The following is a 72089-nucleotide window of genomic DNA, read 5'->3' as shown; positions in this document are numbered from 1 at the left end:
TAAGGAGTCCAGAAAGAAGAAAAAATTTGGAAAAAGATCAAGAGGATGATATACAGTATGGTGCGAGGTGCTGCTGAGTGACTAAAAATAAAAAATTAAGCAAATATTGAGTGAGTTACAGTCTTTTGAAACTTTAGAACCTGTTCCAGAAAATTTAAATTTTCAGCTGCATTTTTCCCCTAAATCTCAGAAACCACTTCCAGTAGAGTATACAAATTTTCAGGGAGTAATAACATACATATCCTGAGTCTACTCTACTAAAAGAAGAACATAATGTTATGTATAATTAAAATTATTTAGGATAACATACAAAAAAGTACACAAAATTTTAACAGTGTATTTAAAAAATTGTATTTCCGAAAGCAGTGCCTGAAATGCAATTATTGTAGTTCAGTAGACTCAGAACATACAGTTTAATGCCCTGTAAAAGTTTCATGTCAATGGCTACAGTGGTTCCTGAAATACAGGGAAGCCAAGTCATTAGGGCGTTCCAACTCCCCTTAATTCAATTGCTCCAGACAGAAGGGGGACAGTGATACTCAGGCACCTGAAAAGGGGGACTGGAGTACAGAGCTTTTATTCATTACAGAATTCTCATACAATTCTAAAAGTGATTTCCCATGATTCCGCCAAACCTCTTGTTTAGCCAACTGATGCATTACGTGGTTGATTGCACTAAGACAATACTATATGGCTTTAGCAATCGCTATTTTTGTTGCAGTGATATAAGGTGATTAACATTCACAGTGAAGTTTCTGATAAAAACATGTATGACATGTGTGACTGGCTACAGCTGAAGCATGGACCCACTACCTTGAACTGGAAGCCGGCCGGCCGGGCAGGTTCGAATCCTGCCTCGGGCATGGATGTGTGTGATGTCCTTAGGTTAGTTAGGTTTAAGTATTTCTAAGTTCTAGGGGACTGATGACCTTAGAAGTTAAGTCCCATAGTGCTCAGAGCCATTTGAACCATTTTTTGAACCTTGAACTGGATATTATAAACATACCATACGCTATTGGCTTGACCCGGCTCAGTGTGAACAGCACAGTCCATAACAATGGGTCTGATATATGAGGGTGGTTTGAAAAGTTCTCAGAATCACCACGAGAGGTCAGCACTAGCATGACAAATTTTCATGTGATATTCATTGGACTGTTGCCTGTAAACACATGCCACGTTAGTGCTCTTGGAAGAGAGCTGTGGCAGTGACATGGCTCTGTTGTTGTTCCCGCATAGTGATTTGCGAAGATGTAAAAAGTCAAGATTTGAGCAGTGATTAAGTACTTCGTAAAGAAAGGTATGAAAGCAAAGAACTTTCATGTTGATTTCCAGAATACACTAGGGCACTCTGCTCCTTCATATTCAACTGTTGCCAAATGGACAAATGAATTTAAATTTGGTCGGGAGAGCTTAGATCATGATCCGCACAGTGGTTGGCCAAGATGTGTCACTACTCCAGAAATCATTGCAAAAGTGTACAAAATGGTCATGGAGGATCGCCGATTTAAAGTGCGTGAAATTGCTCACACTTGCCAGATGTCATCTGAAAGGGTATATCACATTTTAACTGAAGAATTAGAAATGAAAAAATTATCTGCAAGATGGGTGCTGCGACTCTTGATGCTGGATCAGAAACGAATGAGAATGGACATATCGGAACAATGTTTGGCCCATTTTAGGAGAAATGGACAACTTTTTTTGCACTGGTTTGTGACCACAGATGAAAGTTGGGTTCACTACTACACCCTGGAGACAAAACAACAGTCAAAGCAGTGGAAACATGCTGATTCTCCGCCACCGAAGAAAGCAAACACAATTCCTTCAGCAGGAAAGGTCATGGCATCAGTGTTCTGGAATGCAAAGGGGATTCTGTTTGTAGATTATCTCCCCACTGGGCAAAAAATTACTGGAGAATACTATGCTAACCCTCTGGACAAATTTCAACAAAAGATACGTGAAAAAGGCAAGGTTTAGCAAGGAAAAAGTCATCTTCCATCAATACAATTCACGCCCGCACACATATGCCATCACCTTGGCAAAATTACACGAACTAAGGTATGAATTGTTGCCGCACCCACCTTATTCATCTGATACGGCTCCATCAGACTTCCATCTCTTCCAAAAACTGAAAATTTTTCTTGATGGATGAAGATTCATTTCAAACGAAAAATTGGTAGCCTAAGTTGACAACTATTGTGTAGGTCTGGAGGGAACTCATTTTCGAGGTGGTTCAAATGGCTCTGAGCACTATGGGACTCAACATCTTAGGTCATAAGTCCCCTAGAACTTAGAACTACTTAAACCTAACTAACCTAAGGACATCACACACACCCATGCCAGGCAGGATTCGAACCTGCGACCGTAGCAGTCCCGCGGTTCCGGACTCCAGCGCCAGAACCGCACGGCCACCGCGGCCGGCTTTCGAGGTGGGATCAAGGCACTGGAACATCACTGGACCAAGTGCATTAATCTACAAGGATGCTACATTGGAAATTAAAAAAAGTTTCAGTGATGTTAGCACTTTTTTTCTATTCCATTCCGAGAACTTTGCAAACCACCCTCGTGCCAACTACATGTGCAGTGTGGACATGTCTAACAAGGGGAGGCCACGACATGTGGATTTACTTCAAGCTTTGTACATCTTTAGTAGGCCATTAAAACAACATAATGTGCAAGTAGTAATGTGTATTACTCTGGCAATTCCAAGAAAATTGCAAGAGAAGTTTTACATGTCTATTATGTAATGGATATATCAGTGCACAGGTGCTGGATGTTACAGTTTATAGTGGTTAAGTGATTAGTGGTCAAACTTCACAAGACGAATATCTGTGAGGCGACGGTTTGACTCCCACTTGAACATAATTTTTAATCTATATTTCTTTCATCACTGGTCATATTAGGGTTTTGTTTTGTTTTGAGTCATACGCACCCATGTCAGAATCATAGAACATGACAATGAAAGGAGTTGAAACGACTACACGTTAAGCCCAATCGACAGAAGGAAAGACAGCTAAATACAGGGACTTGAAGAAAGGTCCATAAAATACAGCTTAGAGATAACAGAGGTCCTGAACTAAAGATTAAATGTCCTTTGCCACATTGCTACGATGGATAAAAAGTGAAACGCGGTCAACAGCCCACACGTTGTTCTCTGAAAGGGCTGATAAATCACAAGACAGACATGAATGTGAACATAAGTGGCTAAAAAAAGGCATTCTGTCAGGAAATGGCAAACTGTTAGATGTTGAGTGCAATGAGCACAAAGTAGTGGGGGATCACAACTTAACAAATGACAATGGCTAAAACAACAGTGTCCAATATGCAGCCTAGCTAAAATGACCACCTCGTGGTGAGATTGCTGAAAGGAGGTTGTCCAAGTCACTGGGAGAGGTTTAATTCCTCTGAACTTGTTCCCATGAAGGGAAGACTGGTGGTGAGGCCAAAGTGACACCACCTGTTGACAGATGGCAAAACACAGATCATCAGCGGGAATGGAAGAAATAGCAGGCTGAGGTACGTGGACTGCAGCCTTGGCAGCAGTATCAGTGGCCTCATTTCCCATCAGACCAACATGACCAAGGACCCATACAATCATCACAGTGGCTCCATAAAGACTGAGCAAGTGAAAGCTTTCCTGGACCCAATGCACTAAGGGATGGATGATGTACAGCACACAGAGGCTCTAAATGGCACAGAGAGTTGGAGTAGATAATGCATTTGAAAAGCCTGTGTTGCCGGATGTACTGCGTGGCCTGTTACAGGGCCAACAGCCCTGCTGTAAATACTGAGCAGTGTTCTGGAAGCTGATACTGAGAATTGTCAGTGCCAGTGACAAAGGCACACCTGACACCACTGTCAGTCAAAGAGCTATCAGTGTACACAAAGGTACTATCGCAAAATTCCGTGCAAAGGTTGAGAAACTTACGGCGATAGAGCGAGGCTGGAGTAGTGTCCTTAGAAAATGAATGAAGTCCAAGGTGAACACGTGCTGCAGCACGAAGCCAAAGTGATGAAGGGTTCACACCCATTGGGAAAGTGGCAGATAGCATGAAGTTAAGTTGCCAGGGCAATAGCCGAAAGCAAACTCCAGGAGTTAACAGAGAAGAGGGATGCACCCCATACTGATGATCATGGGAGTCATTAAAGGAGGAGGCGTAGGATGTGTGACCTGGCATGACAGACAAATAGTTTGTGTATTTGCTGAGGAGAAAATCACGGTGGTATGACAGTGGTATTTCAGCAGTTTATGCATGCAGACTCTCAACTGGGCTAGTGTAAAAGGCGCCAGTGGTCAAATGGATGCCACAATAGTGGATTGTATTGAGACGGTGCAAGATGGACAGATGCACAGATTCATAAATGAAACACCCATAGTCAAGTTACGAATGGACAAGGGACCTGTACAAACAAAGAAATGTGGTCCAATCTGCTGCCCAGGAAGGACCACTGAGGATACGTAGGACACTGAGGGTCCAGATACAGTGGGCAGCCAGAAGATATGTGGGAGGACCAAGAAAGTTTTCTAATGAGCACGAGCCCCACAAATTTCATAGTTTCAACGAATGGAAGAGCAACAGGTGTAAGATGTAAAGACGGTGGAACAAACCAATTGCACCACCAGAAATTCATACAAACGGTTTTGGCAGTGGAAAAGCGAAAGCCACTGTCGATGCTCCATGAGTAAAAGACGATCAAGACATCGCTGAAGACGCCGCTCAAGGAGACAAATCTGTGGAGGACTGCAATAGGTGGAAAAACCGTCAACGAAAAGGGAGCCAGAGATGCCCGGCTGGAGACAGGCCATAATAGGGTTAATGGCAATAGCAAATAGGATGACATTCAGGACGGACCCCTCAGGCACACCCTTTTCTGTATGAAAGTATCCGACAAGGCAGAACCCACACAGAGCTTGAAAACTCAGTCTTTTAAAAATTCCTGAAGGAAATTGGGCATGCAGCCTCAGAAGCCCCACCGGTAGAGAGTACAGATGGTACCAGTTCTCCAGCAGGTGTCATAGGCTTTCTCCAAATCAAAAAAACACAGCCACAGACTGGTATTTCCACAGAAAACCATTCATGATATGAGTTGACAAACTGACACGGTCAACTGCAGAATGGCGTGCTTGAAATCCTCACTGTGCAGTGGTTAGTAAGTTGTGTGACTCGAGCCACCATATCAGCTGGGCATGAATCATAAGTGCCATCACATTGCAAATACAGCTGGTGAGAGAAATTGGGCAGTAGCTAGAAGGAAGGTGTTTGTCCTTACCAGGCTTAGGTATGGGTATAACAATGGCTTCACACCAATGTCAATGTTCAGCAACATCTGAATGTGAACATTGTTTGGCCCTGGTGCAGAGGATCAGAATGAAGTGAGAGCATGATCTAGCTCCCTCATAGTAAAGGTGGCATTGTAGCACTCACGAATCTGAGAAGAGATGGGTATTGCCCGTGCTTCCTCCACTCATTTCCAATGGAGGAAGGCATGGTGATAGTGGGTGGAGCTTGAAATCTGCACAAAATAGTGGCCCAAGGTGTTGGAGACAGCAAAAGGGTCCACTATGACATCATCTGCTACAGTCAGGCTGGAAATTGGGGAATGGACTTTGGTCCTAGAGAGCCATCGGAGGTTGGTTCACATGACGGGAGAGGCAGTGAAACTGTTAAAAGAACTAGTAAATGAAATCCAGCTAGCATTTTTGCCATCCTACAGAAAGGGATGACACTGTGCACACAACTATTTATAAGGAACCCAGATTGTCATTGTAGGATGACAGTTAAAAACGTGGAGAGCATGTCTCCACATGCGAATTGTGTCACTGCGTGCCTCAATTTAGCAAGGGATCAGGACACGGTGTGGTAAACCGGAAATGTGAGGAATGGAAAATTCTGCAGTGGTAAGGATAATGTTTGTAAGATATTCTACCTGATCATCACAACTGGGGAAATGTTTGTTGAAGGTCACCAGGGAGGAGTAAAGCCTCCAGTCGGCCTTAGAAAGCTGTGATCTGGGTGTGCATGTATGTGGGGTAGGAGTCAGCAAATGGATAGCAAATGGGAAACGGTCACTTGAGTACATGTCAGAGAGAACGGACCACTCAAGATGGCAGGTAAGCTGGGCAGTGCAGAATGAGAGGTTTAAATGGGAATAGGTGTGCGTAGCATCTGAAAGGAACGTGAGTGCTCCCTTTTTAAGACAAATGAGGTTAAGTAGATTGAGAAGCTCAGCCAAGAAGGCACCTCTTTCACAGGTTTTGGGAGAAGCCCATATGGGATGGTGTACGTTGAAATCACTAAGCAGCAGAAAGGAATGAGGGAGTTGCCCTATAAGCTGGAGGACGTCTGCCCTGGTGACACCGAATGATGGAGAGATGTAAATGGTACAAAGGAAGAAAGTGAAGTAAGTAACGAAAATGTGGACTGCAACAGCTTGAAGCCGGGTAGTCAGGGAGATGGTCTGACAATGAACTTCATCCCAGATGAGCAGCATGACTCCCTCATGAGATGGAATATTGTCCTCGGGGTGGGGATGGGGTGGTGGGTGAGGTGAGGGGAGGGAAGGGGAAGGGAAGGGAGGGGAAATCAAAATGGACCAGAAAGAAATGCGAGAGGTCAAAGCAGTCATGAGGATGCAATTTTGTTTCTTGGAGGCAGAGAACAAGTGGATGCTGCAATTCCAAGAGCAGCCATAATTCCTCTATGTTGGATCTAAGGCCATGAACGTTTCATTGGAGGAGAGTCACGACAAGGAAAGGGGAGAAGGGAAAAAAAAGGGGTGTGACCTTGGCAGCTGCCGAGTGCCAGCCTTCGAGGATTCATTTCTACAGTGTGCAGATGTTGGAGGATTCTGCTCCATGAGATCTACAGAGGTGTAGGCATTGTCTATCTGTCGGTCTGCAGAGTCCAGGGCAGAGAAAAAGTTGGCAGTGAGCACCAGCAACAAGGAGGTCGACTGGATGAGGGTATCACATGGCGACACCGTTAAAGAGGATCTCCGAGTTGGGCGGAGGAGAAGACTGTTTGCTTTTGTTTGATTTCTTGGAGCCTCTTCAGTTGGATGTTTGTTGCCTGGAGGGACATAAGAAGTCTTTGCGGGAGTATTCCTTCTGTCCTTTCTGGTCTACCGGTTGTGTAGCAGGTAACTTTGGCCCATGAGGTGAAAGTTTGGTGGCTTCTTATGCAGCTGTAGGAGGAGACGGGGATGCTTACCATGACACAGGGTGATGTGACAACTGCGCTGCTGAATTTGAGGTCACATTGTAACGACGACAACGCTGTACTATTGTACAAATAAGTAAATTTTTTCCATCTGATTTTTCGATAAGCTAGTGTAATTGATGTTCTGATTTCATTTCTTTTTTGTTTCATGTCATTGTGTTAAGAAAACTGTAAGCAAGTTTCAATGTGAATATTAATGTTTATGTCAAATGTCAAGCAATATTGTAATAGAATTGAAATGTAACAAATGTTGAGACCGTTGTAAGATGTTTAAAATTGTAACTGTGCATCTGGTCCATACATAGGCAATGTGTTAGGATATGTAGACTGCAAAACCTCGGGTGAATACCCGGTCTGTCAGGGAGCGGTAAAAGGTGGATGGCAGGCGAGCGCGGGAAAATGCACACAGGCACTGCACGGCACAACGGGCTCAGCAGTAGTAGTTGGAGTTTGGCACTGGTTTGAGCAACACCTTCTGGAACGAGGAGGCTCTCTTGGAAGACGTAGATTCACTGAGCCTTGGGTATGCCGTTCCAACGCCCACACAGCATGGCAAAATTCCATAGGCACTAAATGGAAAAGTATTGCGACACTAAGAAGAATTAAAGTGCCGATACGTCAAGAGCCATAGCTGTGGTTATATGTGTGCTCTGTGCCTCGCCATCTCGCCGCCCGCCAACCGCCACATCGATACAAGCAGGTTGAAACTTTTAGTACTGTATTCGTATGGACCATAGAGTGAACTGTTCAATAATAACCTAAATTTTACCAGAACTTTCCCATCATTTAATTATCCTCACAACTAACCTAGACAGGGTCCTTTCCAAATGTTGAGCAATCCGAGTGTCCCGAAATGAAAAATTAAATTTTGTGTTAATAATAATTACTTGCAGACCTAGCTATGTTAGACTGGTGTTTAAAGAACTGTTTTGTTAATGAACCAGTAAATGAATAACGAAGGTCTAACGAAGTTGAAAGATAACTTTAATATTGATATAGTAATGAAGTTTAATTATTTCGAGACAGATATAAAGGTATTTAAATGATCAGTAGATAAGATAAAAAGAGTAGTAACTCATATACTGGAAATCTGGAACGCATAATAATTTCAGTAATAAATTTTTTTAATATAGTGATCATAACAGTTTCAGGTTCCCCCCCCCCCCCCCTTTTATTCATTTGAATTCTGAAGTGTTCTAAATTGATTTGACCAGCAAAAGTTAAAGTCAATATAAAAGCCAAAATTTATCAGTGTTTACCTTTATCAAAATTGACATTTTGTGTGTGGCTCGAAAGTGCTATTTCTAGGGTAATCTATGCCTGATTTTAATCAGATCAATAGACAGTATAAAGCTTTGTAGTATACATTATAGTGTAGTGTTATGTATTCATCATTTTTCCATATCAGTACAGAACGTGAAACTATCAGTTCAATAGATTTTCTGGTTCTAAAATTTTACTATATTATGCAGTGTTACTACGTGTTGTTTTGCATGAATATACACCAACTTGTACAGGGAAGAAACTCAGTTAATGCCTAATTAGGCTGGCGACCGTATTATTATCAAATTGGTAGCATCTTCAGTGTTCCTTTTGGTCCATCTTGACGTGTAATTGCATTTTGAACTTACTCGATGGATCATTGTTATTACAGAGTGGGTGTAAGTCTGATTTGCCACCATTCAGGTACACGCGGTCGATATCTTACAAAAATCCTTTCTCATAAGGTGAACCCTGCTCACTTACCATAGTACAGGCTTTAACGAGTATTGTGTGCCCCATCCGCACGTTACAACATGTCTACGTGGCCAGGTCATTCATGGAGTGAGATATAGCAAGAACAATACTGTCAATGCCAGATGGTAGAACAAAGGGTTTCTGACTAGCCAACAACTTGTACTTTTTCCTTTATGCGGACACGGACAATGTCAGAAGGAGGCTGCATGGTCACCATTGCAATTGATACAGTGGGGAGGAGGAGGTGGACAATTGCCCTCGTGAGCATCCCTATGACAGGTTACACATGTGGCCGAGTATCTACAGGACATTTGAGTGTGGTTGTAACAATGACACTGGTAGCAGCACATCGGGTTTGGAATGTACAGTTGGACTGTGATGACTTCATAGCCTGCTTTGATCTTTGACGGAAGCACCACTCTATCAAAAGTGAGAAAAAAAGAGTGCATGTGGGCACTATGGCTGCATCTACCTTTTTCATCACCCGATGGACTGCAATGACACCCTGACCAGAGAGGTAAGTTTGGATTCCTGCCTTGGTCAGACCATCAAGCAGTCTAGTATAAATAACATCACGTGAAGAATTCAATGTTTGATGGGCCTCGACACGAACAGGGTAGCCATGGAGGAGCAAAGCTGCAAGTCTCCAAACGCAACGGGCCATTGCGTAAGCAAGAGCAAGTTTTCACAGGACCAGCTATCGCATCAGTACCTTTCTGACAGTCTCCAGTACGTGAAACCATGAGGAACCATGGTGCAGCTAGGAAGGTCTTTGAACTGTGAGCCTCATTCTGTTTACATTGATGTTGACTGAAGATGATGACTGGCTCACTGTGAGAAAACCCCCACGAATGCCAGGATCTTGAATGGCGTGCTCCTTCCAACTGGGAGGTGCTCTCAGAGGGTGGCACACCCGCCTTAGGTTATTGTTCACACCTCAGGTCACACCTCCTGAACACCTGACAAGAGGGACAAATTGGCAATTTGGGAAGGTAGTAGCTCAGGCAACCACTCCTCCCTGGGCCTGGCCTGTACCAGGGGGTACGTGCTAACCCTACCTGTCGACACGGGCTTAGGAATTACGCGTAACACAATCAACTGTTTCGTGTCAGATGCACAGGGAGGAAGAAGGAAAAAAGGAACCTCAAACACTGAAGCAGAAGAAGGCGAGGGGAAGGGGAACAGAAAAAGGAACGAAAAATGATGGAGAGACTGTTCTGATATCAGGCTACTGAAAATGCAGAACACCTTCCTAAAAACATCCTAGACATGTTCCCCAAGGGAGGGAAAAAAGAATAGCAAGAGGACAGACATGTAGCATGGAAGGGAAAAATGCTGCAAAGGCAGGGGTCCTGTGGTAGCCAAGCACGAACCCGCTAAAGAGCAGCGAGCCTCCCAGTTGTGATAAGTGAAATCCCTGGTGCATGCAATCTGGTAAGGTACCCAGAACTACTTTGAACCTCAATGCTTCAAGCTGCAGACACAGAGTCAGGCCCACTCGATAGTTAACCTGCGTAGCAGTGAGACATTGCTAATGTAGCAAGAACGAATAGCATAGGTGCAAATTTCTTGAATATTACGGAATTTACACTTGTACTACAAAAATGAAGCTTTTAGTAGGAGTCAAACCATTGCCTCACACACGTTCATCTTATGAAGCTCGTATGCTAACCACTTGACTACCATGAACTCTAACGTCTGGCACCGAAGTATTGCCAGTTTATTGCACCTTACTAACTGCACATTATGTTGTTTTAATGGCATACTAAAGGTGTTCAAATGTTGAAGTAAATCAGTGATCCCAACATTGTGGCCTCTCTTTATAAGGTATGACATATTTCACCACTTCTGTGATAAGGGAAAAATCCTATTTAATTAATCATTTATGAGTTATGCACATAAGATATCTGCAGGCTAATGAAAATATATATCACCACTGTACACGGATAGGCCACTCCAGTCAACAGAGTGGCTTAAATTCAGCCCATAGAAGCTGATTACTACTCATTCCAGCCCAAACAGGGTGTATACATGGACAAGGAAAAAAAAATCCTGGATTTCTCCTGGATTTCCCGGTTAAAAATACACTTTCTCCCGGGTGGAAACATGGTTTTTCCCTGTTAATTGACAGTATATTTTCTCTTGGAACTCTATAACTTATCAATCCTTTGAATGGTTATGGTTTTATACATGGGCTTAGAATTTCCCGGCACTTTAGAAAATGAAACTCAGGGGAAAAACACCTTTTGGAAAGATGTTTGATGTGCAGTAACATGCACGCTGCATATTTTCATATTACGAAAGTATAAATTCGAATTCCACCAAACACCGCATGTTACTTTCTGAAGCATTGAAATCGAGACTGTGATGCGTATTTGTAAGCCAGTCATAGCTCATGTCACGTGACCTCGCCAGCCGATGACAGTGGATATTCAGAGCTTCGGACACGTGGTGTAGTCAGCCAATAGCAACATCACTGTTAAGTAGCGCGAACACACGAACAGGAAAAGTTAATGGTTTAAATTAATATATATAATGTTGCTGCAAGAAAAACAAAGCTTTCACATATAATATTGGTCTCTAAGGCCAATACGCTGCAAGGGAAGCTAAGCTTTCACATATAATGTTGGTATTTTATGCACATATTACATTTTAAGATATATCACACAAATGTGCCAGTAAATTTTTTAATAACAACATAAAAGTGTGATCTTCTGGGCTATAAATTCTTCTAAATGGCCCATCATCATAGAGCTAATTTTAAATGAGTCCCAAATTCCCAATGAAGTAGGCATCGACCTGATATTAAGCTTTTCAATGTGGTTTTGGGATGTAAATTTCCTTGGGTACCAATAATTTGTTATCTGGTTCTTTGTTATGGCGTAATGCCATACGTGCTAGAAGGTGAAAACATATACTTGAAATGCACCAAACAGTTGAAACTAGCCAATAGTTTGAAATTAAATCCTTTGTTTCAAATATATTGACTGACTCAGTGGAAAATATTAATAAAAGAAAATTTCTTCAGCAAACCGATAAAAATAACTTCATTGTTCTGCATGGCAATTAATGCTTGACTGTCAGAAAGGTGGAAATATAATAAAATCTGAAACTAATAACGTATTTTAGCCTTCCGAAATTATGTGAATGTGTTTTAATTCACATGATAGCTCCAGGCCAAAGGAAGTCAATTTTGTTTTCATTTGACGTGAGTGCAGTAGACAAAGAGGAAACAGCAAAATCACTAAATGTAAACACGGGTCACATGGAGACTACTTGCTTCTCTATTATAACTCAGACTGCTCTGCGCATCAGACCCATACCTACAAAATTTCCGAACTGGGGCAATAGTAGATAGTGACGTCCCTCGAGCATTTGAGATAGGATGTCGAAAATTTTTTAAAAAAAAAATCAAATTTTCAAAAATATGTTCATTTTGTAGCGCTCATCTTTCTGAAGAGTCTGATACATAAAACATCCATGTCCGAGGAATTGTAAGATGTGTTATTTGATCTTAAGTGTGCCAAAGTGCAGCGCCACACCTCTTCACACAGCATTCTTCATCGCACGTCACTGTATTTCGGTCTGTGGAATTGAAACGTGTATAATTTGTACTGGATGCCATCAAACTATATTCAGAACAGTGGAAATTAAAATGTTCTATGGTGCCTCTCCTGCTTCCAGTCGGCTGGTTTGACATCCCCACCCCGCCTCTTATTTAAAAAAAAGAACTCTTCAGAAAATTTGCACTCTTTATTCCCTATTAGCTAACAACTTGCTGCTTTGTTGACATAAAATTAAGTATAGGATACATAAAACCAGTAAAGAGAAGAGACAAGCAAGACAGTAAACATTTCTTGAATCCTTAGCTCCTAGAATTTTTTTCTCTTGAATCCTTAGCTCCTAGAATTTTTTTTTGTCTAATCTTGCTACAGCTTTACATGGTGTGCTTTCCTTTCTGCAAAAGGATCTGTTACTGCATCAAAGTTCATCAAACGTTTTGCTACATGAAAAATCAAAATGTCGTCTAATATTGAAAAAACTATAATTACATATAGGCCCAAGACTGGTGTAGTTTCTCGACCTGATTACCTATATTTTGTCACTGTCTGTGAGATAAAACAAAATAGGCCTTTATAATACTGCAGCAATTGTAATACACACCAAATAAACGAGACTGTTTTGGCAGAAATGGTCATTTTTATAACACTGCAGAATATAATTCACAAGGTACCAATATCAAATGCCTATTAGACCTACTACAAGCAAAAAGCTTTACGTTAGGAAATAGTTTTACACTTCATTCATACGCTCCAGTTTCTCAAGCATGAGATCGAAAAGTACTAGTGCGAAATTTTTATATAAATTTGGAATAGTCATATTCTTCCATAATTTAAGTGATGTCACCGTTTCTTCTCCTTCCTCATTGTAACAAACAGTCTTGTCATCACTAATTCTGTGTCTATTCCTGCCAATGTGAAAGCTTATTCGCCGGTTAACTTCACTAACTCTACCAGAATCACCAGTTTAGTTATCCTGTGATTATTCTCTGGTTAGGCATTGTTACGTGTTCGTACAATGTGTTTTCTGCACTACTTCCAGAATAGATCTTAAAGTGGCTGCTAGCCAGAGACTTTACAACTGGCCCTTGCTAGTTTAACGATCTGGCCAAAAATTTTCTGTAAAAATTTAATTTTCTTGGATACACTGAGAAGATAATACGTAATCTTTCTTACCTGTTAGTCGTTTATTTGCACTCTGGTAGTCTGAATCTATGGATTTCGCTGGTAATCATAACAACTCTCATTCGCAAACCCAATTAACCACATAATCAGACAGTGGTTGGCTTTCTTTCGTTCGGCTATACTCTGCTCAGCTCGTATAGCTCCTTTTGTCTGCAGGAAAGTTTATTTCTAGATGTGATGAGGATTCCACTGACAGACATCACACACACTATGCACGCACTCACAAATCAACTTATGATTCATTCAGAAATCAACTTAGAACGTGTTCAACAATGTTCAAAAACTGACAGGGGCACGTTTCAAAGTCATACGAATAATCGATAGACCAACGTGCGCTGGATACTAGGCGCTTTGTGAAACAAGGTTCCCCCCCCCCCCCCCCCCCCCACCACTCCTAGATCCAGGGCTGCTGCGCAATCTGGCAATTTTTCCTGGTAGCAACTAGCTGCCTTTTTTCTTTTCTTTGCTGCGACTGCTCACACAGCCAACAGCCACGTTTCTGTAGCCAGAAGCGGAAGAAGATACTACTCAACTGTGCATGCGCATGATCCCACTCATAATTGCTAAAACAAATCTAACGTTAAGAATTGTGACATCATGCTCATCGGAGGCAATTTGTTGTTACGAAGCATTGCATAGTCTTCCTAAAGCCTTTGACACATTTTGCTGTTGGCAGACGCTTGTATGAGCACTGTATTTTGTTGCTGTATGTGGCGCATTTCCTTTGCAATTAAAGTTTTATTTTAGTTTTTTCTCTTGTTCATGTTTTATTGCTGCAGTATTATTCTGCAGTAGCAGGATACAGTAATATCCTTTGTTAGAGTATTGGTTCTTACCAGTCAAAATTACAAAAATTTAACTGAGAACAAAAACAATGGAAAATTCCCGGAATTCAAAAAAATTCCCAGGTTTTTCCCGGGTCGCAGACACCCTGCCAAAATGGAAAACTTTGTCAGCGAGATGTAACGCAATCACAGGGATGTCAACACTATGCTGTCCGGTGACACCACAGTAGTGTCGTGCGTGAAATAGCGGTCAACAGCCGGTGACACCACAACGGTGTCGTCTGCATAGTATCACTCAGTGGCTGGCGACACCACAGTGGTGTCGAGAGCATAGTATTGCACAGTGGCCAGCAACAGCACTTTAGTATCTTTCGCATTCTGTTGGTGTTTTGTTTAGGTAACAATAAGTTGCGCGCGCGCAACACACACACACACACACACACACACACACACACACACACACACACACACACACACGTATGTAAATGAACTCAACAATATTATTTCAACTGCAGTGAGGAAGTAGTAATTGTTAGTTAGTTAGTTACATAGTCAGGATATATTCATTATTCCCAGAAATATGCATACAATTTTTTTTACGATTCGCGTTTCAGTGTTCTGGAGATTTTTCTTGAATGTGAAGGACTTTTCCATCATGTATAGCTAACGTGAGCTCTAAAATGCTGAACTGGAAATGGGGAGGAGGGGAAGAGGGGTGTTTAGTCTGTAGAGAAACACAGAGTCAATTTTCCGCCATACAAATGCAATGGGGTGAAAAAACTCATAAATATGTTTCAATTGTAACAAGTGCCATTGCCCATGCACTATAAGAATGATTTGTCACGTATAAGTACAGAACTTCAAAAAAGATTCCAAGGAAATTTTGAAATTCTCTGTAAGCCATATCGGCAAATTCTTTTGAGGTGTTTCAAGCTGTGATGTTTATGCCACCTGTTTCTCTAACACAGCAAATCTGAAAATGCTACCTGTCTTTTCAAAGAGTGTACCTCCGCATTAAATAAAGAGAATGAAGATTACAACAGCAATATGGTTTACTGCATCTATATCATTACAGTGTGTTACATATAACATTTGACAATACATTAACATCATTATTAAAAAGAGAGGTTATGAAATAAAATGATTCTCTGCTTAAAAATATCTGACATGTATTCAAATCATTTACATAAAAATTAATGTTTGTGACTTTGAAAGTATGTGCTGGTGTGCACAAAAAAAATGGAACAAATTCTACAGACCAGAACACTTTGGCAGTTATGTCCCACAATGTGAATTCCTGTATCTATAGCACAAAAATCAATTATGCTTCCAATTTATAAAATGGGACACTTTAATTTGCTTTAAAATGGATTTACATCCAATATAATGTGTGAACAAATACAATTTTACAACAACATTTTGAAATAAGATAATTTTTCTTTATAATGTAAAAATGGACTGCACAAAGAAGGAAAATTAGGGATTAATGTCCTGTCTACAAGGATGTCATAGAGACAAGAGTAAAAACACAGAATGGACGGGGATGGGAAAGGAAATCTGTCTGTATACTTTATACAGTTATGAAAAAATTAACAGCTGGAGTAATAAATTGATATGAAAGCAGGGAAACTTAAGCACATTTGTTGAGAATATTAGTATCTTAATACTAACAAATAATACATAGTGTTTTGAACAGATTTGGATGATATGCTACCTCTCTCCTATGTCACAGCCAACTATATAAATCTCCATTCTTTACAGCAACATGCCTGTATTAATTATTAGGTGAAACCATAATATACATATTTTCTTCGATAATAGTATTTTCATCTACAGTGCACAAAACAATTGTTTTACACATCACCTCAAGCTTCAATCTTTAGGATGCTGTGTTCAAGGAAGAGTTCCAGAAAATACTGGTGAATCCTAGCTTTTTAATGCAGATCTAGTGCAGTCACCAATGGCTATGCTTAGTAGCACAGACTTCCCTAATCACTGTGTAATCGAAGCCTCAAGTGATGTATAAATATTTGCAATAAATATACCTTTTCTTTCATGTCAAATAAAACTGGGTTGTTCATGGTAACTTTAAAAGACACCTTAGTGCAACAGCCCTACTCCAAAAATATATAACATACTGGCCATTTATTCTTCTGTTAAAGGGGAATTTTATGGATCCATAGAGTAGTTATATATAAGAAATAAGTCATTCTCACTAGCACCAAAATATTCATGTCACGATGACTTCAAAATTATAAAAGAAATAATTTTCATATCTACATCATCAATATACTCTGAAGTACTTCACAATGTTTTGAATTGCCAACTCTCAAGGTTTCATTGATGTAAAATAAAATTATGATGTAAAATAAAATCATCATTAGTATAAATTATTACCTAAAATTCATTTGACTACATGCTGTTTTTCAACAGTAACATAGGTATAACTTTATTTTTTATAAACCATTAACCTCTAAAATCATAGAAAGAAAAATATGCTTTTTTGGTCTTAATGTGAAGAATGTCATTAACTGTAAATTTGCACTTCAATCACAACTTTTCTTGTTACATCCATCATAGCTATAGGGTACACTATTTTCCCTTCTCACAAGGGAACTTTTGATTTGTGCATTCAGAAGCAAAACATACTATGAACATTTCAACCAAATGCCAATAAACTCCTAGTAATGAAAGTTGTAAGAATCACCAACTGTGTTACATAAATAACTTTTCTGTTGCTACATGACATACCAATCATTATGTGCAAGACTTTTCTTCCTCCCTGAAATGACAGCAGGCTGGGGGAGTATCTAAGGCATATTACTGTTCAAGTTAAGTAAATGCTATTACACTTAAGGCCATTCATTGTAATTGCTTCCATGCCCTTAGAAATTTTTCTTCAAAAAAGTATATAGTTTTTAAAAACAGATAAACCAAAATGATCACAGAAACCAAAAATTGTCTGAGATTATGATCCTATACCTTTGCCTTTTAACAGCATTAATGTAACAGCTTGGTTAAAAAGAGCAATTATTTAGCATACAAACAATTCATAGACTCTAGGCCGTAATACAAAACGACATCACTGAATTAAGTGGGTCTACCATCACATTTAACAAAGGACACTAGCACAGCTTCTTGGACAGACTACTATTCTCCTATGAACAACTGAAATCCAAATCACTTCTGCAACAAGATAGGTTCAAGTGACTCTGAGCACTATGGGACTTAACATCTGAGGTCATCAGTCCCCTAGACTTAGAACTACTTAAATCTGACTAACCTAAGGACATTAAACACATCCATGCCCAAGCCAGGATTCGAACCTGTGACCGCAGCAGCCGCGTGGTTCCGAACTGAAGTGCCTAGAACCTGTCGGCCACCGTGGCCGGCAAACAAGATAGGAAATACAGAACTGGCAGAAATTAAATGCTTTACATTTTAATCCAAACAAAAGTTATTAATGCTGCCTTTTCATTCATACAAAAAGAAAAATCTTATTGAAATACCTCCAACATGAAATTCACACTTGCTGTTACACAGTAGATGGTCAGCTCATTTACTTTAATCACTGAATGCCTATGAAAAATAATTTTTGTCAAGACATTTTGGAGGGGTGGAGTGTATTTTACTACAAGTGAAGAATTTCCAGTAATTATGCTTATACCTATTCACCATTCTCCAGCATGCAGCAATCAAAAGCTGATCAGAATCCTGGATATTGCATCTGGAGTCTACAATGGGGCATTACATACAATTAAATCACATAATAATACTGCATTGTAAACATTAACCCTTTGAATACTTTAAATACAAATTAAATTGATATGATTCAATAACAAAATATTGTGTATTTCAGTAACAGGACATTGTATGTCAACTTTTGGTTCTCCCTATTCGACTCAAACTCATCTGAAAATATTTTTGTGTGTGTGTGTGTGTGTGTGTAAAAACTGTACAGATTGGTACTTATGTCTGACAGAAAATATTGTGTGTGTGTGTGTGTGTGTGTGTGTGTGTGTGTGTGTGTAAAAACTGTACAGATTGGTACTTATGTCTGACAGAAAATATTATATACTTTCCTTAGTAATCCATAAAGTAGTACTTTCTTGATTATTCATTTTTCAATATGTAAATATATAAATCTAACATTTATAGGTGATTTAAATATCTGTCTTTATTTTTATTTTATAGCCAACCAACTTTATCCCTCACACAGTACTGTAACTATCTACATAAAATAAACCATTTGAATTTCTTTCCATTCATTCTTCTAGTCACTTCATTTATGTAAGCTACAAGAACTGCATTAAAAGTTCATAATACTAGTATATATTTTTTGCAAATTTACAACTGATGAATAATAGTGTTGTTTTATTACCTTAATTTTGCACTTTGGCATCAACAATTACACCCATGATTTGAATAGGCTATGTTCAGTCAACTTAAGAAATACTGGTGATGGGAAGAGGGTATATCAACGTGAAGTTTCAACAACATACCTTTAATAATGAACCTTCTCTCATGATATTCAGGGAGAAGTTTTGGTGGTGGTGTTTCTTCTTCTTCATCGTCTGATAAATTCCCCCTCCCCACAAGTTACATGAAAGATGAAATTAATTTCTCATGTTCAACAGTAATGTGAAATAAATGCTTACATGGCACACGCAACCCAGTTAAAGACAAGAGAAGTGTGAAGATAATTTATACTTTATGGAATCTGGGTGAGCTGAAGTAGAACAGAAGAAAAACTACAGTGGAGAGAGAAGAATATAGTACATGACCAACTAAAGTAATGGTACCAAATTACAAGAAACGCTTCAGGTTATTAACCTCTAGAATTTTCTTTTCGAAATACATGCCCTCCTTTTGCTTTGTGATCCCTAATCCTCAACAAACAATGATTTTACCAAATACTGCTTTGATAAGAGCCATTCCCTTCATACTGTTAAAGACTATATCCTGTTTCCTTCTGATACTCCACAATATTTCCAGTCATCATACAACTTTGTCAATGAACTCTCAATTTCTTCTCTGCACATTGCCCCTATCGAGTGCATAAACATTAATTAAGGTCCATTTTAATGAGGAAATGGCAATACATTTCTCACATGCTTTCTCTGTAAATACTTAACAAGAAGTAAATTTTTGAAATTAGATTTTCCCTTCACATCTTTTGATGAAGGCCAATGAGACATATCACATGACTGCTAGTATTCCTTCCAAACATTATATATTTACCTTATGAATGGATCACTTCATTGAAGGGAAGAGAAAAAAAGCACTCCGTAGTTCATGTAGAGCCTTAAAAGCAACAGCACAATAAACAACCGTATATCACAAACACAATACTTATATGAATGTACATATCGAGAAGACACATGAACAAGACAATTTTAACACAAGTAACAAGATAACTGCTGCTATTTCTTTCTTCTTCTATTACAGTAATTATTATTTGATCCATTTACACCCTACACACCAGAGTTTCACTCAAACATAGGAGCCGCCCCCCCCCCCCCCCCCAATCCGACAACCTCAACAACACAACTGGTAGTAGTGCCACTTGTAAGAAAAACTAATCAATGCCCACGGAAACCCTGGCTTACCTTCTGCAACATAACATTTAATAATTATGATATTCTGTATTAACTGACAATACAGAACACATTTACAATATCCAAACTACCATCTTTTATGAACTGACAATTTAAATCACTGTGATAGGTAGCAAAGCTCAGTACACTCAAAAAATTCTGTGCCACACATATTGATATCCATTGACAGTTTACTGGGGAACAGGGTATTCCCATGCTGAAATGTGTATATATGTGAATATATTTACAAAAACATATGTATGCACCGATTCTTACATTTTCAATTAAGTTAAGCATGCTATTCCCAAAAATAAATACACAGACTACAAAACTTCTTAGGTGAATTAGAGATTTGGACTAGTTTAGGAAGGTGCACCTATGCATCAAGCCTGTTATCCTACATTCACAAAGATGTAATTATAAAGTTACTTGTAGAACTGTACAATTCAGGCTGTTAATACTTGTTCTGCATAGTATGACTTCCAGTTCTTTCAAATACATTTACCATTTTACAATACAACATACAGTTCAAAGTATCAGAAACACAAATATGTACAATGAATCACACTTATAATTTTATCTTAAAATCAGTAGTCATGTCATGCAATATCAATTAAAACATGCAACATTCATTAGAATTAAATTTTTACAGCCTTCTACTCAGTTATTCACTTGTGTTCTGGACATCGTGTCTGCACTATTCGACCTTTTGGGTGCTGAGTTCCAGAATCTGACTCCTCACAGATGTGGACAACAATTCCTGGTTGGTCTCCTGATGGAGGATGCAATTCATGTGTTTCACCTGGTAACATTTTTACCACAACTTTTAATGCACAGAAATAAAAATATGAAAGAACATTACTTACTAGGCAATGCTGACTATTTTGTGTAACTTATATGAATCCATTACTATCATTTTCTTCATTTCTTCTCATACTGATAGATTCTCTTTAGATCATACAATGAGATGCAGGGCTTAAGGTAAAACAGATTAATACAAAATAACTGCACAGCTGTAGTCAGATGTCAACAGAACTTATCCCGGACAAAAGTATTTTCCTACTTGTAACTATACATTTATTTGACATTGCGCAACATTGTTTCAAGAAAAGTAAAGATGAAATTAGGGTGGAGAGAGTGATGTATTTAACACAGGGAAGACCCAGAATTCGAGTGTGTGTCTTTGTAGCAGCTGCCCCTACATCATAACAGGAAATGGTAGTGGGTTGAAACCAGGAGTAGCATGCAACTAAATGTCTGACAACACATGAGAGTATATCAGAAAGATACTGTAGACTCTGTGGGAGAAGGAATGATTATAGTATTAAGTAGAAATATTAAGTCTAGTGAGGTCTAAAATTAATCAGAATGAACTAATATGGACAACAGCACCAGTGGTCAGTGAACATAGATTAAAAATCTTATGTTTCTGTGGACCACCGGATTTAGACAAGTCACTCACAGTCATTCAAAAACAGCCTAAAGTTCATGGTACAGAAATGCCCCTAGCACATTGCAGTTGTAGATGGTGACTAATCATACCAGTATCAACTTGAAGAACTACAAATATCTTATTGGCAATAAGGACAAACAGCCTCAAGAAGTAATACCTAATACACTGTCTGGCTACTGCCTCTAACAATTACTCTGACACTCCATATCCAAAAGATACATTTTAGGGTACAGACCTTATCTTTTTCACAGTGTCACACACAAAAGGATTAGTGACCTGATACTATTACAGAAACAATGATTACTGAGGCAAGAAGGCATCAGGAAAATGGAGTATTTGTGTTTGGTAAGCTGTATGCTCCCAAATTAGATCCATTCCTAGCTCATATTTATCGAGAATCTCTTGCACAGCAAACAATCTTGCATGACTGGTAAGGACCACAGGCCACACTCAATTGCAAAAAGAACAAGATATCAGATGCACAGAATTTCAGACCACTATCACTGACATCTGTCTGTCACATGATCCTTGAGCACAGTCTACACTTAAATTTTATGACTTTCCTGGCGAAAACAAGCTTTCGGCAAAGAATCAGCACGGCTTGTAGCAAAATTTGCTCATATGAAAAACAGCTCACTTTGTTTATACAATCAATAGACACAGGTGAAAAGGTAGATTCTGTCTTCCCAGATTTCCAAAAGACGTTGACACATTACTATGTTGTCAACTACTAACCTAAATACAATTTTATGGAGTATGGTTAGAGATATATGATCGCCTCAATGTTTGACTGATACAATAATGGATATTATGCTAGATGGCAAATGTTCCAAAGAAATGTTAGTAACATTGGGGGTGGTCGGTTGGTCGATTGATTGATTAAAGGGACCAAACTAATAGGTCATGAGTCCATTTTTCCTCTAACAGACAGGTCGACGTGACTGTAGATCAGAGAGAGCCTACGGTGCAAAACCCAGGAAAAGAAGACTCCAATGTCTACAAAAGATCAATGAAGGCACCGTAAGTGACAAAAAGAAGAAAGGGGAGAGAGGAAGAAAGGCAAGCTAGGTGCCCTATCTAGGGAGCAACTGGAAGCCCCTGAGGGCAGACTGCAATGAAGGGACATACATCCCCCAACCCTACCACTTACCAAAGGTACTCCACTTAGAAATAGCCTAGGAAATACTAGCAACACAGACAGGGCAAGAGAAGCACACAGAGACAAAAGATGAACAACAAGGGGAAAGAATAGTAAAAGAACAGGTGAGGGTGAGGATCAGGCTGGAACACCAAGCCCAGACAGCTGCAGTCTGGTTTGGGCAGTGGAGGCAACAAAGTGTTCTGCAAACCCCTCAATGGACCAATGAGGTTAAGCGGCCCTCCCTCAAAGAGTGTGGTAAAAGGCCCCTTCATGAATAAAACTTAAAACTACCTGCTGAGGCATCATCTTCTAACACCATGGGTAGTGAGTCACAGAGATTAAGTGAAAGCCACAGGGCAGCTAGGCTGGGTCAGTCCAGCAAAATGTGGACCACCATCAAACGGGAACCGTGACAACAGTGGGGTGGGTCTACGCGACAGAGGAGATGACCCCGAGTCAGTCAGATATGACCAATGCGGAATCAGCAAAGGATGGCATAGAGTCCTTGTGAGAGGCCTGCATGGAGTCTGCTTTGAAGAGTGAGCCATTCTGTATTCCTAAAACTTGATGACATAATACCAATTGGAGGTTTTTTCCCAGAATACTGGTCTGAAAAGTTGGTTTGCTGGTAGCCACTTTGACCAGGCTATCAAGAAGTTCATTCCCTGGGATCCCGATGTGGCCTGGGGTCTACACAAAGGTCACTGAGCATCCACATTGCTCGTGGGCACACAGGGAATCCTGAAAAGCAATGACAAAGGGATAGTTAGGGTAATACTGGTCAAGAGCTTGCAAATTGCTCAAATAGTCGCTGCGGGTGGAGAAAAATTGGTGGCAATGGGCCCTGGAGAGACTGAGCCTTTTGGACCTTGTGATAGGTCAAGACAAAGCTGTGCCCGAGGGATGCACCTTGGAGTACATGAGTGGGCCCGGAGGACAGGTGGAAAAGGAAACAATTGGAGGTCAGATAGGTCTGGCCAGATGGGGATTGGGCCACAATTGTGGGTGACGAATTTCCATTTTTGGAAAGAGAACACGGTAGTTCGGACGCTTTGGGCAGCTGTGAACATGGGTAGCATTTTGACAAGCTGTTGTTGGCGCCTGATCCACAACAGAGGGACCCCTGCCACCACAAATACGCGGTTCAAAGGGCTAGTTCGAAGGCTTTTGTCGCAAGTCGATCCCCACAGTGGTGTATCGGATCCAGTATTTGCAGCGCTGAGGGTGATGCTGAACTGTATGCCAGAGTCCCATAATCAAAACGGGATTGTTTCAAGGCTTTGTAAAACTGCAGAAGGGTAGTTAAATCTGCACCCCAGATAGTGTTACTCAGGCAGTGAAGTGTGTTAAGGAGCAGCCAGAGATTCCACTTAAGCTGGCAAATCCAGGGAATCCATGTCAACCAAGAATCGAAGATCAGTCCTTTAAAGTTATATGTTTCCATCGTACTGTGTAGTTGGTTGTTGAGGTAAAGTTCTAGATGTGAACAGTACGACATCAAAGGAAGTGCACAGCTTGAATCTTGGTGGCTGAAGACCGAAAGCCTTGGGTGAGGCCGATGCCTGTGCCTTTTCTATGGTGCCTTGCAGTCAACATTCAGCGACACTCACACTAGAGGAGTGACAGTAGAGGCAAAAGTCATTAGCACTCAAGGAGGGTGATACTGAGGGCCCCACAGCTGCTGCTATACTACTAGATGGCTACTAGAAAGACAGACAGACACTCGGTAGAGAGCCATGTGGGACACCATACTTTTTGATGGGGTGGGGCGGGGGGTGCGGTAGGGGGGGGGGGGGGGTACAGTGGGAAGCACCAACTAAAACCCAGAATGTATGGTGCGACGGGAAATTCTGGATACAAATCTGGAGCGGACCCCACAGACCCCATTCGTGTAAGGTAGCAAGGATATGGTGTCATCATGCTGTGTCATAAGCCTTTTGCATGTCAAAGAAGATGGCTATAAGGTGTTGACATTGGGCAAATGCTGTTCAGACAGCATACACCAGGTAAACCAGATTACCAGTAGTGGAATGGCCTTGGAGAAAACCACACTGGGGTGGAGCCACAAGACCACGAGATTCAAGGAGCCAACACAGCAGCCATCTCACTATGCATTCAAGCAACTTACAGAAAACATTGGTGAGACTTATTGGGCGATAACTATCCACTTCTATAGGGTGCTTACCCAGTTTGAGCACTGGGACAGTGATACTTTCTCCCCACTGTGATGGGAACTCCCCCTTGCTCCAGATGTGGTTAAAGCTGGCAAGGATATGATGCTGGCAATCCACCGGTAGGTGCTTCATCATTTGGTTGTGGATGCTGTCTGGCCCCAGGGTTGTATAATGGCAGTGGGCTATGACTGATGAATTACCACTCACTGAATGGAGTATTATACAGCTCCAGGTGGCATGTAGTGAAAGATAATTGCTTTTGCTCCATCCATTGTTTTAGAACATAAAGGGCAGGTTGATAATTCTCAGACACTGAGGCATGAGCATAATGTAGAGCAAAATGTTCAGCAACGGCATCTGGGTCAGTGTAGACAGTGCCATTCAAGGTAATACCAGGTACACATACAGGTGTCTGGTATCCATAGAGACATCTGATCTGCGTCCAAACCTGGGAAGCAGAGGAACAGGGTCTGGTGGTTGAAACTTACCGTTCCAGCATTCTCGCTTCTGTCATTTTATTAGGTGGCAGACGTGGGCACGGAGCCACTTAAAGACTATGAGGTCATCGATGGGTGCCACTTATGGTGCTGGTGAGCCTGCCTACGGTCTCTGATGGCCTCTGCAATTTCTGACAACCACCAAGATATTGTCTTCTGTTGAGGTGATCCAAGGAACAGGGGATCGCTAAATCAGCTACCAAAAGAATGGCTGTAGTTGTATTCTGGATTACCTCATTGATATCTCCATGTGGCGGGGAGCTAATCAATCAGCACAGGTGACAGCCCATCTGAGCAGGAGTCCAAAGGAGTGACACTGATGGAGGGACAGGAAGATTGGGAAGTGGTCACTACCATACAGGTCATTGTGGACTTTCCAGTGGATGGATGGGCCTAGACAGTTTCTTGCACCACTGAAGTGTGTGGGGGTACAAGTATTCAAGAGGCAAAGGTCATGTTGTGCCAGAAAGTTTTTGAGGTCTTTACTGCTGCCAGTGATTGTGGTCCATCCCACAAAGGGTTATGGATGTTGAAATCACCCAAGGTTAGCAGATGTGGGGGTGAGCTACGAAACCAATGCAAATAATATGTTCCGAGACAAGCCACCATTGGGAAGGAGGTAAAATTGCAGATTGTAATATCCTGAAATTCTGTTATCCAGACAGCCACAGCTTCCAAAGATGTATTAAGAGGCACAAGTTCGCTACATAGAGTGCGCCAGAGGAAGTGCAATATTACCTCTAATGTTCTCAATGTGCACAAACTACTTATGAGCTTGGATCAAGAGCAATATAAGAATGATTTCTGAGAATGCTGTTTACTGGAAAATATTGTCGCTGGACAATCATACGGAAATGCAAAAAGGCTTTGACAAAATTTACACTTAGCATAGTGTTATTTAATGCAAAATAACAAAGAGTAACAGCCTGATCTGATTATGAGAGTAGTGGAGAATATCTTGAGCATGTTACCTCCTGCAAATATTTAGTAATAATACAGTGTGTCCTTGAAGACCCACAATCATTTTAAAAAAATTGTAGCTTGGAAGCTATTTTAGATACAGAATTGTGGTTTCTTGTAAAATGTTTAGCAGATCTCAAAGTTTTTCCTTGCCTTTTGTAGAAGATTTGACTATGAGTGCATCAAAATTGTGGCAGACCAGCAGAAGGCACAATGTGTCATATGGTATGCAGAATCCAAATCTGAGACAACAGTACTATAAAATTATCAGTGCCAGTATGGTAGGGCACGGCGAGCAACTGACAATGGCTCCCAAATCAGAAAATGTGTGCTTTCAGATGAAGAAATGTTCGACATTTCTAGACATTTTAATCACCACAGGATTATGATTTGGGATGCCAAAAACCCACACAGCATAGATGAACCTATCAGCAGTAGTCAAAAGCTTAATTTTTGGTGTGGCCTTATGCATCATAGTGTGATATATCAAATTTTCTTTGCAGAGAAAACCATAACACGAAATTTTTACTTGAGCATACTCATATAGTTCCTGTTACCACAGAGAGAAGAGCTGCAGCTGTCCATCTTCCAGCATGATGGTGCACCTCCACATTGGAGTCTGACTGTGCGGGGTATGCAGAACATTTCCTGAGGCACAGATGGGTTGTCATGGCCACATCGCATGGCCTCTGTGCTCTCCTACTGTCATGCCATTAGACTACTACTTTTATGGGGTTATGTAAAGGATACCGTGTACACAACACCAGTCAATAACACTGCTACCTTCTGTGCACGAATTAATGAAGCAATCAGACTGTTGATGTGGCAATGCTGACCCATACATGGGCAGAACTAATATTGCACTGATGTTCTGTGAGTGATGAGTGGGGCATACAAAGAAAATCTGGGATAAGAAAGAGAGGGGGGGGGGAGGGGGAGAGGGGGGGGGGGAGAGAGAGAGAGAGAGAGAGAGAGAGAGAGAGAGAGAGAGAGAGAGAGAGAGAGAGAGAGATGTTTTACAGCAAACCATGATGCTCTATCTCTAATAGTTTTCAAGTTACGATATTTTGAAATGATAGCAGAAATTTATGGACCCCATCCTAAGAAACAATATGAAATGGGAGGATCATGCAAAATTAGTATTAGGAACTGGAAATGAAATAGTTTAATTTGTTGGGGTTTTTTTTTAGAAAGTGCAATGTATGAGGTGCATCCAGAAAGCAAGTTTCCTGACGCTGTTTTCTTTAAAAATGGTTCAAATGGCTCTGAGAACTATGGGACTTAACTTCTGAGGTCATCAGTCCCCTAGAACTTAGAACTACTTAAACCTAACTAACCTAAGGACATCACGCACATCCATGCCCGAGGCAGGATTCGAACCTGCGACCGTTGCGGTCGCGCGGTTCCAGACTGTAGCGCCTAGAACTCCTCGGCCACTCCGGCCGGCTGTTTGCTTTAAAGCAGATTTATTTAGCAGGGAAAATTGCACATGTGCTGGCCGGAAAGATGAGCCAAATCAACTGGTCTACTTGATATATTTGGTGAAGTGTTTATAGTGCACTAACCGAGTGAATCCTCTCCAGTGCCATCATAATGCTATATAACTCTGCATCATAATTTCTAAATTTTCCCAGAAGATGCACTTTGAAAATCCTATCAGGGAAAATAGCAGAACAACTGAAGACAATCTCTTGCTGGGATCCATCTGCATGAACAATGATAGAACTGTGGTATGTACTTAAAATCGAAGAAAAAATTTGTACAAACTTAATCTGGAGTACAATTTTTCTTGTACCATGCCACACTTAAAACCACTTTGGGCCTCTGAAGACACCAAGGTGGCAATGCATTCCATCCCTTGCTCTCTATTCGGAGGTCTGACAGATTCAGATTCTTGAGACAGTCAGTAGCACATATCCCGAATGGCTTGGTCGCATGTGGCCAATTCCTGAACAGCCGTTCAAAGTTGGGTTGGACCACTGCACTAAATGACAATGACTGACGTGATGCTGGGATTTTCAGTGCCTGTCAAGCCAAAAGGATACATCGCCAAATCTAAAGTTGTGGTTCACCAGCCTCTGCACACAGAGTCCGAACTGGGCTGGTCCAGTCAATATCCGAATGCCCTCATGGTGGACACCATCTAACATCTTGAGGTAGGAAATATGGGCTAATCCACAGACCATGCTGCCATAATCTAAACATGATCAATCAAATGCCCTATAAAATTGCAGGGGGCAGAACCTCTCAGCTCCTCATACTTTTCCACTAAGGCATTTCAAAATATTCAATAACTGGAAACTCTTTGTTTGTAGGTCTCATGTGAGGAAGGCAAGTTAATTTTGAGTCAACCAATAAGCCCAAAAATGTAAAATATTGTCTCCCTTTGTGAGCACTGGTTGGATAAAACTTCAACAAGTACGGTTAAAACTGACAAATGTGGTCTTCTCTGGTGAGAACTGAAAACCAGTTGTCTTGGCCCAGGTTCCCAGCCTCCTGATGGGCAGTTGTCACTGCCTCGTCATTATAAGATCAGAGGAGTAAAAGAAGATTGTGAAGTCATCCACAAACGAAGAGCTCATGACTGTTGAGGAAATGCCACTGCCAGCAATGGCAAACAATGTGACATTAAGTACACTGCCTTGGGGGACCCCACTCTCTTGAACATTAATACTGCCTCCTTCAAAGTCATGGGGTACTATCAATCAAACTAGATCTAACTGAAATAAGAGAGGAGCTGCCCTTCGGCTTCAGGGCACAGATGATAGAGCATGGCATAATGAACCTCATCAGGTCCTGTGCAGTGTCTATGGCCACAGACAGAGCTGATTCCAGTTCCCACATGGAGCATGGAATGTTTTAGATTTCCTCATAATGCAAGAAGAAATGGAGCTTCATCATCTCTGCAGTCCTGCAGAACATCTGTAAAGCAGGAGCTTGCCTGGATGACACAGTGACTGTACAAAAGTGTTCAGCTAAAACCTGAGCCATGTTTTTAGGTGCGTCCACCAAGATGCCATTCCTTGACAAGGCTGTATGGGGATGTGTACTGCCCTTGCCTGAAATCAGCCTTATTCATTCACAAACTTTTGCAGTGGAAGTGGACCACTTAATGGATGTTGTTAATTCCTGCCAGGGATCCCTCTTCCATATTTTTATCACTCGCCTTGCATGTGCTCTCGCGGATCTGAAGGCATGAGGTTTTTCTGTAGTTGGATGGTGTTTGAAGTGCCCCAGAGCGTTTCATGTGGTTCTGATTGCCAAGAAACAGTCGTCATTCCAACAAGATACAGGCTATTGTCAGATGGTTGCTAGACTGGGGGATGGACTCTGCAGCAGCCCATTGGATCTCAGAAGTGACATGGGCCACCATCTCCTGTGCACGATCCTTTTGTTCAAAAATAGCCTGTCAACTTTACGGAAACCAATTTGCACTTTCAATCATCCACCTTCATTGTCTCCTGTTAATCACCATCCAAATCAGTAGATAGGTCCACAGTGGGAAGCGATCACTAGAATGGAAACCTGTAGCCACTTGCCACTGAACCAAGTCTGCAATAGCTGGAGAGCAAAAACAAAGGTCAATGATTGAAAAACACCCTTCAGCGGTGCAAATGTGTCACCTGTCCACAGTTCAAAAGGCAGATATTCTAAGAATTCGATCACTGGAGCAAGTGGTAGCTGAGCCTCACAGCTCATTGAGTCCCCCCCCCCCCCCCGCCCCCTCCGATTCCCGATGGAGGAATTGGAGTGGGAGTGCCCAGAAGAGCTCTGTCAGTGCGTCTGAATTTTAAAGGATCATGATGTAGAAGAAATAAAGAACACACTGTGATGTTAAATGGTGCTACACTTCCACAGCAACCCTGTCTCCAGTCATATCGTCCTTCCTGTAGGGGTGGTAATCCCTTAATGCAGGTGTGTTGGTGACTTTAAAATGAGTTTCTTGTAAGCAGATGCCGAACAGTTTCTCCCGGACCAGGAGCTGTAATTCTTCCAAATGTGACCAGTATCCATGTAAATTCCACTGCAACACAGAAGTCTCTGTGGGAGCCATTAATTAGAGATGGTTGTTCTTGACTTTCTGCCTCCGAGGCGGTGATTTACCTGAGAGGTTAGGGAGAATGTCAGCTGGTGTTCAGCTCTCTGGTTCCTCCAAGTGGAATTCCATATCCCCAAGAGTAAAGTTCCCAGCTGAGAGGGAGAGAGCTCAGCGATATGAAGATTTAACTGCCACTTTCTTCAACTCTGAAACACTTTCTGAAGGGTGTTTTTCCTTACTTATAGGAGGAGTTGGTTACTTGGCTTGAGGGGACGGCTTAGTAGGCGTCTGATGGTGGGCAACGACATGTGGCTTATGTTGTAAACCCATCACCGACAGCTTCTGAATGACTTCCGGTTCAACTGTAACTTGTCTCCCCCCCCCCCCCCCCAAGGCACAATGACAAGTGCATGTTCTCATATTTGAATCTGTGGTCTCAGTTTGTGAGGAGGCATCACACTTGGCAATTGGCTTCTTTAGGGCAGATGCAAAAGAAATAGCAAAACCTGGAGGTTGCATAGCTCTGAAAGCTTTTTTAGCTTCACCATAGGGTATGCATATCATGACTTTCAGCTCCTGAATTTTCCTTTCCTCGTTGTAAACCTCACACTTTCTGCTCCATACTGGATGATCCCCTCGGCAGTTTATACATTTTGGAGGAAGTGTACAAGAACTGTCTGATTTGTGGGCTGAGCCTCTATAATTTCTACATGAAGCCCTCCCGTTACACCCCACATTGGTATGGCCAAATCTTTGACATTTGAAGCAATGCACTGGGTTAGGAACAAACGGGCAAACCTTAAGGTGGGTATAGCCTGCAAGGATGTGTTCAGGTAATTCTGGAGTGCTAAATGTTAGAATGTATGCTGCAGATTTTTACAATGTGCCATTGACTCTCCTCATAGTTCTGCACTTCTGTGATGCCCATATTTTTCCATTCTTCATGTAACTCCACAGGGTCCATCTCCATTGTATCGGAGCAGGTAACCACACCTTTACAGAAGTTAAGGGTGTTATGCAACTCAGCCTTGACTGGATTGTCACCCAAGGCCTTACACCCCAGAAACTTAGATAGTTGGTTTGAAGTAGCAGTTTCAACTAGTAGTGTTCCATTACGATGTCATTAGAGACTTTTTAGGGACCCAGAAAACCCTCCAGTGCCTTGTGAATATAGAAAAGGGACACCTTCTCAAACATTCCCCCTGTTCTCTTGATTACAATGAAAGTGTTATAGCACACTAGTGTCCTGTCACTATGATTCTGCAAATACTTCTTGGGAGGACTGACCAACCTAGCTCCCTTTGATGAGTGGTTGTAGGAACTACCTGACAGTACAGCCGTCCCATCAGGAATAGTTGTTTGATGAGGTCGATCCATAGCTACATGCTACTCCAGCATGTAGCATACTTCGAGATTGAGGTTTCTTTTACGAAGGTGTGTACCTCCTTCATGGGCCAGGCGGTGAAGCCAAAGACTGCCGTTCTACAAAAAACACAACATTACACTGCCGTGGCACACAGTGGTCACTGAAGCATGCCCGGAGCATATGGTAACAGAGGACTGGTGGTGCTTACTAGTCCCCAGCTCAGGAACCTGGGGTCACCAAGCTGAGCACTTGGAGGGAAGTGTTTTGGAGAACACCATTCAGTGCACATTGTTGAACGTGGGGCTCTGCAGTCGAAGGCCCCTTCCAGTTCCCATGGTGACCCAAGAATATCATCCCTGCCATTGCAGTGGGTGTATGGTTATCAAAACTTGATACAGGATCATACTGCCTGGTTGTGCCCAGATACATGGTCATCCAGGCCAATGGATACTCTACACTCAAACCATGCCACAGAGACAGCCACAGCCTGCTGGGGGCAACATTATGCTATAGGGGACATTTGTCTGGTATTCCATGGGACCTGTGGTAACAATCCAAGGCAGCACATGGATTCAACAAGTCCTTTGTACATTTCTCGAGGAATGTGGCACCAGATGTCTATGCGCCAGTCAAGCAATTCCTATAGTTGGAACTGGCACCCATCAGCATCACAGATGCGTTCCATCAGGTGGGTTTGAAAGAGGGGAGCGGGGAGCGGGGAGCGGGGAGGGGGGAGGGGGGGGCGACAAAACTGCTAGGTCATCAGTCCCTTGTTCCGAATAAAACAATGTCACAAGGGTGAGAATAAAACATGCTAGACTAACAACTGAAAAAGGAGAGAAAGAAAAAAACGACAAGAACGACAGAAGGGCAACAAACATGTAAATGGACAAAAGGGGAGAAGAAAACCACAGAAACGCAAAGAACAGGTAGAAGAAATTAAAACAACAAAACAGATCACCATGGCTGGCTTACCACGAGAATGAAAAGGAGAAGCCAGCCACTCTGCAACACATTAAAACCTCCACCCTAAAAGTTTTAGGGTGGAGGACACAGAGAGACATGCACTAGAACTTAGATCAAATGATAAAACCCACCCTCACAAATAAAACGTAAAATTAAATCAGCTGATGAGATGATGTCAGATAAAATTAGCGACAGCGAGTTCGGTAACCGAAGATTTTGTCGCAGGGCAGTCAAAGTGGGACAGTGCACCAGAATGTGGGCCACCGTCACCCGGGCGTCGCATCGACACTGAGGCGGGTCTTCATGGCGCAGGAGGTAGCCATGGGTCACCCAAGCATGGCCAATGCGGAGCCGGCAGAGAACCACAGAGTCACTGCGAGAGGCCCGCATGCAGGACTGCCACACATACATAGTCTCTTTAACAATACGCAGTATGTTGTGCATACTGAGACTATGCCATTCCATCTCCCAAAGCCGAAAAACCTGGCGGCGTAAAAACAAACGCAGGTCAGTTACTGGAATGACGATCTCCATAAGCGGTTTCCGTGTTGCCTGTTTGGCCAGCCTGTCAGCAAGTTCATTGCCTGGGATTCCAATATGTCCTGGGGTCCACACAAACACCACTGAACGACTGGACCATTCCAGGGCATAGATGGACTCCTGGATGGTCGCTAGCTTGTACGCCACTCAAGGAATCAGTTCAGAGAAGAAACTGACTCCTCAGGGCATGGACACATGTGCTTAAGAGCACGAGATATAGCCACTATCTCTGCAGTGAAAACACTGCAGCTATCAGGCAAGGAATGCTGATCAATATGTCCTCCATGGATATATGGGAAGCCTGCGTGACCATCAGCCGTCGAGAAGTCGGTTTAAACGACTTCAAGGCCTCGGTACATGTCAAGAATCGAGAGGAAGTGACAGTGGAAAGCCGCAGGGTGAACTCAGTCCTTTGGGCTATGTGAAAGGTCCAGGCAAAGCTGCAGCTTAGGTGTACACCATGGAGGTGCACGTGAATGGACCTCGAGTATAGGTGGTAAAGGCAAGGACTCCAGTTCAGATAGCAGGGATCGGATGCGAACTGCAATTGTAAGCCCTGACCTGGGTCGCCGACCGATGCGGGAGATGAACCGCCATGCGTGGGAAAAGTAGACGGTAATTTGGATGCACTGGAGAACTATGGACGTGTGCAACATAACTGGCGAGCAGTTGTACACGCCTGACCTGCAATGGAGGGACACTCCAGTCTCCACCAGGATGCTGGTCCTGGACTCGTCCTAAAATCTCCAGTTGCTAGTTGAAGTTCACAGTGGTGTACTGGGTCGTGTAAATACAATGCTGAGGGTGCCGCCGAACCATAAATCAAACTCCCATAGTCAAGGTGGGATTGAACAAGGGCTCTGTAGAGCTGCAGCAGCATAGAGCAATCTGCATCCCAGTTGGTGTTGCTCAGGCAGTGGAGGGCACTGAGATGCTGCCAGCACTTCCGCTTAAGCTGACGAAGGTGAGGAAGCCAAGTCAATCAGGCATATCAATTTTTAGGACTGTCTCCACTACAGTGAGGAGATCATCAGTAAGGTAAAGTTGTGGTTCCAGATGAACAGTACGACGCCGACAGAAGTGCGTAACACATGACTTAGTGCCCGAAAACTGGAAACTGTGGGCTAGAGCCCATGACTGCGCCTTGTGGATGGCTCCCTGTAGGCACCGCTCAGCAACACCAGTACTGGTGGAGCAGTACGAAATGCAGAAGTCTTCTGCATACAGAGAGGGTGAGATGGATGGCTCTAAAGCTGCTGCTAGATCGTTAATGGCCACTAAAAAAAAGAAATACACTCATTACATAGCCCTGTGGAACCCCATTCTCCTGGATATGGGGGAGAACTAAAGGAGGCATCAACTTGGACACGGAAAGTAAGAAGCGACAGGAAATTCCGGATAAAAATTGGGAGTGGGCCTCGGAGACCCCACTCATATAATGTGGCAAGGATATGATGTCGCCAGGTGGTGTCACAGGCTTTTTGTACATCAAAAAAGATGGCAACAAGGGGTTGGCATCTGGAAAAGGCTGTTCGGGTGGCAGACTTGAGGGACACAAGATTATCAGTGGTAGAGCGAGCCAGGCGGAAACCACCCTGGCACCGAGCCAGTCGGCCACGTGACTCCAGGACCCAACCCAACCACTGACACACCATACGTTACAGCAGCTTACAAAGAATGTTGGTGAGGCTGATGGGCCAATAGCTATCTACATCAAGTGGGTTTTTGCTGGGTTTGAGCACTAGTATGACTATGCTCTCCTGCCAGTGTGATGGAAAGACGCCATTGGATCAGATTCGGTTGAAGATCACGAGGAGATGTCGCTTGTCGTCACACGACAGATGTTTAATCATCTGACTGTGGATCCGATCTGACCGAGGAGCAGTGTTGGGGCAATGTGCAAGGGCACTGAGGAGCTTCCATTCTGTTAATGGGGCGTTATAGGGTTCACTGTGGCATGTAGTGAACAACAGGACTTCCTCTTCTATCCACCGTTTGAGAGTGCAAAAGGCTGGGGGGCAATTCTCCGACGCAGAGGTGCGAGCATAGTGCTCAGCAATTGCATTTATGTCTGTAGATAACACGCTATTTGTGTTAACACTGGGAACACCTGTTGGGGTCTGGTACCCAAAAACTCATTTGATCTTTGCCCATACGTATGGCACTCCTGTTTCTGTCTTTTGATAAACTGGCGAACGTGGGCACGGAGCTGTTTAAAAGTTATGAAGTGCTCCAGGGAAGGGTGCTGCTTATGCCGCTGTAGAGCTTGCTGATGCTCCTTAATTGCCTCAGCAACTTCCGGCGACCACCAAGGGACTGTCATTCGCCGGGGGCACTCTAAAGAATGAGGGATCGCGTTTTCTGCTGCAGAAACGATCATAGTTACCTGCTCAACCACCACATCAATGTTACCACGTGGGGGGAGATTCAACAGAGACAGCAGAGATGAAAGCACCCAGCATGCCTTGTTTAAAGCCCATCTGGGCAGTGACAGGAAGATGGGGAAGTGGTCACTACGAAACAGGTCATCATGTGCTCTCCAGTGGATAGATGGGAGAAGGCCAGGACTGCAAACCAAGAGGTCAGTGGCTGAATATGTGCCATGTGCCACACTGAAATGTGGGGGGGGGGGGGGGGGGGGGGCACCTGTATTTAAGAGGCAGAGGTCAAGTTGTGACAGTAAATTTTTGACATCTCTGTCTTGGCCAGTAAGCACTGTCCCACCCCACAAGGGGTTATGAGCGGTAAAATCTCCCGAAAGTAGGAAAAGTTTAGGGAGTTGATCAATCAGTGCAGTCAATGCGTTCAGGGGTACTGCACCATCTGAAGGAAGATCTACGTTGCAGACAGTTATTACCTGCGTTGTCCTTATCCTGACAGCCACAGCTTCAAGAGGGGTTTGAAGGGGCATAGATTCAATGCATACTGAGTTCAGGACATAGACACAAACTCTACCTGATACACTATTATAGTCACTACAGTTCTTGTAATATCCCTTATAGCCGCAGAGGGCAGGGGTCCGCATTTCTGGGAACTGGGTTTCCTGAAGGGCAATGCAGAAATCTTGTGTGAAGCTTAAGAGTTGCTGTAGCTCAGCCAGGTGGAGGAAAAAACCGCCATAATTCTGCTGGAGCATGACATTATCGTGAGGCTGGGAAGGCATGAAGTGCGCAAGGAGGCAGGTTATGCCTCAGGGTTACCTACTGCCACTGACTGAATATTTGTATCCATTTCTATGGTGGTTGAGGCATCATTGAGATCCAGGTCTACAGGGGATGCTAAAATCTCCACTGCACCCTAAGATGTTGAGTTGATAGGGTGTGGTGGTGGTGTGCCACCAGAGGGTGCTGTTTCTTAGCAGACTACTACTTAAGTTTGCTTGCTCTCTTGTTTCTCTTTAGGGGCTTGCTGGGAAGATTTCTCCGAAGCAGTTAGCAGTTAGCAGTTTCAGGCACGGAGGAAGACCATGGAGCACTTCTTCCAGCAGCTTTTGGCTCCTTAAGCCACAGGTGAGTGTCCGCCGTGGCATTAGTGGAGACCTTGGGAGAAAGGGCCCCAAGGGACCCCTTCCGCACGAGAGGAGCCGGAGGCGGCTGTTGCTTCTCCAGCAGGGGAGAGGGGACTGATGTCCCCTGTGGGAGCGGGGGGGGGGGGGGGCCTTGCTCCCGAAGTAGGTGCTTTGGGAGCAACAGAAGAAGATTTGCCCCCTACCACCAAGGGGGCGGATGTATTCTGCTGGCCCAGAGAGCCCACAGTTTGTGGCACAGAATGAGGAACCACTGGCACTTGAGACAGTGATGTTGATGTAGCTGCAGCATATGTCGACGTCAACCCAATGGGGTGTAATCTTTCAAATTTACGTTTAGCCTCTGTGTAAATCAACTGGTCCAGGGTCTTGTACTCCATGATTTTCCACTCCTTTTGGAGTATTGGGCATTCTGGCAAGCAGGGGGAGTGGTGCTCTCCACAGTTGATGCAAGTGGGAGGAGGCGCACATGGAGTATCTGGGTGCAGTGGACGTCTGCAGTCTTGACATACAGCACTGGAAGTGCAGCAGGAAGACATGTGCCTGAACTTCCAGCACTTAAAGCACTGCATAGGGGGAGGGATGTATGGTTTAACATCACAGTGGTAATCACCTTGACCTTTTCAGGCAATGAATCACCCTCAAAGGCCAAGATGAAGGCACCGGTAGCAACCTTGTTGTCTTTGGGTCCCCTGTAAACGTGCCGGATGAAATGAACACCCCGCCACCTCTAAATTGGCACGGAGCTCATCGTCAGACTGCACAAGGAGATCGCAATGGAAACAGGAATATCACCCAGCTTGTCACAGGCGAGTAACACTCGGGATTGGGCTGGGGAAGGCTACCTGAATCAAGACTGCGCTGTTTCGCATCTTGGACTGCGCTGTCACTTCTCCAAACTTATCCTCAAGGTGTTCAACAAAAAATTGAGGCTTCATACGTAGAAAGGAGTTCCCATCAGTTCTGCTACAGACTAAGAACTGAGGCGAATATGGCTCTCTCCGTTCTGTAGCCCTATGGTCCTCCCATGGTGTAGCAAGGCAGGGAAACGATTTAGCGTCATACCTGTTGGCATTGTGTTCGATCTTGCCCTTCTTGTAGACTGCTGGTGCTTTATGGTCACCAGCAAGAGATGACTTAGTGCGCTTCATTGCGGGACATCCGCCCTGATGATCAGGGGCTCTCCCCACGGGCACCACCCTGCCACAGCAAAGGCCAACTGGCATGATGGCCATTGCCGGGAGTCCTGATGCCCCAGGAAGACAAGCACTTACTCCTTGGCATATGTGGTGAGTTTACAGCTCAGGCATCAGCACTGCAATCACTGTGTTGTCAGGAGGCTATCACCAAATGGATACATGATGGCCCCACCACAATGGACTGGCTAACATGCTGGATATTGGGCGCATAGAAATCTAATATTGTCATGGGGGCGAAAGAGGACAGGAGACAACAGAAGATGACATATCCTGGAAAGGGTCCTCGCCCAAACAGTTGAAGCGCCGGTGGAGATGCAAAGCCACAACAAGAGATTCAGGAGATCGAATCTAAGAGCACTATGGATAACTTGTGCACCACGTAAGGCGTCCTTCCCCACACGGCCCGCACTTCTGTAGAATTTTGAAAGTGGCAGGTCAAACTATAGAATGGGACTTGAACTCCTAGGACCAAAAAGTGTGAGTCTGAGACTCCTTTTAGTCGCTTCTTACGACAGGCAGAGGAATACATCGGGCTTATTCTAACCTTTGAACCCACAGGGGGAGTTCCATCGGGCTTAGATTAAGTGAATTTGGTGGCCAATACAACAATACAAGTTCACTACCGCTATCCTCGCACATCTATAGCACAAGACACCATCGGGGAAGATATATAGTGGGAAGGGATCCAGGTAGCCTGCAATAATGTTCGTGTAAGCACAGCCTCATAAAAGAGCATTCTGGTCACTTTGAAGTATTTTAGACAGTGCAGTGCATGCACTCACCCTATTTGAAACGGAGCCCACTAAATCCATGAGAGGTGCACTAGAGCGACTCATGACAATATTATGGTCTCTCAAGGTGACAAACTCTTACTGGAATGGAATACATTGGAAACAGGGCTATTTTCATTTGATGTCATGTATAGAGTCATGTTCTTCACACAGGAAATGAACTCTCACTCTAACATTATACAAGAAAGACTTGAGCAAAAAATGTCAAAATGCAATTTTAAAATTCACTAACTATCTGCTACTGAAATTAGTACGTCTTCAGATTTACAACATTTCTACATGTGAATGGGAACATGCCAAAGATTGCAACATTTCACAAAAACTGTCTATTTTACATTGTGTCAGTAAAAACTGCTGATTTCACATTATTTTTTGTGCTATCCTTTACATGAAATTTTCAAGTCCCTACCAACAGAGCATGGTGTAACACTGATTTTGGCGCAGTTAGAAAATAGTGAGGGGTTGGACCTAACCTCACATCTATGGAACAATCACTTATTGCCAGTACACTCTTTTGCACATACTCTTTGAATTTAGAGTCATTAACCATTTCTGTTGAGTGCTGCAATTTTCAGAAACACCAAAGTACATGCTGACCACTCAACTTTGGCAACTCAGTAAAGAAGGATGAAACTGGTCTACTACAGTTCCAGAGAGACCATTAATAAGACAATGAAACGGTCACTGTTGACTGTAATGACAAGAACAAAGCAAAGTTTTAATCTAGTTTGTATAGAAATCATCTAAATGACTGGACTAAAGTGGAAAACATCATATTTGAATAGAAGATGGCTAACATAACAAATCTAGGACACAATTACTTAATGCAGTATAAGCATGTGGCACAATGTGCAACAGTTAATACCAATTATCTTACTAGAAGGTACATACCTGGAGTGAGATTAGCTATCGCAGCGAGCAGATCATAATTAACAAGTGGTTCACCCTCATCCCTTGGAACCCATCCAACAGGTGGAGATGCAGGAGGAGATATGAGAAACTGCTTTACAGGAGCTGGTGGTTGTAAGTGCTGATCTTCAAAGCCAATGGGTGAAACAGGCTGAAAAATGTATGCAAAATACTAAACCAGGCCACATACAAGTACAAAAACATTTTAACACACTGTTTATGACAGTAACTTATCAGTTAGAAATGCAACCACCTAATCTATGTAAAGAATAGTCTCTCTGAAAATATATTCTAAATCAAAATTGTATATAAAATGTTTATGGTAACTTAAAGGAATATGCAAGCTCCTTGCATTTTTTGGAGCTTAAAATTTTAATTCACTTCAGTTTTACCACACAAGCTTGAGAGGAGTATTAAGGGGAAGGGGCAAGGGTTGGAGGCACGCTGTTTACCTATCAGAACCCAGTTTGCCATATGTGGATCCACTTTGGTCATTTACTTTTTGGGACTGTATATACGAAGACAGTGACTTGTTCTCGAAAGAACAGTTACTGTTGATGACCGTGCAGCTTTTCCCTTTAATAAAAGATGAGTAACTGAAAACCTCAGCTGCCGACAGGTGGTGGTGTTATACCTCGATGTGGACAGCTGAAAATGTGTGCCCCGACCGGGACTCAAACCCGGGATCTCCTGCTTACATGGCAGATGCTCTATCCATCTGAGCCACCAAGGACACAGATGAATAGCGCGACTGCAGGGACTTATCCCTTGCACGCTTCCCGTGAGACTCACATGCCCAACTGTCCACAATTCTACATATGTATTGTAACTTATAGACATTTGCCCACCCACCCATTACTCGCGCACGCTTTGGCGATTCCCGTAAGAGTTTGGGCAACCTGTGCGCATTCGCACAGACAAAGGTCAATGGCTGGGTGCCTTTAACTATATATACGAAGACAGTAACTTGTTCTCGAAAGAAGAGTTAATGTTGATGACCGTGCAGCTTTTCCCTTTAATAAATGATGAGTAACTGAAAACCTCAGATGCAGACAGGTGTTGTTGGTATACCTTGATGTGGACAGCTGAAAATGTGTGCCTCGACTGGGGCCATGTAAGCAGGAGAGCCCAGGTTCGAGTCCCAGTCGGGGCACACATTTTCAGCTGTCCACATCGAGGTATATCAACAACACCTGTCGCAGCTGAGGTTTTCAGTTACTCATCATTTATTTTGGGACTGTGTTGTTTGAAACTAAGAATTAAGCCAAATTGTGATCACTAGAATGAACACTTGTGACCACTTTCCACTCAGCCGTACAAGCATGGGCTGAAAGGTGGCATGAGAGCTCACCACCGAGGACAATTTTGCTGCAATGATAAAATCTATTATTTGTATGTGTTCACAATACAGCTATCTTCTCATAGCAAGAGCTCTCCATCATTCAACTCTTGAGGCAACAACTGGTGGAGTACATCTAGTGCACCTAAGTCTCTAATGACAGAAATGGATGAGGGATTTGGCTGAGCAACCCACCGACACTAAGGGTTCAGTAACTAGAGTTGCGCACAATAACGCAGGAAAGATAAGAGCAAATGTTTTAATTATTGCACTTACAAAAATAGCAATGTGTGTCGACTAAAGTGCAGCCATAGCTTCCTTTGCACTTTTACGAGTTAGCTTCCTCTGCACTTTTACGAGTTATGTATTCCTTTCTACTGAGACTGCAGCTCTGTAACACAGCTGTGTATGGTGATTTCAAAGGAGCCTCTTAAGGGGCGCAAATTGGTCATTGTTTGCAGTTATATTTTATACATGATTACAGTAGTCCACTGGACTTAGTCTTGCACTGAAGATAATCACTCTGTGATTGAAATTGATATGCAATAATAAAAAAAAGTTTCAAATTTATACAACCAATGCTAAAGTTTCCCTCGTTTTCCATACTTGCTGTGTCGTCATGGTGCACAAACTTCCTAATAGAATCCAATATAAAAAATAAAAAAATAAAAAATGTGAAAATGTGTGCCTGACCAGGACTCTGCTACTTATCACTAGCAGTTGCCTTAACCGTGAGACTATCAGAGTACCACTCAAGCCCTGACCCAAACTTTCAGTGTCACACATGTTCTGTAATTGATTGGTATGCTGAAAAAAATTAGTAATTGGTTGTCAGAACACACTGTTACAAATAATAATACTGTAAGAAATTGATATGGAGTTGACTGAAAAGTTGGCACAGAAAAGCTTTAAGAGATACAGAAATACTTGCAATTGCATATATTTACAAACAATCTTAGAAGGAAGGCTTTGCAGTAAGTCTACAAATCAAGTAACTTACATATAAAATATTTCTACAATGCTTCATGATCTTCTTTGACAGTTCTTTTCCTTTGTACTATCATAAGCTGAACTACTGTACTAATAAAAAACTTGTTTGGAAAACTAATGGCATTAAATATAACACATACGAAGAAACAAGAACTGTTTCATAATGAGGAAGACAGTTACAAACTGCTGGTAGAAATATTTTTTACTTTTGTTATTTTCACATTGTGGTCAGTGGTATCATATTTTAAAGTAACTTTGCATTAATGAAGAAATAAGCAGTTTTAGACAGTGCTCCTGAACATGTTAATTTGGATTGGCTTTGGTTTAGGCTGCTGTAACATACAACCCTCACTTCACAGACAACCTGTAATTTCAAACTTAGAACTGAGCCCATTAGTCATCTGACAGAGTTCTTCTCCATTGCCTTTATGAGTTTTAGACTGTTTCCTGCATCAGAATGGTCTCTGCACATTTTACTTGAAAAATTTGCCCAAGCCTGCACCTCAAAACTGAGATTGTCTGTATTCCATGTGTATACTGCAATTCTGTAGTGGTTCTGGCATTGCTGAATGCCACTAGCAGCAGTTGGCACTGCAGCAGATGTTACATCTGCAGCAGGTACAGTACTTCTCTCTCTCTCTCTCTCTCTCTCTCTCTCTCTCTCTCTCTCTCTCTCTCTCTCTCTCTCACACACACACACACACACACACACACACACACACACACACACACACACACACACTTTTCAGGCACCTTATTGAATTAAATCTTTCAGTTTTCCTTTCTTGCTTTCCTCTGAATATGCTGAGTTTATTAAGTTAAATCCTTTGGTCAAGCAGAATTCTTTCTGCTTTTTACACATACATAACAATCTTTGCACAGTTAATGAGTAAGTCTTACGTGGTGGCCACTCAACTACAATTCAGTCAGCAGAAGGAGCCAGGATCATACCCATTACAGTGTGAATTGCTTAGCTACAGACTGTAGTCAATGCAAATGTGTGTGTTCCAATGAGGAATGTCAATGCAACTGGCCTGCACTTACAGGCAACACAGATATTGTGACTTTCCTCATGAACGAGTAGCCAACACAAGAGCTCATTAGAAAGTCAAGATACCTCACAATGCACTGTGGCAGGTGCCACACGATTACACAGTTCTCTACGAGTTTTTTTTAGCATAACATCATTCTGGTTATTCCACTTTGCCCTCCAACTGCCTTTTCCCCATCACCTCAGCAATGAATTCTGCTGCAATGGCAGCAATCTTCCCTAACTGCTTTCTGACATAGGCTATTTGTGATTGATCACACCAAAACATAATGCAGGTATTACCGCAAAACGTGCCATCTGCTTAGCATATGTCACAATAGCACTACCCAACACCATTTCCTCCATTGGCACAACAACGGTAAACACCACTGCAACTATGTAGATCCCATAAATTGACAAGTTGAATAGATCAGTTATTTATGTGCATATGAACTTCTTTCTTATCCTGTTTCTAGTGGTCAGGTGTGTCAGCCTCCTTAATAAATTAGACATTCTACACTGTCCAGCCACATTAATGTGAAAACCTATCAAAAGCCTGACTAACCACCTTTTGCAGTATGGACTGCTGTGAGATATGCAGGAAGAGAGTCAGTGAGGTTCTGGAATAAACCGACAGGGGTGTGAAGCCATGCTGACAGCAGTGCTGTGTCCAGTTGCGCTAGATTTCTTGGGTGAAGATCTGTGGCTTGAACAGCCTGAGCAAGGTGGTCCCACAGATTATCAGTCAAATTTAAGTCTAGAGAGTTTAGTGGAGACGTGTAGAGTAACCTCACCCTGGGGCTATTCAAACTAAAAACATACATTGTGAGCTGTGTGACACACTGCATTACCCTGCTGATAGATGCCATTGTGCCAAGGAAAAACAAAATGCTTGAAGGGGTGGACATGGCCCATAAGGATAAAGGCATACTTGTGTTGATCCATTGTGCCTTGCAGAATGGAGAGATCACCCAGGGAATGCTACAAAAACATTACACAGACCATAACACTCCTCCAGCCTGGATCTTTCTGATGATTGTTGCAGGATGTTTGCTTTCAGTCCAATGGAGCATAAAATGTGATTCATCTGAAAAGGTCACCTGTTGCAACTCCGTGGATGTCCAGTTGTGGTACTGGCATGCAAATTTCACCCTTTGTCACTGTGAACAGCAGTCAGCGTGGGTGCATAAATCGGGTGCCTGCTGCTGACACCTATAAGCAACACCGTGTGCTGAACAGTCGTTGATGGCCCCTTGGTTCATCTGGGCAGTCAGTCACTCAACAGTGGCACGTCTATTCACCCACACACATCTCTGCAGCTATTGTTTACCCTTGTCAACTGTGGCCTGTGGCGCACCACAGCCCCATTAGTGCCACTTTCGGACAGTGCCATTTTTCCACAGTATACTTTAACTGTGGCAGCGTGCGAACAGTTCACAAACTTAGCCATTTTGGAAAATGCTTCCACCCTCAGCCAAAGCCAATGATGACGTTCTTTTGGATGTCAGATAAATCTGCTCTGTTTCTGAAATATGACAACAACTGCAGTATTTTTTGGTCTCCCTCCACTGTGTAATGGTACTTGAATTACGTAACCATTACGGCAGCTCACCTGAACCTCTCGATACCAGTAATATTCTACTATGTTTCTGTTAAGTAGTTGACATATTTCTGAGACAACATTCAGATTTGATTTCATTAATGTAGAGGTACTTTGATACATCAATATGTTTATATTGCAATGATATTATTCTTATGTGTATTCTTTCTTTTGTCACTATGATCTTTGTCGTACTTGTAACTCTGATTTTTGGGCGCGTAAGCGATTATTTTAGTTAGTTAGAGAGTCGGACCTTGAGAAAGTCAAGTCTTGAACGTCATGTGGGAAAGACGCATAATATAGTCAGCTTATAAAATGTGAACTTTAACAGTCAAGTATGTTTTGTATTGTGAAGTGATGTTTTGTGTGTTACGTGATATTGCAACAAAAGCAATAAAAAGGAAGTGTAACTTAAATTCGGAGTGCTGATTATTTTTTTACATCAGCATTGTGCTAACTTTGAAAGGTTTAATCTTCAAGAATGGTTTGTGAAGCACATCTACAAAACTTTTGAATATAGTGGAATAAAACCTAGGCCTCTTTTCATTCGAGCTTGGAATCATCACCACCTAGATTTTCGACAACTGAGCCATGATTTTACAACGAGACCAGCGTGGGAAACACGAAAAGATGAGTGCCTAGTTTATTCATCATTACATGAAATGACTTTATTAACTGTGCTCTAATGACACCTGCCACATAATAACTTTGTTGTTGCCCGAAAATGCAGTATTTAGCAGTGTGAGCAACACTACACTCATTATTAAATTTTGACCTTTGTTGTGGTAGGGTTGTTAGAACTGCCAGTGATGCACCCTGCTGTCAGTCCGTGGTTATTGCATTAATGTTTAACATAGGTGGTGGTCACATTAATGTGACTGGACCGTGTATATTTGCTGTGGTTTTACAGTGCTTAAACCAGTGCAAAGGTGTTTACGAAGTTAAAGAGTGCAGAAAATTCCTAAAAAGGGGGGCAGATAATGGAAATGTCATATGAAGAGGTTGCACATGTACTATCTATCATCTCATGTCCAATATCAGAACTGATTTTATTGTATTTACGGCTTGCCACTTCTCAATACGAGAACAGGTTATTTTTTATCCCATTTGTGCTCCTGAGGACTGCACCAGTTGCCACCAGTGTCTAACATATGGTGGCTCACCTGCTGCCATCACCATCATAGCCTCACAATTTCTGGACTTGCTCTGCATCACACCACAGGCTCTCCTCGATCCCTTTGATCTTCCACTCACTTCTCGAAATGGAATGCAACTTGGGTATACCACTACTACCATCTCTCTCAACATATTCCCAACTAAGGCCATCCTGCTGCATCACCATCTCCCACACCTCTGCTGCAGGACATTAATGTGCAGTACAAGTCAGTACTTACACCAGATAAAATGTACATAGCCAACCAGGCTGCTACATTATATCCTCCACCTCCAAACAGCACTACACCCCAGCTGCAGCATTTCCACCTGTAACTGTCATTTGGGGGTTAATGTTACATCTCTGATAGACTCTGAAGAAGAAACATCAATTGGTACCCTGGAGATGCCGCTTGCCTGCAAATTACAGTCAATGCTGTGACAGCAACGTACTACATGGCAGATATGCAACTGATGGACTAGATGTCGTGAACGTGTAGCACAGTTCCATGTAAGAAGACGCTGCAGCAACAAAGAATGGCCGCACTCAGGTACTTGGTATTATGTCAAAAACCTTCCATAGTCTGTGCTCCTCACGACATTGTTAATTTGGAAGTTCTTTGGTGTTTGATTTTGGAATGGATTTGCTCAATTCATGGATAACCAGAGTTCCAGACTTGGACTGAAGTGCCTTAGCTACTGAAGAAAGTTTCTTTCCATTTACGACGACTTAGGTAGCTCATAACTGTTTCCTGGACCAGAAACTTTTTTCTGTGTTTGCAATAAGCACAACAAATTCGAATGAGATGGCATTTCAACATAAGACATTCCCCTGATGAACGTAAGCCAAATGTACAAACTACTTCCCAATATCAAAATTAACCATCACAAGGCACAGGTGGTCAAGAAAATTTAGACCTGACACAGTAAGATAACAGTACAATGACTTCTAAGAATTCTTATTCAATGACACAACTACTGAAAGTGACCTCAGGCAATATGCATAATTGGCAGCAATGTACTATTACTGTATCCAGATGATACTTACGTTCCAAGTTGGAGAGAGTCTTAAAAGAAATTTTTGATAGCTGGTTCATTGGTCGTACTATTTACCACATTATAATGGCACACATGTTCTAAACAATGAAAATTTTGAACAGACACTGAGCACTTCTCTTAATAAAACTGATGTAGTATCACACAATGCTCCTTACTAAACTCTAGTCGCAGATCCAAAGAGTGGTAGTGTGAGCATTACTCAGCTGGAAGAAAGATATTGTAAGAACAGAAACATAATGTACTTCATGTATCCAGCTCTGGTTAACATTCCTTCAACAAACATTACAACTTTATGATAATTGTTTCACTATGAAGCCTGGAGTTGGTTCCACATACTGCTACTCGATGCACTTCAGTAGTTACTGCTCTCCTGTTCAACACAGCACTTGCAAACCATCACTGATGCCGAAAATTTTGTCTCATTGCTAAACGTAATTTTGCATAATTCATCTCCACAGCATGATCATTGAGTGGAAGTTTAGCAAGCAGCACTATGCCTTACACCTAAGCTTTCAATAAGCCATTCTCGACTGTTCTAGTTGACACACTGGGTATTGCATAGGTAGCTCTGATTTGTACAATGATTACTTTCTGTTTAGTGATGACCACTCCCATGATATGGTAAAACGAGTGCAAATATGGGTTCTGCTGGATAATCAGCTTAAAAATCGTTTTTTCGCCAGCACAAACGCCTTTTCAGTGATGTAATGAGGCAAAAATTGGAGAAATACTGAAAACAGCCTATCTCAAGGAAGTATATTTGCACAAACAACTTAGACAACAGAGCTGCAAACAGAGGAGGATGGAGGAAGCGTGGGGAAAAACTGTCAGAAGCATTCAGGGATCTCACTGAGCAGAAAGACAGAACTTTCCTACTTCAAAACTAGTGAAGAATAAGGTTTCTTCTTTACATCTGTATAACCAAGAAGTGAACAAGAAGTCACCAGTAATACGAGCTGCTTCACAATTGTAACTGACATTGCCACACCTGGGTGAATTCATTAAGATTTGTGGCTCCTCTATCAAACAGCTCTCATACACAGTGAAACAAGTTACTCAGCAGTAATATGTTATTCCAAAAGGAGATCTATCACTGCCCATCAAGGATCTTGCCCCATCTGGTAGACATTACACAAATTACACTGGAGCAAACTGGACAACATACGGAAAAGGAGGCTACTCACTCTGTAGCACAAGTCTATAGTGGGAATTTAAATGCAAAACTGCAGACACATATGACGGTCAAGTGTCATCCCAGAAGAAGAAGAAGAATGAGACTGACAGGTAACACCTCACAGCCCAAGCATTGGGGTTACTGGATTTAAATGCACCCAATTTTAAGGCCACAACTTTATTGTATTGTCACCTGTATCTCTCTTATGAAATGTTCTCTTTTTTCCACCACATATTACCAATGATGAGACTACTCTTAGTCCTTTAGCACAGTAATTGTGAATGACCACTCAAAATTTTATGTATTACCTGCAACATCTCCATCAGGAGCTCGAGACACTACTTCCACTGCCAAATGGAGCTGCGCATTTGCACGCGAAGACTGCCACTATCGGCCACTGAAGGGGTGCGACTGTCATGTGCGACTGTCATGTGAAATACATAGGATGTATAAAAGAAGTACAAGAAACACCTCTCTTTTATCCCCCTCCTGGCCAGGATCACAGTGGGATGAAGGGGCAGGGGCCGCCACCACCACACAGAACAACTTTCATTAAATTCAATATAATGGGATAAATAAAATACCTACTCACCAAGTGGCAGCAGGATAAAATAGATATAGAAGTTAAGGAAATGCGTAAGCTTTTGAAGCGAGTGGCTCCTTCTGGCAGAAGGGCTGAAGGAGAAGGAAGAGAGATGAACAAAAAAGAGTTATGGAAAAGTTGCTTAGAATCCCGAGTAAGGGGAGACGGACCAGACAGAACAAGAAGGAAAGGCAGATTGTTTGGGACTGCTGCCATAATATGGCAAGTAGATTTTTTTTTTTTACCTATTCACTTATAGTATATTGTTATACAATTTTCCCCAGCAATAGGGTTTAGCATTAAATGTCCATTTCCAACAAATACACTAAAAAAGAGACCAAGGTTTAAAGTGCTGCCAGTGCCAATACTAAAGTTTGAAAGCGTGCTAACTCGAGATTTTCTAGTTTTACCTGTTACAACTGCTAGGTACAACATTCAACAATCACACCAATAGTCTGTCCCCACAAAATTAGTACCAAATTAACACAGTACAGTACAAATACTGAGGATTTTGAGTTGCAGGTTATCAAGAACAGAGTTTAATACTGTCTTCTTTTGCAATATGGCATCGGCTCAAATGCAATCTACTTTAGCCAAACCTTGGAAAGACTATCTCATATATTAATGATGTTACAGTGTTCCTAACGTCTCTTATATGACTGCAGGTTTTGATGGCCAGTGTTTGCATTATTGCTGATATTTGTGTTATTGGCATAAGGCCATGCTTGAAGGCATAATTCTCTACCTAATGTTTCATTTCCCAATGCTGGAGACATCATCAGAGGCTAACAACTCAAAGCAGTTACAGCCTGAAACATCTGAGCAAGCTGAACTGTGTATATGTATCCATGTAATGGTTGGTTTGTGACATCAGCCTGCTCCCTAAGACCGTGAAGTTGCAATGGGATATGTTATGGAACTTGTAGTGTGGAAAAGCTAGTGCTGTTTGTTTTATTTATCACTAAGACCCACAGCTTATGTAATTTGTTTCTATTTTTAACTAAGGTCACAAGCACCCACGTCAGAACCTTAGAACACTAACACGACAAAGGAGTTCAAAACGACGACACATTAATAAGCCCAAGTGATAGGAGGAAAGAAAACTACAAACAAGGACTTCCTCTTGGAGAAAGGCTCATAAAATACGCTGTTGAGGCAATGGAGGTGGTGGTATGTTCCTATGAGACCAAACTGCTGAGGTCATCGGTCTCACACACACACACACACACACACACACACACACACACACACACACACACACACACCTGAGGAAGGACTCTAATCTCTGACGGGGGGGGGGGGGGGGGGGGGGGGGGGGGGGGGGGGGGAGCCGCGCGAACCGTAAACAAGGTGCCGCACACAGCACAGCTACCCCGTGTGGTGAGAAAACAGAGGTTCCAAACTAAAGATTAAATGTCTTTCATCATATTGCTACAACGGATAAAAAGTAGAACATGGGTGACAGCCCACACGTCATTTGCTAAAACAGCCAATAACTTGGACAGTAAACATACATTTGATTGTAGATGGTTAGAAAAAGGGGATTTGGTCAGGAAATGGTGAAGTGTCAAAGGTTGATGACAATGCACACAAAGTGGTAGTGTATCAACACTTACCAAATGGCGATGGCTAAAATGACAGGCCCAATACACAACATAGCTAAACTGATGATCTCATGGACAGAGGGCCACGAATAGGTAGACCAAGCCACTGGGAGAGATTTAATTCCCCAAAGCTCATTTCCATGAAGGGAAGACCAATAGTGATGCCGAAGTGACACCACCTACTGACAGACAGCAACATGGAGATCATCAGAAGGAACGAAGAACTAGTGGGCCAAGATAGGATAACTCCAGCCATGGTCACAGTGTCAACAGCCTCGCTTCCTGTCAGACTGACATGACCAGGAGCCCACATAAACATCACAGTGGCTCCCTCAAGAGTGAGCAAGTGGAATTTTTCTTGGATCCACTGCACTAATGGATGGACTGCACATAGCACACAGAGGCTCCGAAGGGCACAGAGAAACGGAGCAGGTGATGCAATTGAAAAGCCTGAGTCGCCGCGTGTACTGCAGGGTCTGATACAGGGCGAAGAGCTCTTCTGTAAATACTGATTAGTGTTCCTGAAGCTGATACTGAAAATGGGTCGGTGCTAATGATGAAGGCACACCCGCCACCACGGTCAGCCCGAGAGCCATTAGTTTACACAGAGGTACTATCACTAAGTTCCTTGTTAAGGTCACTAAGTTCCTTGTTAAGGTCAAGAAACTTCCAGCGATAGGACGAATCTGGAACAGTTTCTTTAGGACGTGAATTAAGTGCAAGGTGAACAAGGGCCGCCGCAAATAGCCAAAGTGGTGAAGGGTTCACACCTATCACGAAAGTGACAGGTAGTGTCACGTTAAGCTGCCAGAGCAATAACCAAAAGTGAACTCCAAGAGGTAACAGAGTAGAGGGTATGTCCCATAATGGTGGTCAAAGGAGTCGTCGAACAAGGAGGCACAGGATAGGTGTCCGGGCATAGCAGACAAATGGTAGGCGTATCTGCTAAGTAGAACATCACGCCAGTATGACAGCAGTAGATCGGCAGCGTCTGCACAGAGACTCTCAACCGGGCTAGTGTAAAATGTATCAGTGGCCAAACGGATTTCACGATGGTGGATTGTATTTAGACAGCATAAGATGGACATACATGCAGATGCACAAGCAAAACACCCATAGTCTAGTTTCGAATGGACATGGGATCGGTACAAACTGCACCACCAGAAATTCATACAAATGCTTTTGTCAGTGGAAAAGCGAAAGCCACAGTCAACGGTCTGTGAGTAAACATGACCAGACATCGCTGAAGAAGCTGCTCAAGGAGACAAGTCCACGGAGAACTGCAACAGACAGCAAAATTGTTGAGAAAAAGGGAGCCAGACATGCCCAGCTTGAGACAGGCCACAATAGGGTTAATAGCTATAGCAAAGAGGATGATGCTCAGGACAGAGCCCCGAGACATCCCATTTTCCTGGATAAAGTTGTCTGACAAGGCGGAACCCACACGGACCTTGAAAACTCGGTCTTTTAAAAATTCCTGTAATAAAGCCACCAGTTGGCCTTAGTGAGCTGCCATCTGCATGTGCACGTAGGTGGGGTAGGAATCAGCAAACAGATCACACATGGGCCGTGTCAGAGAGGACGGACCAGTCAAGATGACGGGCAAACTGGGCTGCGCAGAACGGGAGGTCCAAATTGGAATGTGTGTGCGTGGAGTCTGAAAGGAACATGGATGCTTCCATGTTAAGGCAGATGAAGTTGAATTGATTGAAAAGATCAGCTAAGAGGGCACCTCTTTGACACATTCTGGAACAGCCCCACGGGGGATTGTGTGCATTAAAGTCACCGAGCACCAGAGAGGTGTGGGAGTTGACCAATAAGCTGGAGAAAGTCTGCCCTGGAGGGATGTAGATGTTATAAAGAGAAAATGTGAAGTGAGGAAGGAAAATGCAGACTGCAACAGCTTTCAGCCGGGTATTCAGTGAGATGGTTTGACTATGACCATCATCCTGGATGAGTAGCACGACACCCCCAAGAGATGGCATGCCATCCTCGGAGGGAAGGTCAAAGTGGACTGGAAAGAAATGTGAGAGGTCAAAGCTGTTGCATGGATGCGATTTTGTATCCTGGAGGCAGAAAATAAGTGGGTACTGCAATTCCAAGAGCAGCCATAATTCCTTCTTGTTGGATCCAGTGCTGTGAACATTCCACTGTAGGAGTGGCATGACGGGGAAAGGGGAGGAGGAAAAATAGAAGGGTTGACACCTCAGTGGTTGGTGAGTTTTTGGTTTTGGTTTTAGGGTGTAAAATTGCTATGGTCATTAGCGCCCAGTCCGTGACTTAGGAAACAGTTAAAAATCGAAAATGGAAACCAGCAGCAATGGGAACGAAACTCAAAAAATTGGAGAAACTAAAAGCAGAAGGAAGGCTTAAAAATCCACTACAGAAAGGGGTTGGTTGTCCCAAAAAAAAAGCTTCAAATGACTGACGTCATTTCACTGGCACTAATAAACTCAAGAACGCGATCGGCCGAGCGCGTGTCATCTGCTAAAATTGACGATATATCAGGCGACAGCTGTAGACGGGCGCGTAATGGAGTAAAATAGGGGCACTCAATTAAAAGGTGTCTTACTGTCCACAGCTTAAAAGATGTCGATGGCTAAAAAGACAGTGTCCTATCCGGAGTCGAGTTAAAATTACCTCCTCCTGACGACGCGTTCGGGAGGAAGAGGTCGAAGCACAAGGAAGAGCTTTCATGTCCCGCAATTTATTATGGGGAAGTGTCGACCAATATGCGTGCCATAAAAGAACAACACGACAACATAAAATGTTCCGTAGATCGGCGAAGGGAATTGACTGAATAGCTGGCCGAGGAAGAGAGACTGCAGCCTTGGCCGCTATATCTGCCGCCTCATTTCCACAGATACCAACGTGTCCCGGGAGCCAGAGGAACGCCACTGAGACGCCCCCCAGGTGGAGCAAGCGCAGACAGTTCTGAATTCGGTGGACCAGAGGGTGGACAGGGTAAAGAACTTGGAGACTGAGGAGAGAGCTGAGAGAATCTGAGCAGATAACATACTGTATCCGCTGATGGTGGCGGATGTAGTGGACAGCCAGGAGAACAGCGTAAAGCTCCGCAGTATAAACCGAACACTGATCGGGAAGCCGAAATTGATTTGGGGTGTCGCCAACAATATAGGCACTCCCTACACCTAACGATGTTTTCGAGCCATCAGTGTAAATAAATGTGGCTTCCTTCATTTGTGCACATAGAGCAGAAAATGCCCGACGATAAACAAGTGAAGGGGTACCATCCTTGGGAAACTGACAAAGGTCACGGAGCAGGCAGATCTGGGGACGGAGCCATGGCGGTGCTGTACCCCAAGTTGTCAAGAAGGTTTTAGGAAAGCAGAAGGAAAGAGAATGGAGCAGCTGACAGAAGCGGACTCCCGGTGGTAGTAGGGAGGAGGGGCGGCCTGCATACCCTACATCAAAGGAGGCGTCGAAAAAAATGTCATGGGCTGGATTAGCAGGCATGGAAGACAGACGGCTAGCATAACGACTCAGAAGGAGTGCTCGCCGATTAGACAGCGGAGGTTCAGCAGTCTCAGCATAAAGGCTTTCCACAGGGCTGGTGTAAAAAGCTCCAGACACTAAACGTAATCCACGGTGGTGGATAGAGTCGAGACGACGAAGAATAGACGGCCGAGCAGAGGAGTAAACTATGCTTCCATAGTCCAATTTCGAGTGCACTAAGGCGCGATAGAGGCGGAGAAGGACCACTCGGTCCGCTCCCCAGGAGGTACCATTCAGGACACGGAGGGTGTTGAGGGATCGCAGACAGCGAGCCAAAAGATAGGAAACGTGGGAGGACCAGCACAGTTTTCTGTCAAACATAAGACCCAAGAATTTAGCGACGTCCGAAAACGGAAGGTTGACAGGTCCTAGATGTAAGGAGGGTGGAAGAAACTCCTTACATCGCCAAAAATTAACGCAAACGGTCTTACCGGGAGAAAAACGGAAGCCGGTTTCGATGCTCCAAGAGTGGAGGCGATCGAGACATCCTCGAAGACGTCGTTCAAGAAGGCTGGTCCGTTGAGAGCTGTAGTAGATCGCAAAATCGTCCACAAAGAGGGAGCCCGAGACATCAGGAAGGAGACAATCCATAATTGGATGTATGGCAATGGCAAACAGTACAACACTCAGCACGGAGCCCTGGGGTACCCCATTTTCTTGGGAGAAAGTACGGGAGAGAGTAGTGTTCACCCGCACTCTAAATGTGCGCTCTGCCATAAATTCGCGTAGAAAAAGGGGCAGCCGACCTCAAAAGCCCCAAGAGAACAGTGTGCGGAGGATGCCCGTCCTCCAACAGGTATCGTATGCTCTCTCCAGATCAAAAAATATTGCTACTGTTTGGCGTTTCTGGAGAAAATTGTTCATGATATAAGTGGAGAGAGCAACAAGATGGTCAACTGCAGAACGATGCTTTCGGAATCCGCATTGGGCAGGTGTTAAAAGACTGCGGGACTCCAGCCACCAAGCTAAACGGCAATTCACCATACGCTCCAAAACCTTACATACACTACTCATGAGAGAAATGGGGCGATAGCTAGAGGGGTGATGTTTGTCCTTTCCAGGTTTCGGAACAGGAACGACGATAGCTTCCCGCCATCGTCTGGGAAAAGTACTGTCGGTCCAAATTCGATTATAAAGGCGAAGGAGGTAACGCAGATTATGGGTTGGTAAATGCAGCAACATTTGGACGTGGATACCATCCGGTCCTGGGGCGGAGGAGCGAGAAGAAGAGAGTGCATGTTGGAGTTCCCGCATGGAAAAAACAGTATTGCAGCTTTCGCAATTTTGAGAGGAGAAAGCAAGAGGTCGCACTTCCGCTGCACGTTTCTTCGGGAGAAACGCTGGCGGGTAATTTGAAGAGCTCGAAATCTCAGCAAAGTGTTGACCCAATGAGTTAGAAATGGCGACGGGGTCCACTAATGTATCATGAGCGACAGTGAGCCCAGAGACCGGGGAGAAACTAAGCGCGCCTGATAACCGCCGAAGCCAACACCAAACTTCCGAGGAGGGAGTGAAGGTGTTAAATGAGCTAATAAAGAATTTCCAGCTTGCCTTCTTGCTATCGCGGATGACGCGACGGCATCGCGCACGGAACTGCTTATAACGGATACAGTTGGCCAAAGTAGGATGGTGGCGGAAAATGCGAAGAGCATGTCGCCGTTCACGTATTGCGTCAGGGTATGCCTCGTTCCACCAAGGAACTGGGGGGCGCCGGGGCAATTCGGAGGTGCGTGGTATTGAACGTTCCGCAGCTGTAAGAATAACGTCGGTAATATGTGTGACCTCATCGTCGACGCTGGGAAAGTGACAGTCGTCAAATGTTGCTAGAGACGAAGAAAGTGTCCAATCGGCTTGGGCAAACTTCCAGCGTCACAGGCGCATACATGGCAGTTGAGGCTGCAGTCTGAGGACACATGGAAAGTGGTCACTCGAGTGTGTATCGTCAAGGGCAAACCATTTGAAGCGCCGAGCTAGCGGAACAGTACCGACCGAAAGGTCCAAGTGAGAGAAATTTGTCGTGGAGGCAGACAAAAATGTAGGGACCCCAGTGTTGAGGCAAACTAGATCTGCTTGGTGGAAGACGTCTAGCAATAGTGCGCCACGTGGACAAGGATGTGGAAATCCCCAAAGCGGGTGGTGGGCATTGAAGTCCCCAACCAGCAAATAGGGGGGTGGAAGCTGACCAAGAAGATGAAGGAAATCAGCTCGTGCCATTGGTGTGGACGATGCAATGTATACAGTACAAAGAGAAAAGGTATATCCAGAAAGGGAAAGACGGACAGCGACAGCTTGGAAGGAAGTGTTTAAGTGGATTGGGTGATAATGGAGAGAATCATGGAGAAGAATCATGAGTCCTCCATGGGCTGGAGTGCCTTCAACAGAAGGGAGATCAAATCGGACGGACTGAAAATGGGGAAGAACAAAGCGGTCATGGGGACGCAGCTTTGTTTCCTGAAGACAGAAGATGACCGGCGAGTAGGATCATAAGAGGATCGACAATTCATCCCGATTGGCTAGAATGCCGCGGGTATTCCAGTGGATAATGGACATAGGGTGAACAGAAAATGGAGGAATGTGACCAAGGTTGCTGTCAACTCATCGACTGCTCAGAGCTTGCGACCGACAGCATGGAATGGCATTCAGCCGAAGGCAGAAGATCCTGATCCATAGGTTGTTCAGGAGCAGCTCCTGCCACCAGCGATCGGCCGGTTGATCGGCCGCCAGCAGTGCGCCTCGGCGACACAGAAGATGGCTGAGGGCGATTTCCGCCAGGTGGTGCTGTAGATGGGACACGCCTTGGCGGAGGAGGAGATGAACTGGGTTTCTTAGTAGCCTTCTTGGAAATATGATGTTTAGATGGAGGAGGAACCGATGGTTGCGAAGTTGGGGTATGTAAAAAATCTTCATGAGTGTGCTCTTTTTTGGAAGTCCGGGTGTCTGACTTTTGGGCTCGAGATTTAGCAGAACCCGATGAAGGGTGAGCCATAGAGTGGGCAGGCGAAAGTGGTGAGGTCGAACGGGCGATCTTCGCACTGGCCGATCTGACGACTGTGGCACTAAAGGTGAGGTTGCAAGTCTGCGTGGCCGCCTCCTTTGTTGGCCGAGGAGAAGCAAGGACAGTGCTGTATTTTCCTGTCTGAGACACGGTGGGCCGGCGACTGGCAAATAATTTTCGAGCAGCAAAGGTCGACACCTTTTCCTTCACTCTGATTTCCTGGAAGAGCTTTTCGTCTTTAAAGACGGGGCAATCTCGAGAGGAAGCAGCGTGGTCACCCATACAGTTGATGCAGCGAGGGGATGGAGGTGGACTAGCACCCTCATGGGCATCTTTGCCACACGTAACACATTTGGCCGGATTGGAACAGGACTGGCTGGTGTGATTGAACCGCTGACACCGATAGCAACGCGTAGGGTTTGGGACGTAAGGGCGAACGGAAATTATCTCATAGCCTGCTTTGATTTTCGATGGGAGTTGAACTTTGTCAAATGTCAAGAAGACAGTGCGGGTTGGAATGATGTTCGTGTCAACCCTTTTCATAACTATGAACAGCCATTACGCCCTGGTCAGATAGGTAGTGCTGAATTTCTTCGTCAGACAATCCATCGACTGAACGTGTATAAACGACTCCACGCGAGGAATTTAAAGTGCGGTGCGCTTCAACCCAGACAGGGAAGGTGTGGAGCAGTGAAGTACGCAGCAATTTTTGTGCCTGGAGGGCACTGACTGTTTCTAACAACAAGGTGCCATTCCGTAATCTGGAACAAGACTTTACAGGACCTGCAATTGCGTCGACACCTTTCTGAATAATGAAAGGGTTGACTGTGGAGAAGTCGTGACCTTCATCAGACCGAGAAACAACAAGGAACTGTGGCAACGATGGAAGAACTGTCTGTGGCTGAGACTCAGTGAACTTACGCTTGTGAGCAGACATAGTGGAAGGTGAGGAAACCATTGCGGAAGAATACCCCATGATTACCGGGTTCTCCGACGGCGCACTTCTCCCTTGTGGGGGCCCTCTGAGGGCACTCCCGCCTTAGGTGATTGTTCACACCTCAGGTCACACCTCCCGACAAACGGACGGAGGGACCAATCGGCACTTTCGGAAGGTATCAGCTCGGGTAATCCCCCCTCCCTGGGCCTGGCCGTTACCAGGGGGTACGTACGTGTCCTACCTGTCTACCCAGGGCGGGGAACTACGCGTTACCCCGTCATCGGCTACGCACAAAAATGCGTGGGTCGGCCTTCAGACACGCACAGGGAGGAAGAAAGAGAAAGGGAAAAACAAAGAAAGGGAAAGGAAAGAAGAGGGGTCTCGCCGCAGCGGAGAAAAGGGTAAAGAGAAGAAGTAAGGAAAAGAGAAGGACAAAGGAAGGAGTAAGACAGACAAGCAGAGAAGATGAAGAATGCGTTACATTTACGAGCGTCCATCTCCAGACGTAGGCACAAACCATACTCCCAGAGGGGGAGAAAGGGAAGGAAAGAGCCAGAGGTGAGGGGAGGGGAGGGGGGATGAAGATGTGGGATAGGGAAGGATGCGGAAAAGGAAAGTATGCAGCCCGGAAAGGAAGGAGGGCCACATTAGCTCGGGGTCCCGTGCTCGCTACGCACGTATCCACAAAAAGAGTTGTGGACCCCCTGGGGGGTGGTTGGTAAGTGCCAGCCTTTGAAGACTCACTGCTACAAGGCATACAGAATGGAGGATCCTGTTCCGTGACATCTATAAAGGCATTGGCAGTCTCTCTAGGTCACCCTGAGGATTCCAGGGCAGAAAAAGCAGTTGGTGGTGTGCACTGGCATAATGGAAATCGGCCAGGTGAGAGTATCACATGGCGACACCGTCAAAGAGGCTCAATGAGTTGGCAATGGAAAATACCATTTGCCTGTGTTTGATTTCTTGGAGCCTTTGCAAATAGCAGAGGAAAACTCGGATGTTTGTTAGCTGGGAGGATGTAAAAAGTCTTCACAGGACTAGTCCTTCTCTCCTTTGTGGCCTGCTAGTTGTGTAGCAGGTAATTTCACTTCCAGAGGCAAAGATTTGGTGGCTTGTAGCACAGCTGGAGGAGGAGCAGGAGGAGGAGACAGGGATGCTACCATGACACTTGCCAATTTTACAACCATGGTGCTGAATTTGAGGTCGCAAGCTGTGTCCTTCGTGGAGCAAAGTGTAGCAAGAGCAGTACTAAGTGCCAGATGGTAAAACTCAGGGCTTTTTAACTAGCCAACAACTTGTGAGTGTCAGGGTAAGGCACTTTTTCCTTCATTCGGATCTCATCAATGGCCTGCTCATCGAGCTACATGGGACATTCCCAGGATGAGACTGCATGGCCGCCATTGCAATTGATACAGCAGGGAGAAGCAGGCGCTCAATCGCCATTATGAGCATTCCAACCAAAAATAACACTTTTTCTGTGTTTTGGCAGGAAATTTGAGTGTGGTTGTAGTGTTGACAGTGGTAGCAATGCATCGGTTTTGGAAGGTACAGTCGGGCCGTGGTGACTTCATAGCCTGCTTTGATCTTTGATGGAAGCACTATCCTGCCAAACATGAGAAAAAGAGTGCATGTGGGTGCTAAGGTTCAATAAACTTTGTTCATTACCTGATGGACTGCAGTGATGCCCTGATCAGAGAGGTAAGTTTGGATTTCTGCCTCAGTCCGACCATCGAGCAGCCTAGTGTAAATAACACCATGTGAAGAATTCAGGATTCGATGGGCCTCAACACAAGCAGGATAGCCATGGAGGAGTGGAGTTGCAAGCAGCTGTTGGGGTTGAGAATCACAATTCGTCTCCAAAAGCAAAGTGTCATTATATAAATAAGAGTAGGATTTCACAGAGTCGGCAATTGCATCAACACCTTTCTGAATTATAAACAGATTAACCGTAGAAAAGGACTGACCTAATCCATTAAGTGATGACATGAGGAACTGAGGTGCAGCTGGGAGTGTCTTGGAATCTTTAGCCTCATTCCATTTACGTTTAGTAGACATAGACTGAGACAGTGAATCCTCCACAATTGGCAGCGCCTTTGATGGCTTGCTCATTCAAACTGGGTTCCCCTCAGAGGAGAGGCTCACCTGCCTTAGGTGATTGTTTATACCTCGGCACACACCTCCCAAACTTTTGACAACTGGAAATTTGGGAACGTGACAGCTCAGGTCATCACCCCTCCCTGGGCCTAGCCTGTACCAGGGGGTACGTCCGAACCCTACCTGTCGACCTGGGGCTGGGGATTATGCATTACACAGTCACCTGTTACATGGCAGACATGTTGGCTAGCCTTCAGGAGTGCACAGGGAGGAAGAAGAAAAAAAAGAGGAATTTCAAACAACAAAGTGGAGGAAAGATAGATGGGGAAAAAGTGTGGAGACTGTTCTGATGTCAGGCTATTGAAAATGCATAACACATCCCCAAAAATATTCCAGAAACATTCCCTGAGGGAGGGGAAAAAGAATAGCAGGAGGACAGACATACAGCATGGAATGGAAAAGATGATGCAAAGGATGTGGTCCCATGGTAGCCAAGCATGAACTCATCGACGAGTGGTGAGCCCCCTAGGGGGGTGGATTGTCTAATTTCAATCCTCCTCCTGTCCTGTTGAAGTTGTGCTTTTGAATTTATATGGCCTCTCCATACATCTTAGCATACTAACAATTAGATCTTGCTAAAACCACAGCATCAGAGAAACAAATTTGGTGGTACCCTAGCCCCAATGTATAATCTGCTACTGCTGATTTATCTGTCTTGTCCAGGTGACAGCTGCTCACATTAATGCTTCCTTATGTAGTTCCTACATACACTTGGCCAGAAGGACAAGGCCTTCTCTCTCTCATTTTCCTATCATCCGAGTTTCACATGCATGTATGGTTGCATTTCGAACAAATGCTTTTGTGATCCATTTCTTTATTTCAAACTGATGTTTCTGCTGGTGAGCAAGTTCTTTTGTAATTTAAATATAATTTTCATCAGCTGTGTTCTGCTTATAATTTCTTTCTGGCTCCTACCATCCCTTGTGATCCTGCTTCACAAACAGGTAAATTCCTTTACCACTTCTAACTGCTCTCTTGCAATCTCACTCTTAGAGGTTCATATTCTTCAGTACTGCATACTATCACTTTAGTCTTGCTGTAATTTATTGTCGTACCATACCAGTTACACACAATCCTTTAATTGTGCTGGGGGCCTTTTCTAGACTGGATCAGTACAAACTAACGAAATGTTATATAAAATAAGCTTCACTTTTCAGGTACAACTGGGCTTTCTGTTCTGTTGCACTGCAGCCAAAATCATATTACTATTCTTTAGTTTCCAGCTTTCCAACAACAGCTATTTACAACCCATAAAATATTAAACGAATTTTTGTTTCGAACCACTTGGTTTGAGGGGCAACCACAGCTGTGACGATACATTTCAAATGATGAAAACTGAAACAGATGTGACAAAATGATTTATTAATGATGACTTGTTTCATGATATTATAATCATACCTTCAGGTAACTGCTGACATAAGAACAGGTTTGTTACCTGAAGATGTGAATATAATGTCACATAACTAGTTGTAATTGGTAAGTCAGTTTGATGCAGCTGTTGTGGTTTCAATCATCTGAAATGTTATTGTTTATCTTTGATGTTTTGGAACTCATTCTTTCCTGTACACATCCACACAATAATAAACTAATCAAAAAATGATTAGCTCAACATTTTGTGTGTGATCTACTTGTTAAGAATAGCATTCCAAATCATTAACCTTATGAAAAGAATGTGTGTGACACACAAACAAACACAAACATACACACAAAATTCAAGCTTTCGCAACAAACTGTTGCCTCATCAGGAAAGAGGGAAGGAGAGGGAAAGACGAAAGGATGTGGGTTTTAGGGGAGATGGTAAGGAGTCATTCCAATCCCGGGAGTGGAAAGACTTACCTTAGGGGGAAAAAAGGACGGGTATACACTCGCACACACACACACATATCCATCCACACATATACAGACACAAGCAGACATATTGGTCTTTAAATATGTCTGCTTTTTTTTTTGTGTGTGTGTGTGTGTGTGTGTATATATATATATATATATATATACCTGTCCTTTTTTCCCCCTAAGGTAAGTCTTTCCACTCCCGGGATTGGAATGACTCCTTACCCTCTCCCCTAAAACCCACATCCTTTCGTCTTTCCCTCTCCTTCCCTCTTTCCTGATGAGGCAACAGTTTGTTGCGAAAGCTTGAATTTTGTGTGTCTGTCGACCTGCCAGCACTTTCATTTGGTAAGTCACATCATCTTTGTTTTTAGATATATTTTTCCTACGTGGAATGTTTCCCTCTATTATTTTGTTTTAACACAGTATACTTGCTGCAGAAACAGAAGAAAATTTTCATTCTATACACAACAGTAGTCAAGCATCTGTGGTCAAAATACAATTACTAAACTGTTTTCCTCCCCCAGGAATAAAAAGTAACTTGAGATACACACACATAGGACCACTCACTTTAAATGTATGGCAGTGAAAGGTAGTTACCTGGGCAAAATAACAGTTTATGACAGTTTCTCCAAACTGTGTCTGGTGCAACTGTATTCTGGCCTTTGCAGCAGCTGCAGGACAGTTATAATTTACCCTCAGTCTTCGGAAGCTTCGAAAATACTGAAATGAAATTGGCTCCCCAAACTGACGGAAGAGGTTTTCTAATTCTTTCTGCAACAATGATGAAAAGGAAGGAACATCAGTCAACACTAGTTGGTAATTTTTAATTCTGCACATAAACAAGTACTGTTGGCAACACTAAAATTACATTAAAATTTATTTAGAATTATTATTCTAGCAGTCAGTCCCTGACATAGCTCTTGCAGGCATCTAGTAAAGAAATTTAAGCACATGATTTCGATCTACTAAACAAGCTTTCACTTTTATTAAAAGGAAGCTAATTAGCTACTCTACCAAAAGCCTGGAGTACAGCATACTATTTTGAGTGTATAGATTGGCAGTACTTGGAGTTGTGTGTCCTGAAGAGAAGTACTGGCCAGTAATTCTGTCTCTCTATGAACTGAATTTTCCCTTCACATGTTACAGATTAACGTAAAAAAAGTTCTCATGCTAATTATCTAGACATTTCATGTAGTTTACATGTAATTTTGGTACTATTATTTATGCACTGTTACTTATGAACAGAAGATTACAGATTAATACTAGAATATAAGTTTGCTCTCTTTCTCTACCTGTGCTTTCAAGAGACTTGGTCTTAGATGCAGTGATTCCAGTCTCCAAAAATCACATGGTGGTCTCTGATATTTACTTCAACTGAGATGGGGAAGAAGGAAACTTGACAATAACTGAAAATATTCACATTTTGAGATAATGAGATGAAACTGAAAATGATGAGTCAAAAGTCTGAGAAAGTCCTTTCTTGGCACACCTAATTGAGCTTTTCACTTAGCTATTTTTCAATATATGGAATTAAAAAGATTGTGTAACTAAATGCAGAAATCAAATTAATAATTTAAAATTTCCAGATGGAAATGACACATGAGACAAAAAGTTGAAAAAATAACAGGAGATTAAAATTTGCAAAGAAGAATGTTCCTCATTTTATTTGCATGTCACCAATTTAGTCATCTATTCTTCCTCTCTATTCAAAGTTTTTTTGGGGGGGGGGGGCAAGGGGGGGGGGGGGGCAGGCGCCATTGAACGACACCATTTTCATCTCTCAAATTATTGCTCAAAGTATATGCTGAAGTGTCGAAAACCAGAACTGTTCTAAGATATTGGTGCAATGATTAAGAATCAAATAAATCTTGTTGGCCATTCCACAGAATTAAATTTCACAACCTAGCATTTCTCACTAAATTCAGAAATCTGTAAGGAATTTGTCAATTAAATGGGAAGAAAACTTATTCATGAAGTACTCCAGCCTTCCCACTGCTGCATACAGGCCACCTACATGCTTCACAGTCTTTGGAAGTATTCACCCATGTTCTCACACATTTTATAATTTCCTAATTTCCATTATGTTGTCATATAAAAATACTTTCAATCATAAGCATGAAATGATAGTTTAGATATATGTGAAATAACGATGCAAATATTTACGGCAAATTTTCTATTGTGATATACTGACAACAGATTTTCTTTTGTTTTTGTCTTGATTAAACTCTTACACAATATTGTTCTTTATTAAATCTTAAAGTCTCATTTTAAACAAAATATATGAAACAAATATTCTTGACCTCCAAAGATCATATACCTGCTGAAAAAAAATATGGCTGAAATACAACTTTAATATTTCTAACAACAAAACAAAAATAATGGCATTCTGGGCAAAATATTTAAGCCTTCCCCACAGCATTATCTATGTTATCATTCCAACTTAAATTGTTCATAATTGTAATTTCTACGTATTTAGTCGAATTGATAGCCTTATTGTGTAATCAAAATTTAATGGATTTATTTTTGTGCTAATGTGGGTGACCTCAAATTTCTCTTTATTGAGAACAATTGCCACTTTTTGCACCATTCAGATATCATGCCTAAGTCATTTTGCAAATTATGATAGCATCATTTGCACACAATCTAATTAATGACTCCAGAACAAATGTTTTTAAGAATAGTTTACAAAGGATGACCTGGGATGAAATTTGTAATGAACCCAAGTGCTGCCATAAAATTTATTTAATTCCACAATAAATTCATACCTTTCCTCATAAACTAACCAGAAAGGACATTAGAGAGACATGTAAAAAAAATCATGGATCACTATATGGATTAAAGTATCTGGTGCAACGAGAAGAGTGAAGAGGGCCATACGATTGGCAAGAACAAGTAGAGATCCTGAAGTAGTTGCATACAACAAAAATGACTCAAAATTACTGAGAAAAGTTGCTAAAAATCAAAGAACATACAAATAGTGTCAGAAATCAGTAATTACAACAATCGACCTAGGGCTATATGTAACATAGTGAAATGAGAGAGAGAACAACCAGTCACAGAACAAGATAATATCACTACTGAACTGAACAGTTCAAGAGAAAAATCACAGCAGTATGTTGATAAAGCAACTCTCATAAAATTCAACTACATGAACATATCACCAACTTTTTCTGAAATTAAGAAAATTATATATTCTCTAAAAAATAAAAGCTCATCTGGGCTTGATGATGTTTCCAACAGAATACTATTGATTTGTTCCCAAATAATAAGCCCTGTCTCATCCAAAATATGTAATGCATCACAAACACAAGGAAATTTTTCCCTGACAGTTTGAAATACAGCATTGCTAAAGCCCTCTGTAAGAAAGGTGATAGAACAGATGTCAGTAACTAATGACCTGACTTACACTACTGACATTTTCCAAAGTTTTTGAGAAGGTGATGTATTCCTGAATAATATCTAACTTGAGAAACATAAATATCCTCAGCAAATCACAGTTTGTATTTCAGAAGAACTGCTCCACTGAAAATGCCATTTACATGTTCACTCATCCAATTTTACAAGCATTAAATAACAAAATAGCACGAGTTGGTATTTTTGTGCCCTATCCAAGGTGTTTGATTGTGTGAATCACAATATTCCTAGATAAACTGAAGTTTTATGGGACTGGTGGTACAGCCAACCAGTGGATAATGTCAGATCTAACCAAAATAATGCAGAAAGTCATACTTAATAATTCAACCAATGTAGTCTGGGGACATTCTGCTGGGGAGAAATCACATCTGGGGTTCCCACAGGCTTGATCTTAGGTCTCCTATTGTTCCTCATATGTATAAACCATCTTCCACCTAACATACAACAAGCAGAATTAGTTCTTTTTGCTGATGACAGTAGTATTGTAATCATCCCAAACATACATACAGAAGAAATGATATACAATGCCCTTGATAGTACTATTGACGTCTTTTCTGCAGATGGTCACAACCTCAGTTTTCAAATGGTACAATATTCAGTTCTACACATCTAGGGGTATTACACCAATAGTACGTGTAACACATAGTGAGGAAATAATAAATAGGGCAGAAACTTCAAAATTCTTAGTAGAACTGTAATTTTACATTGTCTATGGATGAATACATAAATAAATATTTTCATTCAATACTGTCATATGGAATAATGGTCTGAGCTAACTCTATTTAAGAATAAAAGTCTTCATTGCATGTGAGCAGTATGAAAGGAAAAACATCAAAAAGCTTAAATGATAGTACATGGCCAGTCAATCCCACGCAACCATCATCTGTTCATTGGTTCAAGAAACATAGATCAGAATGATTCTGGCCATTAAAACCTGTGTTATAACAGTAATATTTGTTGCAAAATCGTCACTCTCCCAATGCAAATACATTACTGACATTGTTACAGGTATTACAAGGTCCATTCAAGCTTCTCAATGCAATTCACGGTTTATTCACTAGGTGAATGTGCTGTGAACATCCAACAATGGTTCTTGCAATAATGATATGAAACTATTATCTGTTCTTCACACTGATCTCGTAACCTAAAACTTTCATATCCGAATTCACTGCCTACTTGTCACAAAACCATAAGCTTCTATACTTCCTTTTAAATACTCTACCAACACTCAAAATGTAAATGGTGCTACTATAAAGAACAAACTACAGACTCATTAGCAGCCAAGAATTACACAGGCTGAACAAAGATGGAAACATTGTGCACCCCTGACAAGATGTCAGATGTACATGAATTATTATTAAATGTGAGGGTCCATTCTTTAATGCAGTTCACATAATATATGGAAAACATTAAACAGGACAGTCACATTTGAAACTAATGATATGAACTTCCTTATTGCTTTTGTGATTATCTACATATCTACATTCAAAATGATCCTCACAGAACTTTTCAGGAACTGATGAAGCCCTCTTGTTAGGGACTGTAGTAAGCTGCTTCATTGCGAGTATTTAATTGTTGCTTTATCCCTACCAGGAAGTCACAGAAAATGCTTCTTATCACAGCTGACATATTAATTTTATTTAATTCTGAAGAACAGCTGCACCCATCGCTATGGGGAAACTACTGCTTACTATTTGTTCACTTGCAAAGTCTCATCTTAAACAGGTTTGACTACTCTCTACAAACAGTGAGATTACAAGAACTCAATTACAACCATGTAGGAAAACAAAGCGTTACTGTGGCTGAAATGTCATTTCACCATCTATCAAAGTCACCTGTTACATTTTCTCATAGTTGAATAAGTTATTGAAATGTCAATTGCCCTTACTACATCAAGCTTACAAGTGTGAATTACTCAGAGCTTTCATACAGGCAGTCTCTAGAACAACTGGAATTTATCGATCTGCCATTTGTCAGATAGTGTGCATGTATACTGATGGAAGTATTCATGTTAGTGCCCAATCTTCTATTTGAAATTCCCATAAGTTTCATGAAGGCATATACAAGCTTAATCATGAGTACCAGTCTGAAGACAAAAAGAGAAAGAAAATCAGACAGACTCAGTTATTGACCAAAACACAGGCTGAAGCACCACAATAAACAAAGAAGTGTATCATCTTTGTAGGTTATTCGAGACCAAGTACAACAATGAGTACAGAAATAAAGCTCATCCTTTTACAGAGGGACTAATAATGAAATCGCAAAAAACTGGATGGGGCTCGTACCAGCTCCTCTCAAATGAGAATTCAGTGCCACAACCACTGTGAGTGTGTGTTGTGTTGAAACACTGCAGAAGCTAATGACAGGTATGTGTAAACCGAGATCTAAATCACAGCTCACAACCACAAGCAAATGAAAAGTCCTATTTCAGTAAAAAAGAAAAAAAGCCCTAATTGATGAACCACCTAAACAGCTGCAAAAGGCATATAATTATGTTTTTGATGCTGTTTGCCTTTGTTTCCATGAGAAAAGTGAAGTACTCAATATCCATCAGGCTGTTTCTGTAATGATGGAAGAAACATCCAGAGATGACTGAAGGATAAAGGTAACACATGAATTACTATATGATGGAAATCTCTGGACTATATTTAAGAAAAATTATCAAAGTTGTACCTCTCAGCTTTGCAGGCAAGACAAAGTCAACACTGAGCTGCTATGTATTCCAAAACCTTTTGATCTGCGACAAAATCGTATGCACATGGGACATGGTCGCAGGAATGGTCATTATTGGTGGTAGTTTCTCTTCACACTTTACACACATTATGTAGACTACTTTTCACATGATTCAATAAACTTGAGGTCCAAACTCTGACTTTCCCTGCAGCCACAGCGTAGCTCTTACGATAGCAGAATTCAATATCCACACCAACCGACATTAAACTGATCAAGCGCCCATTTACTTACTCAATAAAGCATCGTCATTTCAGAGACACCTATCCTATTTTCCTCCATTTCATTGTTATTGTCAGAAGTGACAAATTTACTACAAACCTTAAAGCCTGGAAAATGGTACACTCTTGATGCCCCATATTCACATCATACACTCTGGCTTTGAAACAAATTTTCTAGACATTCTGACATTGTCAGTACTGTAAGCAGGAAGGAAGGCACTCAATCACAGACAGATTTCATTATGTCCTCTATCGACATGTTTTATGGTAGTTATCCATGCAATCACCCAGTTTACTATTGAGGGACCTGATCACATCCTGAGTGGTTTAAAAATTCTTTTATTTTCCATAAAAAGTAATCAGAATTGTCGAAACTACTGTCCCTTTATTGCTGCTGAAATGACAAATGAGCAATGAGAATGTTATCAAAAACCGATTTCTGAATTATACTGCAGTTCAGAACATAAATCCCTTAGCAGCACATTACTTTAATGACCAGCAATGATATGTCGATTACGCAATTCAGTCCAAATTCTAAACTGCATGTGCCCTAAATTTAAATAATATACAGATATCACAATCAATCAACTAATTCAGGATAAGAGAAACATGTGGAGTTGTTAAGAAAATATATTTTTAAAGCGCACTAAAATATCCACAAACTTAATCAATAGGTCATATAACAAAACCAAGAGTAAATGTTTGGCAAGGTCACAGCAGGCCATACACTATTATGATAAGAGCAATTTTCCTGTATTTCAAATCAAAGTTGTGAACATTGGGTAGTTTTTGCAAGTTTATTTATAGCAAACTACTTTGTTGTCACAATAAATATTTCTTATTATACCTACATCGGGCACTCTAGAAAATAATCCTATTTTACTGTTACATGCAGCATGACTGCTGTCAACTGTTTCTTTTAACTGTCTGGTTGATGTAAAAAGAAAAAAAAGGGGGAGAATTCAACATAAAATTAAGCTCTACAGCCTATGAAAATGAAAAAAACCTAAATGATCTGACAAAGTAGTAACTAATGTTATTCTGTAAGTCAGTTTCATTTACATACATATAAAAGATCAGCATTGTGGTTGCAATTAGAGCTGAACAATATAGCATTTCATTAACTTTAAACAACTGAATGATAAACTTGCCACTCACAACACAAACTCTCAAAGTAAAAATCATGAACACTTAATCAGTAACAGCTGCAGAAAATACAACAGCGTTACCAGGTGCAGTGCTCTATATTTAAAAGCAAAGGATACTTTAACAATACCTTCCAGAACTAAAGGAATAACAGTAAATATATTCCATCACCCTTACAATTATGCACCAAGGGCGTAGACTAATAAGCATTTTAAGAGATTTTGATCAAGTTGCATAAAATCAAAACACAGGCTCCAAAGTCAACGCCACCAGGATTCTACTGAATAAATATTATATCAAATTTATGGGCAGGCACACAATAGTGGAGTACATTCAGGAATTTTGTCAGGAAAAACAAAACAGGTGGGTGCACAAGCAAAATAATACTGTACATTACCAGCTACTGTTTAATACATGCTCAATGTGTTTTGGAATACCAGGAGTCAACATGTATTTTAACAACATAATAAAAACAATGTAACTGCAGGACTTTACATAAACACACTACACATAATACACGCATTCACTGAATACAGTTTTAAAATATTCCTCCTGTTGACATGCACGAACAAAATAGACAACATAACAAAAACAACTTAACAGATATTTTTATTTATACTTTTCTCTCGTCGTTTTTGAAGAGTGAGCTCTCCAAATTAGTGACAATCAAGGAGGTTGGCAGATCTTCGTCGTGAATGAGGTCCTCCAACGACCGCTCACCATCTGGATTTTGATGTCTCATGTCGCAGTTCAACTCTAATTCCGTGTAGTTTGGGTGGACGTTCGGAAGTCCATCCACTTCGTTTATAATAATGTTGTTTTCGTCATTGGACATAGGCTCATCTGAATCAACAGCCATACGACCTTCTTGCTCTTCCATTTCAGAGTTCTTGAGTACAGATGCAACTGTAACAGAATGAAACAGATTATCTTCAGTAAATATTTCGAATATATTAACTGCTAGTAAACCATGTACGAAATTTTGCTAACGTATACGCCACTTATGTTTACAAATCAGTATCGTCGAGTTTAGACAGCTGTCTTAATTGTTCATCGAGTAACAACTATGACCTGCATAAAAACCCTGAGTTCTAAGCATGGCAACAACTTGTGTTTCAGCTGTAATCAGAAGCCGTCATTCCATTTATACTCACGTCGCTGCTGTGTAAACTAACGAAACGCTGATTTACCCGAAGTCAGGCCGTAATTCTCAAACTGCACGATACATGACGCATCATGAAGGATTTCGCAACTCGCAGCACCTACATTTCAACACTTGGGCCTTTAAATTATACGAACTGTTCAATGATACAACGCAGAGTAACTTCGCGCTGCCGCAACTATGGTGCACACGGCACACCTCCAACTGTAAGACTGTCAGGCAGCACAGCAGTTGGCCCAAGCATGTGTGACACCGAGCTGTAGCTCAGCGCCGTGGGCGGTGCTGCTGGAACTACTGAGTGGCGCGCAGTTCGAATAGACTCTCTGCTGTGACGAAGCAGTTTCCAGCTACCCGAACCGTTGTAGCAACGAGAGTTCCGGTAACACGCTCTTAGTGCGTTGCCAAGCTACTGGGAGCCCTGCAAGTTAATCAAATCTATCATCTCTGTTTCTTATTGGATGTTTTACAGACTACATCTACATCGATACTCCGCAATCCGCCGTACTGCGCGTGGGGAAGGGTACCCCGTACCACTACTAGCCATTTCTTTCCTTGTTCCACTTGCAAACAGAACGAGGGAAAAACGACTGTCTATATACCTTCGTATGAGCCTTAATTTCTTGTATCTTATCTTCGTCCTCCTTACGCGCTATGTATATTGGAGGCAGTAGAATCGTTCTGAGGTCAGCTTTAGATGCTGGTTCTCTAAATTTTCTCAGTAGTGTTCCTCGAAAAGAATGTCGCCTTCCCTCCACAGATTTCCATTTTAGTTCCCGAAGCATCCCCGTAATACTTGAGTGTTGTTCGAATCTACCGGTCACGAATCTAGCAGCCCACCTCGGAATTGCTTCGATGTCTTCCTTTAATCCGACTTGGCACAGATGCCAAACACTCGAGCAGTACTCAAGAATAGGTCGCACTAGCGTCCTATATGCGGTCTCATTTACAGATGAACGACGCTTTCCCAGAATTCTACCAATAATCCGAAGTCGACCATTCGCCTTCCCTACCACAATCCTCACACGCTCGTTCAATATCGTATCGTTTTGCAACGTTACGCCCAGATATTTTAATGTGACTATGTCAAGCGGGACACTACTAATGCTGCATCCGAACATTACGGGTTTGTTTTTCCTACTCATCAGCAATAACTCACATTTTTCTACATTTAGAGCTAGCTGCCATTCATCACACCAACTAGAAATTTTATCTAAGTCATCTTGTATTCTCCTACAGTCACTCAACTTCGACGCCTTACCGTACAACACAGCATCATCAGCAAACAATCGCAGATTGCTGCCCACCCTGTCCGCCACATCATTTATGTATACAGGGTGTTACAAAAAGGTACGGCCAAACTTTCAGGAAACATTCCTCACACACAAATAAAGAAAAGATGTTATGTGGACATGTGTCCGGAAACGCTTAATTTCCATGTTAGAGCTCATTTTAGTTTCGTCAGTATGTACTGTACCTCCTCGATTCACCGCCAGTTGGCCCAATTGAAGGAAGGTAATGTTGACTTCGGTGCTTGTGTTGACATGCGACTCATTGCTCTACAGTACTAGCATCAAGCACATCAGTACGTAGCAGCAACAGGTTAGTGTTCATCACGAACGTGGTTTTGCAGTCAGTGCAATGTTTACAAATGCGGAGTTGGCAGATGCCCATTTGATGTATGGATTAGCACGGGGCAATGGCCGTGGCGCGGTACGTTTGTATCGAGACAGATTTCCAGAACGAAGGTGTCCCGACAGGAAGACGTTCGAAGCAATTGATCGGCGTCTTAGGGAGCACGGAACATTCCA

The 72089-nt window shown here is 42.5% G+C and overlaps 1 protein-coding gene across 2 annotated transcripts; it reads right to left on the bottom strand.

Moving 5' to 3' along the window:
• Positions 1 to 15518: 15518 nt before the first annotated feature.
• LOC124721569 (protein sarah) lies at positions 15519 to 70517 on the bottom strand. Of its 2 annotated transcripts, none has more exons than XM_047246608.1 (5): positions 70274 to 70517; positions 69739 to 70025; positions 62206 to 62379; positions 39625 to 39793; positions 15519 to 20883 (listed from the first exon to the last, which is right to left on the bottom strand). In XM_047246608.1, exons 2-5 carry the CDS (start codon positions 69997 to 69999, stop codon positions 20750 to 20752), a joined length of 738 nt encoding a protein of 245 aa, XP_047102564.1. In that variant the 5' UTR covers positions 70000 to 70025; positions 70274 to 70517; the 3' UTR covers positions 15519 to 20749. The 2 variants fall into 2 exon arrangements, with proteins under 2 accessions (XP_047102564.1, XP_047102565.1); XM_047246609.1 differs by having other exon boundaries at positions 70310 to 70517.
• Positions 70518 to 72089: the final 1572 nt, after the last annotated feature.

Source organism: Schistocerca piceifrons, chromosome X, assembly GCF_021461385.2.
Source record: "Schistocerca piceifrons isolate TAMUIC-IGC-003096 chromosome X, iqSchPice1.1, whole genome shotgun sequence".
Lineage (NCBI taxonomy): Eukaryota > Metazoa > Arthropoda > Insecta > Orthoptera > Acrididae > Schistocerca > Schistocerca piceifrons.
Note: the sequence above shows the minus strand (reverse complement) of the source record. Positions and strands in the feature narration are given on the sequence as shown.

Coding starts and splice junctions, on each gene's coding strand:
- LOC124721569 (XM_047246608.1), bottom strand. CDS start 69,999: ATGGAAGAGCAAGAAGGTCGTATGGCTGTTGATTCAGATGAGCCTATG. Junction 62,380..69,738: donor TCAAAAACGACGAGAGAAAA/GTATAAATAAAA, acceptor TCATTGTTGCAG/AAAGAATTAGAAAACCTCTT. Junction 39,794..62,205: donor TAAACTGTTATTTTGCCCAG/GTAACTACCTTT, acceptor TACATTTTTCAG/CCTGTTTCACCCATTGGCTT.